Source organism: Acanthochromis polyacanthus, chromosome 19 (genome assembly GCF_021347895.1).
Source record: "Acanthochromis polyacanthus isolate Apoly-LR-REF ecotype Palm Island chromosome 19, KAUST_Apoly_ChrSc, whole genome shotgun sequence".
Classification (NCBI taxonomy): Eukaryota; Metazoa; Chordata; class Actinopteri; family Pomacentridae; genus Acanthochromis; species Acanthochromis polyacanthus.
In genome coordinates this window covers 12,108,166-12,163,531 of record NC_067131.1, presented here as the reverse complement: position 1 = coordinate 12,163,531, position 55,366 = coordinate 12,108,166, and the positions used below count along the sequence as shown (strand labels likewise).

Here is a 55,366-nt window from a genome sequence, read left to right as displayed (position 1 = left end):
AGCCTTAATCTTTGGTCTCTGCACTGCAGCTTTGTATGTGGAACATCCATGAGGGGTTAAATCCACTGTAACACGCTGTCAGCAAGACTTATATTCCTACAATATCTTGTCTGGATGAGATCTAGCTCAATTGCATTTGCACCTGACATTACACATCCACTGCATGTACACTGACACTGGATTGTTCGGGCCTCGAGAATGATTAATGATCTCGTCTTCTAATTTTTGTTCTGGTCGGACAAAAATTGAGTGTCATGCCACCAAAGATTATGTGAATTGCTTGCAGAGACTAATATGCGTCAGCGTGCACGCTCACAAACTGGTATTAGAGTGTCAGGAGTGAATCTTCAGAATTTATTAATTCAATTCTCCATCATGTAATAGATTATATTTTTCTGTCATGGAAACACTGAACTCAGTAAATAACTGATATTCAGATGATAAATGCACTCACAAATACAATTTCTTTCCTTGGTCTGTGAGGGAGTGTGCTTTGTGGTGTATTTTTTTGTAACCAAATTCATGTTTATTAATGCTGATGCAGTTTGACCTCCACCGTCCTGCCACTCACTCTGTTCCTCTCATCTTCACTTCTGCCTTCTTTCAGTAGCAGGTTAGCTGGGCAACACCAAGCCCACCTGTAAAACACAAACCCGTTTATATAAATAACATTTACTGACAGCTTTGGTCTGCTGGACTCGAAATTATTCCTAAATCCTAAGTGTTTCAACAGTGAATGTTAAATGCACTGAGTGACAGTGATGCCTCCTGACAGGTGGTGATATTCCTGCACTGAATACCTTGTCTGGGCTCATATTAGGGCACATCCAGTTGTACAGGTAGTAATGAACCACCCTGTCGCCGATGCTGAACTTGAGCTTCTCCAGGAAGCCCTCGTTATCCATCACATCGAGGGCACAGAAGATGTCAAAACCTTTCTATTAGTGAGAAAAAAAGAACAGATAAGAGACTAAATAAAGCCTGAGAAAAGGTTTAGGTCAACAATCCTGTTAAAGCTTTGCAGTCTGTTGATCATTTAGCTGGATAATGTATGTAGTATGAGGAAAAGTAATGCAGAATTAATGGCAGGTCATTCATCCAGGTGACGTTGTGTGAATATATATATAAGTTCAAGTGGATTAAATTACACACTAAGGCACGAAAGAAGTTAATTAGTAATATGCAATCTATTTGTAGCCTCTGTGAGACGGCATTGATCGTGCTCTTGTTCGAACACACTCACAGCTTTAGCCAGGACCAGGGCGTCCTCCATCAGGTCGGTCATCTCGGTGGCAGCAGAGGCGACGTAAAGGAGATGAGCTGCTCTGAGGCCGGAGTGAACCAGGTGATTCAGCGCTCTGGAGGAGACGCTATAGAAACTCACCACATCTGTCAGGGCACCGTCATCATCCTGTGTGGGAGGGGAGGAGGTAAATCAGTGTTTAGCAACTGCACCATACTATCAGTTTTTTTTTTTTTTAATTACAAAAGGATGAGAAGACACAGAAAAGTCCGACCTCCACCACGTAGGTGTCAACCACATTCTCCCTCGGCAGCAACCAATGCTCTACTTCCTGCAGAGACAGGAGGGGGCTGAGCTGAAACTTGCAGAGGTTTTTCTGGAGCAGTGACTGTATCCCTGGAGCATCTTCTTTTGTCATGGGGCGCAGACCTTGTACCTTTGTCACCTTAGAAAGGCAAAAATGAAGTAAGGCATAGGAGAGAGTGATATGAGGATGGACATTACACAAATTCAATTCAAAAATCAATACTGAACCGAGGCAGTAATCACTTTTTGCCTCTAGATGGCAGCGCGGACTAACCTCTGGTAGGCGGTTCAACTTGAGCGCTCTCTGCAGGGTCGTCTTCTGCCTCAGACCTGGGTAGTTGACCTCCATCAGCTTACGGGGATTCAGAGGGCGATGCCAGACTCTAAAACAATTAGATTGTTTGGCAGAGACACTGAAGGTAAACATTGTTTCATAGGGGAAATACCACAGACGTATAGTAACGGGTGCTTATTTGTAGACGCAAGAAACAGCATTTGGGTCAGTATATAATTGAGGGACTTCTTGTAACATAGTTGACAGGTATCATGGTTGACTTTTTTACTGTTTTCAGGCCTATAAATCAACATGGCCGCCTATAACTAAACACCACATGGCATTTTTAGAGAAAGATTCTTTAGAACATTACATATACAAGTGAGTAAAATTGAAATTGAAAGTTATTTATAAAGATATTGTAGTAAACCTGTTGACATGTGATGAATCCACCCTTGACTCACACATTATTTTGTATTAGATAACTCAAAAAGTCTTGGAGTCTTGTCAGTCTTTTCTTCAGGAGGAAATGACATCACATGGAGCAGGTCATGTGATCTGAAATTAACACACTTCCTTGAGAGGTGTTCTTGTAATGGGTAACTTAGTTGAAAGTGATTTCTCATACACAGATACAAGTAGCTTTGTTTGATATAAAATCTGATATATTGCCAAAAAAGAAATGCCTGTCATGATTATCTCAACTTAATAAAAAGAGCACAATCAAAACTATTTTTGAATGAGCTCATTTTATTATTGTTCAGCGCTAATTAGAAAGTGGTTGTTGTTAAATTCGGATGATTATTTAGTTGACATTTTAGTGATATCCAGTCATGTTTTTATTAATAAGTGATTGTTTCCATAATAAATAATCGTGGAATTTTTTGAAGACATGATCGTAATGAACATAAAAAACATTATTTTTTAAAATAATAAACGTATGCAAGATATATCCCATGGACTTCAAAAGTCCCTCAATTATACATTGACCTATATGTGTACTGAAAAACAAAGACTGCATATTTGTTTTTTTTTTCAGGGAGCAGAAACTTGTACTCACTTTTTATTGTACTAAAATTTACTGAAGTGGGTTTGCTTTGCCTTTAAATGTAATTTATCTGAACCATGTAAGGCAGCTGAAGTACCTGCAGGAGCTTATTGGTGTGGGCAGCACTGTGCCGGCCGTGTAGAGCGCCTGGTAGAGGCCCTGCTGGTTCACCCGTCTCGTGAGCTCTCGGATCAGAACTGGAGTCATCCGCTTCAAGCGTAGTTTCTTATGAACACATAAGAGTTTGACCTGCACCGCCCGCTTCTCCCTGCACATTTTTAAGCCTTAGCTTCAAGACATGCACTAGAAAATTACCACAGTTTTGTGTTCGGAATACTAACATTATTCGTCAGATTGCAGAAAACACATAAATTCGCTTTTAGTTGTAGAGCTACCCACGTCTCATAAATGCGAACATCTGCAGGAACGGCAGCAATGAAGCCGACTAACTTCTGATTGGTGTCCACTCTCACACCGCAGTGCCACTGGGCCAGCCAGTTTGGAGGCTGTAAAGCCCTGAAGAGAAAATGAATGAGACTGTCTTCAGTATAACAATACGAGTAGTTCAATAAACTCAGATTAATCACATTTCCACAAGAAGAATTGACACAACTACACTAAATTAACCTCAGGGCCAAAGCCTGTGGCGGTTCCTGGAAAGCAAATGTTGATTATTTCTTTCAAAGTAAAAAGTTTTGATGTAAGGGTCCCTGAAGGTGGCAGTAACACTTATAGAGATCACCGAGTATAAAGGCAGCAGTAATGAGATCAGAGTAGCTGGTTTGTTTCTGACATGATGTGTTGAGTCAGATCGGAAAGTCGAGTGGGGAAAATTACGCCGTTCTTTTAAGACAGACGCTTTAATTCAGTACAACGCAGAGACTAAAAAGCAATGCAGCGGGATTAAACTCAGCAGTTTCCAGCTGTGAATCTGTGAAACTCTGTGAACATTAACCCCGACTGAGCTGAAGAAAGTGAGTGCTTCCTCATTACATGAATGAAAAGTTTAAAAAAGCTATTAATACTGGAATTTTTGAAATCAGAACTGATTTAATACATGTGCTTGGGGCTTACCACTCCAGATACTCCAGAGAGAAGTCAAGTCTGATGGTGTTGTCATCGTCTTCAGTGTAGTTCTCATTTAGTAGACTGCAGAGTTCTTTTAGCTGAAATGATGGGAAAGCAGTAAATTTGATTAACGGGCTTCGAATAACACTAAGACACCAAGAAGGAGTTCCATGCTTCTATGTGTGAAGTGCTTTTTTTATACATATAGTACCACTGTACCTACCACTGGAGGGCTGCTCAGGTCCAGAGTATCCCAGGAGAAACCCTGAGGTAGAGAGTAGGGCTCCTCTCGGACACTAACTTCACCCTCAGCTATTGGGCCATGAGTTGTAATAGTGTCATCTGATCACATATACATAAGAAAGAAAAACTTAAGGTGCACAAAGCTTGACTCTGAATATTTTGATGATAGGGAGCAATGCATTTACTACTGAGCATTTCAGGGCTTTTTGCACAAAAGCAGAACTTAATGGTAAATGAACATTAAAAATCTAAACAACCGAGAATTTCAATCTAATTTTATAAACGCTGTGTAATTACGATGCAATGTTACTCAGATGTGATAAGTTGTGGAAATAAATATTTTTAATTGCAATGTTTTGAGGCTTAGGTCCCACATGGTTTGTATCCACACATACATTTGTTTGTTTGTTTTTTTTGCTGTAAAAAGTAGATATTTGATATGTGCACATAAAATGTTAGAAGAAGATGCTAGTTTCAAATATTGATAGATTTGTAGTGGTTTTTAGCTTTGATTATTTCTGCACATTTTGGTAAATTGTCAAATTCCCTTTCTGCAAGCAATGACTGACATTGATATCACTCTCGTATTTGTCCATTCAAGGTAAAACCAAAGTGTTTCAAAGTGTTTGTCCCACTATTCCGGGCCGGCCCTAGGACTTTGGTGGCCCTAAGCAAGATTTTTTTTTTGTGGCCCCAAAACATGCACAGGGCAACTACCAAATCACGTGCACAGCTTGTAATTGGGTTAAAACACACATGCACATGATTAACAGCAAATATTTATTTTTTTTAAAAATGTATCCTGGACAGGGACAAAATGCGAATCACACACTTATTGTGGTGTGGCCCCCTCTAGTGGATGTGGCGATAAACAACGGCATAGAGTGTTTATGCCAGCGGCCAGCCCTGCCACTATTACTCTCCAAAAGACGCAGAGTTATGTGACAATTGGCGTCTGTCTGTCTGTCTGTCTGTTTGCAACACCACTCAAAAACGGATTAACGGATTTGGCTGAAAATTTCAGGGAAGGTCAGAAATGAAACACAGACCAACTGATTCGATTTTTGGCAGTGATGCGGCTTATACTCTGGATCCACGGATTTTGAAAAGATTTCTGTATCCTTGATAGCGACACAGTGTCACTGTATCTATGACAACAAGTGACAGCTACGTCAGCTGCCTGCTAATGATCACATGATTCCGATCCTACTACAAATGGACCGCTACAGACTTATTGGGACTTATCTGTCGGAATTGATACAAGTAATGAGCGGCCTTGGTGGATTACACAGCTCTCTGAGTGATTTTCTAGGTTTTGCTAAGCTAAGCTAACAGGCTGCTGTCAGAAGTCTCACATTTAACGGACATACCTGAGGCTTCTCAAATAGTTCAAAATGTCAGTCTTTTGCTGTTATCATAAGTTAGAATCTGGTATGTATATTTGAGTATTTACAATATAGCAGGGAGATGAATTACTTCTTACCCAGTTTGGGGACAGGCTGTGTGTTCCAGAAGCGGTAGGTGTGCTTCTTGGCCTGCTGCAGGGTTTTAGGTGTAGTTGGGGCCAAGGAGAAGAGGTGAAGGGCTCTCTGGATTTCCTGCTGCTTCTTCTCTGGCAGAGTGTCCAGCTGGTGCAGGACAAGACAGGGAAAGGGCAGGTTACCGTGTTAATCCGCTGAAGTGAGAAGAAACTTAAGTCTGACTGTCACACAGCAGCATCAACCTGCCTGAGTGTAAACGCCTATACAGTGAAATGATAACCATATTATTTTGGAGGGCAAACATACCTGGTTTGAATGTAGCCAAACACATTAATACTGCATGTAAGCACTCAAAGACACAAACCAGTGCAAACGGGTCTCTGGGTCCCTCTGGTCTCCAGGCATCTTCCTTCTTTTGCTTCTTTTTGCTCTTTTTAAGGCTGCTGCTCTCACCATCTGTTGGCTTCTTATCACTTAAAAACATATTTATACACTGAAGTTCCTGTGTACTCATGTATCAATACTCTCAGTTCAGATATTCAGTCAATTTTACTGCAAACAGTGAGTACTGGTGTACTTTGCAAAGAATACTTACTTTGAATCAGTCATTGTAAATGTGTGACTCTGCGAGGTTGAGGGTGAACTGGGGGAGTTTTATGGCACATTTGCGGTTTTTCAGCTCTTATCTCGTCGAGCAGCGAGGGGAGGAGAGCGACCGCCTCAGCCACCCAACCCAACTCCCACCCAGCTGATAGATAACTGAGAACAATACCGACAATTAACTATAACTTCTCACGGTCTTCACGTCAGACAGCTGCTGAATGGAGCTTAAGGTTCACAGTGGCTTGATCCAGGTATCGAATTTAATTGGTTGAAGTTGCCTAATTGCAGAGTTCCCCAACAATCCTGCAACTAAAATCCTGCAGTTTTTCCAGAACTTTATGTCTCCTAAGGACTTGATGATTACTGTGCATGCTCAGTTTAATGTGAGTTAACATTGCCACAGTGATTTGACCAAGTAATGTTAGAGTAGTTGAGGATTTTTCTGCACAAAATACACAGTAACATTTAGATTTAGTTGTTAATTGTTGTTGATGTCTTGAAGAGATTTCAAGACTGCATTGTAAGCACCAGATAAGTGATGTCATAGGCCCTCTATTCTGTTTAAAGATGCTTCCTTTACCTCTCTGTCCAGAATGTAAGTATTGCTGGTCATATTGCTGTCCTAAGAAGAAAATCTTTCATCATTTATAAAAAGATAATATACATCAAGTTCTTTGAAATACCATATTTTGGATGTCTGACAATCTGCACACATATACTGTACACATGTAGGTATTTTCCCTGAAATGACCTCTCTTCACATTAGTAATTTAGCCAAACCAGCCTAAAAACACACAATTATTTCATGAAACTTAAGTTCATGCTAGAGTACCAACTTTGAATTTAACTGCATGCTAGGTACTTATCAAAATAAAAGATCGTTACCAAAATAAAAGCGGTAAGGAGTTGTTCAGTAGAACAAAACACAAATGCCAACCTTTGACCACTTTCTCAGATGCGTACACAAACTTTCATGAAAATCGATTTCCTCACTGGATATAAAGGCCAGAGATCAAGTCCAATAGTTAGTTGTTGACCCTGTGCCACTGTGCTCCAGGAAAGAAAGGAAAGAAGGAAAGTTATGTATTTTTATTCTTTGTCAGACTAGTGCAGTCTAACTGGTTTCAGGAGCATTTCAAATCGGGCGGCTGTGACTCAGGTGGTAGAGCGGGTTGTCCAATGATTGAAGGGTCGGCAGTTCAATTCCTGCTCCCGCTAGTCATGTGCTGTTGTGTCCTTGGGCAAGACACTTTACCCGCCTTGCCTCCAGTGCTGCTCTCACTCTGGTGTATGAATGTTGGTGGTGGTCAGAGGGGCCATAGGCACGGATTGGCATTTCTTCTGTCAGTCTGCCCCAGGGCAGCTGTGGCTACAAATGTAGCTTATCACCACCAGAGTGAGAATGTGTGAGTGAATGAATAATGGATCCATTGTGAAGTGCTTTGAGTGGCCAAAAAAGTGCTAATCCATTATTATTAAATCCCAGACTTGTGCTGTTTCATTCTCACATTTGACCCTCATTTTAATAAATCAATTTAAAAATATCAATTTAAAGAGATGCTTTTTTGTTCTTGTCGCAGTGTTGGAATCCGTCGGCAACTGCAGACCTTTCCCCTCACTATAATATTATTTATGAAGCTGTATTTTCATTTGTCTGCAAGTTTGGTGTTCGTCAGGCAGCTGATTATTGCACACAGTCCCAGTTACATTCAAACAAGTCATTTAGCTGGCCCAAACAGCGCAACAGTCCACACTTGCTTCCTGCTGATCATTCATGTAACTTTTATTACCACCATTTGTGACATCTCTTGCAATGTGTATGATGAATGTTGTCCTCTGTAAAACCCCGAGGGAGCTTTAGATCAGTCCCTGCAGAGTCGGCCGCTCACTGCTTCATCTGGTGAACATCCTCATGAGCGCTGAGCTCAGTCCATCTGCATTACCATTTTTCTGCTGTAAATGGTCCACTCTGCTTTGATCCAAGTGTTTTTTTTAACTAAAATATACATGTAAAATAGAGGCACCCTGCTGCTTTTATTTATTTAATTACTTTTTTTATTTTTATTTTTAAAAGTAGAGCCTGGAGCTATTTTTCTCCATGCATCATGCTTCTACTGTGTTATTATCAAGCCACTCAGAGTCAACTGCCGAGGATGCTCCTAACACCTGCCACCATTCAGGGTGAGTTAGCAGAGTTAGTGCAAAGTTCATAAACAGCTGGTGATTTGATAACAAAGAGGGAGGGTGCAGGAGAAGCCAGAGGAGCATGCCTCTGTTGAGTTTCAGCTGTTTCAACATAACACAACACTTTATGCCTACCAATTACTGGTGGCTGCTGCACTTTTCTTTCCATGCAGCGCCATGTTGGAGAGGAAGCGCAGGGTCTTGGTATGCAGACAGGATGACCTCAGCGGTGACACAGCTGCAAACCCTGGAGGCACAAGAACAAGACGAGATGAAATTTTCAGCCGAACGCCAGACAAAGCGTCTCTGGTGAGCTGATAAAGCCGCCAATACATTTCATATCTAAGTTCATCTCTATATCTCGCATTCAGTTTTGTTTTGTTTTGCTTTGTTCTACTTGTGTCCCATTTCTGTTTGAAAATCTGATCCATTTCCTCCAAAACTCATTAAAATATAACTCCATAACAGAGCAGTGGCCCTCTCAAGTAGTTACTAAAGGAGTCATGTGGAAAATAATTCAACTGTTCTGTCAACACGGGAGGTAAGTAAAGTGGAATGTTTTAATAATTTCAGGCGATCGGTGGTAATTAGTCATATTTCATGTCTATCTATGTCACAGAAACTAATTAGGACCTTCACAGCATCAACTTAGATATTGTGTATCGAACGCACTCAAAACTGTGCTCAACTAAACATGATGTCTGGAGAATTACAGTGCAGATTGAATTCTGGCATCACGCAAGAGAGCCAGTGTTTCAGGACAAGACACATCTGCATTTAAAGGATAATAAGGGCACTCCTTTTATGACTGTGACATCTATCATCCATATTTGGGCAGATGAGAAGACACGCAGTTTGAGAGAAAGCCATCTATGTGGGACATCCATCTCTAAACAGGGGATACCACTTATCAGGTACTTATAATGCAGTCTTGAGTAAACTGAAAGGGCAGTTTGACAGCCATTCACACCTTGATGCATCTAAAGGTCAATCATTATCCATTAGCCATGTGGTTTAAGAGTGAAAACATATATTTAGGAGTTCACAACAGTCACTCAGAACCGGAGAAGCCTCTTCTGTGAAATACCCTCAAGAACCCAAAAAACAGAAGTCGAGTTGTCTTCGATTTAGGATTACAGGCTGAAAACTAATTTAGAGGTGTCACTGTAGTTATTAATTAAACACCACAATACTGTAGATGTGATAAAAATATGAATGTACTTGGTGACTAGTTCCAGGTAGAATTTGGAGAGTTCATTTGCAAAAACAGATAACTCCGTTTTGATAAATTTTCAGAAAGCTTTTTTTATTTTTCACTTGAGATAATATCAAACTGAAGTTGAGTGGATTTGACTCAGTAGAAAAATACATGACAAAATGGAGAAAAAATAAATTTTTAGTGTTATTATTTATTTTCTCAAGTAAACAATAAAAAAAATGAGTTTTCTGAAAATGGAGTCACCTGTTTTTGCAAACATTAAATGGTCCTTTAAGGCTGCTTCACCAAGTAAAAACAATTCCACTGAGTTTAATTTAGGTCACAGAACAGGGAAAATGTTGCAGAGTCTCAAGGGCAATCAATTTTTGGCAGATGATCACATTCAGACTTCAAGTTTTCAGACATGAGAAGGAGACTGACAGGACAGGAGGAATTCTGTTTGTAGTACTCCAGCATATTTACACTTCTGATTTACGTCTGATCTATTTACTAAAGCACATATCTTAAAAAGGACAAATAAATATCTTAAACCCTCTAAAAATAAAACTCAGTGTCCTGTATGCAGATGTTCGCCTCTAGATGGCGTTAAAGCACCTACAACCTGGTATACAGCAATAAATAAACTGCAGTGTGTCAATTTGTTGCTCTCTGCTCAGGGAATGTGAGGATAACCAGGCAAAGGTATGTTTGCTGTGTGTGTGTGTGAGTGTGTGAGTGTGTAGGCATGTGGGTGTGTGCGCACTTGTATATGTGTGTGACATTGTTGGTGCCTGCAATACAAACACACACACATAGAGACACACACAGCCAGAACCATTACTAATCTGCAAATAGATCTGTATTGCTGTGATCTCTCTGCCGAACAAGATCTGCCTCGCTTTGTCTCGCTTTCTCTTCTTCTTCCCCGTCTCCCTCGTCTGTCTCAGTGTCTGTGACGCTGTTGTTTGCAAGACTGGATGAATGAGCAACAATCTCTTCATCTCTCTTTCTCTGCTGACTCTTGTCTTTCAGCCTCTCTGACTCACTGTCTTTCAGATTTCTTTTTCAGCTTGTTGTTCTGCCCTTGTCTCATTCTCTCTCTCTCACTTATGCATGTGTTTTTTTTTATTATTATTATTCGTTACTGTTGTCTCAGCTCAGTTCTTCTTGGCAGCAGTGACTGTCGAATAAGCCATCACGATCTCCACATATACAGCATGTGCTTCTTTTTTTAAAAGGAAGTGATGATGGCCTTAAAAGTCGGTTTATCTTGTTGCTTTCAGTATAAATAATCGCTCGACGGCATCAAGATTGCAAGAAGTGGTTGGTCTGCTTTTTTTTTTTAACAAGACAAAGATGCAGTCTTGTGACAAAATAAGTAATTTTTAAGATATTTAGACCAGCACACATTTGATCTTTTTGAATGCAGTCATATATTTGAACACCACAAGGAAAATAAGCTTTTTTCAGTCATTTTATCAACAAGAAAATCAATAGATGATCAGTAGTGGCCTCAGAAGTTAGTATTCCCCCCTTTATCATTGCATAATTGTTTGCTGAAATGTTTGACTGCTCATCCATGCAAAAATCCTTCAGCTGCAAGATGTTTGAGGCTTTTCTTGCATGTGTTGCCCATTAAAAAAACAACAACAAAAAAACAACTCTATTACATTTTAACTTGATCCAAAAATCTGGGATTAGAGTCCAACGTGAGTCAGCTCTTGGTCGTTTTCTTATGTACTTAGGATCATTATGCTGTTGAAAGGTCTCTTTCCAGTTCAAATTTCTAGAACAGATGGCCTCAAATGATCTTTTTTGATATCATGCATTGTTAAACTCATCTCAGTCCCTGACATGACAAAGCAACCTCAAACTATAATGCTTCCACCTCTGTGCTTTAAAGCTGGTATCAGGCTCTTCTCTGGAAAAGCTGCCTTTATTTGGAGCCACACGTCCGCTGTCATTGTGGCTGTCTGCCTTTGATTCATCTGTCCACAGCACGTTACTCCAAAATCCCTGCTATTTGCCCATATGCTTACTGGTAAATCGCTACAATGTTCTTTTTTGGACAGAAAAAAAAAAGGCTTTTTACAATACCTTGACACCAACAGTCGCGAGAGTTACCTACAGGTTCTGTGATTTGTCTTTTCTTTCTTTTGATTTTTTCCCCCCAAAATGGTAGTCTAGAAGATGTTCCTCACTATGAAATGATTGATTATGAATGATTTGCATCACTTTAAATCTTTTGCCAGACTCATTGGCATTTCTAGTCTTTTCTTTTTTCTGACCACCTTAGAACCTTTTAAATCTTGGCATAGCATCCCACATTTCATTAGCAAAAACAACACCCGACCCTGGATGTCCAAGGTGTTCTTACTTCAAAAAAAAAAAAAAACAACCTAAAATTACTACAAAATGTCAGTTTTATGTCTCATTTGGAGTGGCCTATACCACCTTTACCTGTAGGCACTGTTTCAAAAAGTGCTGAGTCATTTAAATATGTTCAAAAAGCCAACTACTACGTATACAGGAACTCTTTTCATGGTTGCACGTGACAGAACATATCGAAACATTAGTGTAAAGAAAAGCCAACAATCTGACTAATGATGTTAGCCTAGCCGCGCTAGACCCATGTTCTGAAGGCACAAGGGTCTAGGATCGCTCGACAGGGAGGGATGCAGGCTAAAAGGTTGTCTTTCAAATCACTCTGCAGCAATTGGGTAGGTATACAACCAATCAGCGCAATGAATAGGCTGACGGAGTTCCTAGAACACCGGCGGATTGTGGCTAAGTCCCATTAGCTTCCCAACCAGCGGAGCTAACTGGTATATTAAGGATTTGCCATATCCCGTCGCCGTAAGTCCAAATACGTCTTTCTTCTCAATGAAACACTTCAGTGCTGTCCTTTGTTTATCTTTCAAGTTGAATTTTAGCTTCAAATCTTTAAGGGCTGAGGCCAAAGCCGAGTCGAAAGATAACTGTTTATTGTGCGCCGGTTGTTTCTGTCAGAATCGTCGCGCCTCTGTCGTCACTTAGTTACGCCCGCCTTCTGACTCTACACTTCATGGTGATTCGTCCGGCCAGTTTTAGGAGAATCCAGCCTCGAGCCTTATGGAGGATAACTCGACCCACCCTGGCAGAGAATTAAATTCGTTGCCGTGGGTTGTCTAGCGCGGCGAGGCTATAATGATGTTAGCTGTTCAGCACAATGTGTACAGCAATATCTACCCAAGGTTTGCTAAGATTAGGGATTTTAAGTTAATGGTCACGCCTGATCAACAAAACTCCATTGCAATGAATGGCACAAATATATCCTTTATTACATGCCTTAAGCTAAACTTTCTGTCTATAAGAGTAAGAATGTGCGGTTTCTTCTTTTACAACTTTAGGAAAATATGATGTCAACTATATTTTCATTACATTTACCCAAAGTTCACGCTAAACTGTATCTTCAATGTTGTTTTTTTGATAGAATGAAGGACAAAAGTCATTATGTCAAAAAATAACCCGTCCTTCAGATACATAAATACAGTTTATTTCATTGTCATTGTGCTGCGCTTTGCTGCAAAGTGCTTGCAGTTTACAGTATGAAGCCTTTAATCAGAGCTTTAATCTTACTGTCACCTGGTTTAATTACTGTAATCATTAACTACCACTGGGAACACCAGAACCTGTTTATCAAATTCTACACAAAGTGCTTCTAATCATCCTCATTTTAAATTCATTCAGCTCTAAAGTGAAATATTGCACCGAAAAAAGAGTATAAAAATAACATTTTGCAACTGAATGAGATAAAATTGAAATGTCTCAGCTTGAAAGTGAGATAAAGGTGAAATATTGCCCCTAAAATTGAGCTAAAAATGAAATATTGAACCTGATAAATGCGATGCAAATGAAATATGGCATTTAAAAATGAAATTAAAATGAAATGTTGCACCTGAAAAATACAAGTGAAAAATTTCACCTTATTATTATATATAGGTGAAATATTGTAATTGGAATTTAAAAAAAAAAATGAAGTATTGTACCTAAACATGAAAGAAATACAAAATATTGCAATTGGAAAAGTAGATAAAAAATGAACCATTGCACCTAAAAATGAGAGAAAAATTAAGTATTACAACAGAACAAATGAGACGAAGTGATATATTTCACCTAAAAATTTGATAGAAATTAAAATTTGCACCTAATAATGAAATATTGCAATGGAAAAATTATAAAAAAGTGAAATATTGCACCTGAAAATTTAGATAACAGTGAAATATTGCAACTGAATGAGATAAAATTGAAATATTATGGCGAGAAAGTGAGATAAAGCCAAATATTGCACCTAAAAGTGAGATAACAATGAAATATTGCCCCTAAAATGAGATAAAAGTGAAATATTTTATCAGTAAAATGAGAATAAAAAGTGACAATTAGTCAATGTAAAATATTGCACCTAAAAATAAAATAGAAATGAAATATTGCAACTGTGTAATGAGCATAGACTGTATGGTAATGAGATTTGAAAACTGGATAAAAGTTAAATATTGCACCTTGAAATGAGATAAAAGTGAAATATTAACGTGAAAAGTAAGCATAAAAATTTGCACTATTTTAAGTATGTTAGGACAACTTGAGTAATTATTGACAGTTTTTGATCATTTTGAGAATACTTTTGAGACATTTTGGGCAAATATTGAATTATTTTACGCAAGTTTCAACGCAGTCTGAGCAGTTTTGAGTCTATTTGTACAAAATTTGGTTTGTTTCGGCCAAATTTTGAACCATTTTGTCAATGGTTTTGACAAACATCGGAATAATACTGAGTCATTTTGCACAATTTTTGAGTCATTCTGAAGAGTTTTAAGTCTATCTGGACACATTTTAAAATATTTTTTGTCTTTATGATTGGACATTAAATAATCTTTCATCAGATTTGTCAGCTAATCACAGACAAATCTCAGACTGTGATAATGAAAATAATAAAAAACAGATAAATAAAATAAAAACTTATTCCTGATAACAGGACGTGTGGCACAAGAAAACATTTCATAGAAACCGACATGTATTTTGTTGTTGTTTTTTTTTTCAATTTTTTATTTTGAGTTCATTTTTTGATTTTTTTCTCAATTTTAAAAAAAAATTGTTTTAATTTTTTTGAACTAAAAAAGCTCAAAGATTAAAAACACACTAAAAACACGTTAAAACACTAAAAGCACATTAACACACTAAAAACACGTTAAAACACTAAAAACACATTAAAACACTATAAACACTTTAAAACACACTAAAAACACGTTAACACACTAAAAACACGTTAAAACACTAAAAACACATTAACACACTAAAAACACGTTAAAACACTAAAAACACATTAAATCATTACAATCGCATTAAAACACTATAAACATATTAAAACACACTATAAACACATTAACACACTAAAAAAGCTCAAACAAATTTCTATGATTTTTTTTAACTTTTAAAGTTTTTTGTAAAAGTTTTTTCTAACTTTTAAACAGGACTTGTTTTCTCTCAGAGCTCATGTTGGCAATCTGAGCAGAAAAGTGACAAATGATTTTTGAATTTGCATGCTTTGGGTTTTACCTTTTTGCTGTTGATGTGAAGCTTATTTTTAATAATTATTGATGACTTATTGGTTTTGGTGATTCACACGTGCTGTGTCTGTTCATCTAACTAGTCTTTCATTTTTAAGGAAACACGTTTTCGACGCTTCTTTTTTTTCCCTTCAAACTGGTGATGGTCATTTCATTCAACATTTGAAGGGTCTTCTGAAGGCTCTTCCCATTGCTGAGAAGAACCTGGCGACTGCAGATTTCTTTTTTTGGATGAGCAATCGCATCCAGATGCATTCTGAAAATATCCACAACAATGTCATCAAAAGACAGATCTTCTGGTGTTATTGCTGCTTCTATCAGGTCGTCTGCTGAGCCAAACGCCGTGTGAAGATCTTTCACCATGGCTTTGGGTATTCTGTCTATCTTCATGATTCTTCTGTCGACGGGGATGTTGATGTCGTCTAGCAGCAGCTCCGACAGGCGCTTCATGACGGCCTGGAGGTCCAGTATGGATAACGTCTTTTTGCATTTGTTCAGGGATAAAGTGATCACCTTACAGAGCAGCACGCTGATGACAGGACAAAGATTTGACGTTTCAGCCTCAACCTCAGACTGAAGATCTGATGTTTCAGACTTAGGTTGAGGAGCAGTGATGAGGTCGGTCATTGGTTCTGACTCTTCATGCACTGGTATCAAACTGCAGAGAGACTCTGAGGGTCTCAGGGCTACAACTGGTGTACAAACAACAGCCTCATCATCCCTGCAGATGGATGCAGAACCTACAGCATCACTGGGACCTGGACCAGGACTCCATTGGGCTGCAGCAATCTGTGGTTCTTCAGGTGGCGTCGTGACTGTGATAGCCGCCTCCAGCTCTTCATGTTCTGTTTGTGCCTGCAACTGTTCTCCGATCAGGTTTGAGATTTTAACACACAGAGTTTCAGTGTGTTAAAATCTCTTCAGTTCAAGGTGTCGCAGAGATTATTGGCCTTTTCCTTTTCAGCCTTCAGAGTTTCAGTCGTGGTGTTCAAGCTGTCGACTAACTTCTGCAGGTCTGAATTCTGCTGCTGCAGCTCCTGTTGCGCCAGCAGGTCTGTGTTTTGCTGCTCGTCCAGATTCTCTATCTCCTTCTGGAGTTTTTTGCTTTCATTCTGGAAGTTTATCGTTGTGTTGCTCAGTTCTGCAGAGAGAGTTTCCGTCAGGCTCTTGAGTCTCAGGATTTCTTCCTCCTTGCCCTGGTTGAACTGTTCGTTCTTTAGTTTCTCTGTCTTCATCGCCGCCTCCAGCTCTTCACGTTCTCTCTGTGCCTGCAACTGTTCTCCGATCAGCTTCGAGATTTTAACACGCAGAGTTTCAGTCGCCATGTTCAAGGTGTCGCAGAGATTATTAACATTTTTCTTTTCAGCCTTCAGAGTTTCAGAACACTGCTGAGAAGAACTTGGCGACTCCAGACTTCAAATTGTCTGGTCGAGGGGTGATTTTTAAATTAATGTTCAAAGCCAACACCACAGCTTCATCAAAAGATGGATCTTGTACATTCATCGCTGCCTTCAGCAACTTTTCTGCAGAGCCAAACATTTTTTAAAGGCCCTTCAACATGGCCTTCGACATTTTGTCCATCTTCTGGGTTATTTGAGTTGTTTGTTTCGGTGACATGTGGATGTCATCCAGCAGGCCCAACAGGGGATGGCCTGGATGGTTTGGATGTCCTGTGTGGTGAACAACACCCTGGATTCATATATGGATTTTGATATCACCTTCATCAGCAGAGTACTGACGGCATCCATGTTTTGGTGGGAACTCTGGACATGAAAAAGTGTTGTTCCGACCTGAGGTTCAGCAGAAGCGATGAGTTCAGGAGCATCAACAAGTTCTGGAGCAGTGACCAGTTCAGTTGTTGGGTCCTCATAAGAGGATCTCTCATGGGGCTCAGACTCTTCATGGACTGACACCAAACTTTCGAGAGACTTTCGAGACTCCCAAGATCTGAACGCTACAACTGGCGTGGAGAATTTGTCAGTTGCACCCTCATCAGAACCCTCATCGTCCCTGCTGGTAGGTCAGGAAACTACATCAATATCAATGGGTGGCATCACCCACCCATTGATGTTGGGTGGTTCTCTTCCACTGGAGAACTCTTCCATGTTCTCCAGTGGAAGAGGATTCTGCGCTGGAGAACATTTGTGTCTGGCACAGGGACCTCCGGCTCCACGATGGTTTCTGCAGTTTCAGACGGTTCAGACTCTTCGTGGTCTGACACCAAACTACAGACAGACTCTGGGCATCTGTGGACCTCAGCCTGTATGGAAAACGTGGCTGCCGGAGACTCATGCAAATCCTTGCCATCACTGCAAATCGGTTCAGAAACTGCAGGAACCTCCGGCTCCACGATGACGTTCTCTTCTGCAGACGGGGTCACCATCTTTGTGATGAGGTCTTGGATGTCTGTCAGAGCCCCAGAAACCTCCTCGGTTTGAGCATACAGTGACTCCTCGCCACAGACCAGCAGCTTCTGCACAAACTGTCCCACTGCTTCCTCAATCACTGTGTACAGGACTTCATCTTCTAGCTGACACTTCCTGGTCTTCGAAAGGATGGAGTCTGACGGATTTCTTTTAAGCGGAACAAGGGAAAGCTGAGAAGTTGGAGTGCGAGTAATCATGAGGTGATTGTAAATTTTATCAGTAAGTTCCCTTGAAAACTTACTAATAAGTAAGTTGAGTTTTTCACTCAACCTGATATTTTCCAGAGTTTTATGTTTGCTCAGGTAATCTAACTGGTGAATAGCAGGAGCAGACAGAAGTAGAGTGAAATTCATTTTCATATCTCACATTTGGCAAAAATGCGTATGTTCTAAAATGCTGAACACACTTTTAAATAAATACATTAATACGTTTTTGTTATCAGTGCATGTGAATATGCTAAATTTAAAGTATTTAAGAGTAACTTTGCAAAAAGCAGACAAAAAGTGTTGAGCTGTTGGAGGAATGTTAAACATGTCCAGCTCCTTTATTTCCAGGCCTAGTCCTGAGTCAGTGAATTGATTTGTGCACTGCTTGCTTTTAGCAGCTGAACTGAAATTCTTCTCCAGGTCTGAAAGTGACTGGCAGAGCTGATATGAGGATTATAATGATGTGACAGCTAAGAATACATTTTTAAACAGTGAGTTTTAAATGTGTTTTCAAGTGAAACCTGCACTTGAAGTCACAACAAAGTGTATTTCTATCTACTGTACTGACTTCTGTATTTAGGGAAGTTTCTGCTTGTGTGCCTAAAGGAACAACAATGGCTTGTCTTAACACTGCTCTCATCTAACTGTCTTTTTCTGTTCTGCTTGACAAATTTGGACCTAGAAGAAGTAAACCACACATTCATTTACTGTACAAACACGGTGATGTACTGTGCTTTGATTTATTATGGCCTCTTTCTTGGCAATGATTTTTTTTATTTTCTCTCTTTTTTTTTGGGTAAAAGATGCACGCTAGTTGTTTTGCAGCTGTCAGGGAGGCAGAGCCAGAGGGTTTAAAGTGATGAGCCGCATAAGAGAGTATGAACACAAGGCTTTATACAACAAAGCTCAGAGTCAGCGCCGTGCAACATGGTGAGATGAATCACCTGATGCTGAAAGATTGCCCTGTCCCATCTACTAACTCCCTCTATTTAGACAGTCTTCATTAATGTTTCAAACTTAAGAAACAATGACATCCACCATTGCCACAGCTCCAAAAAGGTATGGATAACATCTTTAGTAAAATGCATGTCAGATGATATAATCTGGGGTTTGGTAATCACACAAAACATTGTTGAATACCGTGACAGGCTAATAATAATGAAACTACTGCTTTGAATTCGAGCCAAATACAGATATTTACATAATTCCGTAGAGGCTTAAAGCAGTACTTAAAGTGTAAAGCTTTAACAGTAACAAATACATGCCTAACCAAATCAGAACACAAATTTTTTTAGCAAACACCATGTCTTAACCTTAGAGTTGTATAGTTTTGCCTTTTGAGAATGGGATTTTTGTGTCAAATATGTGTTAAGTTACAGGGGTCAACAGCACAAAACATTTTTCTAAAAAAGCTTAAAAGTGTGAAATGCACTTGTTTTTTTAGAGGCTATTTTCTACTTGACCATCCTCGATGTATCTACAATTTGTATAGCATAAAAAAAATCAACATAGGTAAAGATATTTGGGAAATTTTAGCTTGATGTATGAAATACTTTGAGATCCTTTTTTTAATGCTGCCCATCGACTCAATTTACCCATAATCACAAATTATTTGATCTGCTTGACCAATGTTGCAGATTTTGAAACAATGAAATACTGAGAAATGACAGTAAAAAATTCTGACTCATATTGTTGTTCGAACATCCTCAAATTTAAAGGGGAAAAAAAGTGACTGAAATTGCAGCGAAGTGTAGAAATAATACAAAAAGCTCACCTGTTATACAATGTGAAATCTGTGACTCGTGTCATGACAACAGGTCAATAGAAAACAGAAAAATACACCACAAACCATAGGCATCTCACAGTTGACAACACGTTTTATGCTGTTGACCAGCATAGCTAGTGCACATATTTGCCTGAGACTACACTGCTATTTCACAATGTGAATAACATACAAACACTGCAGTGCTTTCCTTCTTTCCAAAGAGGACATTGTGCAGTAGAAAAGAAATCAAGTTAAAATCCCGGATGTTGGAGATGAATGGAATCCAACCTGCAACCAGACTGTGGGTTCTGGAGAGGCTGTGCTGCACAAACAAGCCTGAAGTCTGAATGTAAACCCACACATCTTTATAGGCAAATATCTACTGTATGTTTTTGTCTGTTACTGAGTTTCACGATGCCTGCCAACATTTTAAGAGATTGGCTCAGTGAAATTGCAGAAGAGCACACATCCAGACAGGTGAAGTGTGTCTGTTCCATTTTCTGTCTCATTCCCTTGCTGGTACAGATAAAACAAGAATCGTCCTCGATGCCCTTGAACAGGACACTGCATCCTTTTCATCACTTTTAGCCACGTTTAGCCATAATGGCAGCTGCTTTCCCAAAATGTGAGACGGCTGAAGGTGTGCAGACATGACAAGTTGCCAATAACTCTGCTGGCCAGCTTTAATATTGAAAGCGAGACCTCTTTCTACAGCAGTTTTCAGCCCAGAGCTCAGGATGAATGCTAATGTTGTCCGGTTGAGTCATCAAGGCCGAGAACATGGGCTAATAACATTAACAAACAAGGCTCTGTGATTGCATGAGTTAAGAAGGAGGATCCTCTAATCAGAACTAAATCAAGCTTCTGATTTTCTCAGTTGTTGGCAACATCATAGCATCCTGGACTGTGTGATGAAAAGATGTTGATTAGAATCCAAAAGCCAGGCCGGCACTAATTCCACTGATAGAGAAGAGACAGGTGCTGCCTTCTCCAATTTAACTGCAGAATTTTTGAAACTGGTGTTTGGTTGAACGGCTGAAGTTTTTAAATTTGAATGATTTGATCCTTGTTTCCTTTTTTTTGTCTTGAATGCAACATGTGAGACTCACAGTTTGAGCAAAACGATTCAATATTTACGCAATATATCTCAAAATTATTCTAAAATAATGTTAAAATGCCCATAATTAGTCAAAACCTGTCCAAATAGACTCAAATCTGGTCAGGATAATTCAGAACTTGAGCAAAATGATTCAATATTTGTCCAAAATGGCTTTTTTCAAACTATTCCAAAATTATTTTAAAATGTCTAATTGCTCAAAAACCTGCCCAAAGCAACAAAAATTGCCCTAATAGACCCAAATAGACTCAAAACTGTTCAGAAGGACTCAAAATTTGTCCAAAATTTCTCAAAGCTGTTGACCAAATAACAAAAAAAATCAAGATTTTCCCAAAAAAACAAAAAATGTGTCCAAATAGACTCAAAACTGTTCAGAATGTCTCAAAATATTGTGCAAAATGATTCAGTATTATGATTCAGTGATTCAGTATTGAATCACAGAATGATTCAGTATTATTCAGTATTATCATCAGTATGATGATGTGGTGTTAGATGATTATCATCATCTAACACACAGCTTTGTTGGATGATGTTTATCATCGTACAGTCTGAAAAATCGTATGAATTTTCATAATGAAGCCTTTGTCAAAAAAATTATATATCCTAAAATACTGATAACATAATTGTGTCAACCTAAAACATAGAGCCAGTTTTTTAGGTTAAAATTTTTAACCTAAAAATTAAAGATAATACCATTCTTACGTCTGTCTACTACAGCTACTACTAGTTAGCTTAGCTTAGCATAGCAGAGAGACATAAAAGTAGTATGAATTTTCTTATCTAACCCTTTGCCTAGAAAAAGTATATATCCTAAAATACTGATAAAATAAATTGTGTTAACCTAAAACACAAATCTAGCTTTATAGGCTAACACTTTTAGCCCAGGGTATACGATTAATATCATTGACTGTCTGCTACAGCTACTACTGGCTAGCTTAGCTTAGCATAGAGATATGAAAGTAGCATGAATTTTCTCATCTATCCTTTCACCTAAAAAGTATATTTCCTAAAATACTGATGGCATACACTACCAGTGAAAAATTTGGACACACCTTCTCACTTAATGTTTTTTTCTTTATTTTCATGACTATTAACATTGTAGATTCTCACTGGAGGCATCAGAACTATGAATGAACACATGTGGAATTATGTAGTAAACAAAAAAGTGTGAAATAAGTCAAAACATGTTTTACATTTTAGATTCTTCAAAATAGCCACCCTTTGCTTTGATTACCGCTTTGTACTCTCTTGGCATTCTCTGGATCAGTTTTAACCTGAAATGGTTTTCCAACAGTCTTGAAGGAGTTCCCAGACATGCTGAGCCCTTGTTGGCCCTTTTGCCTTCACTCTGCAGTCCATCTCATCCCAAACCCTCTAGATTGGGATTAATTCAGGGGACTGTGGAGGCCAAGTCATCTGACGCACCACTCCATCCCTCTCTTTCTTGGTCAAACAGCCCTTACACAGCCTGGAGATGTGTTTGGGGTTACTATCCTGTTGAAAAATCAATGATGGTCCGACTAAACGCAAACCGGATAGGATGGCATGCCGCTGCAGGATGCTGTGGTAGCCATGCTGGTTCAGTGTGCTTTAAATTTTGAATAAATCCTCAACAGTGAGAATCTACAGTGTAAATAGTCATGAAAATAAAGAAAAACCATTAAGTGAGAAGGTGCGTCCAAGCTTTTGACCGGTAGTGCATCCTTGATCAAGAATTATTCCCTTCACCTGTTCTTTAGTGTAAATGACTGAATTACTTTTTCATTACTGTGTGATGGATTTAATGGTAACAAACTCCATCTGACCTTTCTACTCTATTCTACATACAGCTTTCTTTCTTCATGAAATTTTCATTGTGGTTACACTTTGTCATCTGTTACTATGGGAACTAATCTACCAGCATGTATGTGCTTTGTCTATTCAAACTACTCTATAAACTTCCTTTCCTTCTCGATTACATTCTGAGCAGAAAACAAATCTTCTTTTGGACTTTGTCCACAGTGGTGTGTTAAATTCCAAAATTCATCCGTCATTTCTATTATTCTAGCAGCCAAACTAATTTTGTGCTTTAACTGAACCTCCATATGCTGGTTTGGACACCTGCCATAGTGGTGAAGTACACACAGCGTAACAACCTCAGTCACAATTTATTAGCATTTATTGGCTGTTGCTCATATTACTTTCCCCATGCTGATTGTACGTGATGCACTGAGATAGAATTGGAATGAATATGAAAAAAGACACTTCATACAACTTCACTATGCAAACTAAAATTTGCCAACAAGCTGCTGTCATTTCTTTTTCTGTTTTGTTCTATTTCTTATCTATCTTGTTTTTTCCTCCTTTTACCTGCATTTATTATCCTTTCTTCTTTGTGACAAGCCTGTTTATGAAAAGGACTTTATAAATACATTTGTCTGACACCAATATCTCCAGAATAATTTAGTAACCCATTTAAATCAGCTAGTGACCTAACTCTGAATGCTGCACCAGTTTTCGAGGAGGGCCAAAGCTGAACAGTTGGAGGAAAACAACTCTGACTCTGACAGCAGCTGTAGCTGCCTTAGGGTCAGACAGATAGCTGCTTTAGTTCAGGAAACAGTTTGACTCCATTTGGGACATTATTTCATCCCAATTTCATCACAAATCATCATGACAGAAGATGCAATGTTAAGACATACCTCTTATTCTCTATTATTTCCATGTTCTCTGCTTTGGTTTAAAATTCAGACCATCCTGCAGATCATCGCAATGAATCCCCTTCTTTCAAAGATTTACTGTAATCCTATCAATTTGTGTTTGGACAAAATCTGGTATTATACCAACTTTCAAATCCAATTTCAAAACTGAATATGATAATAACATAGTCATCAGGGTCAGAAGTGTGTTTCTTTTGACGACCTGGGGTTGATTTAGCTCAGATTTCTACGTTCTTTCATCTGAGTTTCACCAGAAATGACAGAAGGCAGAATAGACACATGAACTGGCTGAATAAAAGGACAAGTGATTAGAGGAGAGGAAGAGACAGGAGAGAATTTATAAAACAGGAGCCGTGCTATTGGGAGTGTCAGACTGTTAGTGACTCATCCTAGGAGCCTCCCAAATCACTTAGCTTGGAAAATGATAAGATAATTCATTTGTGTGTCATGCATGGACGAATTTGTGTACATACAGGTCTGTACACTGGATTTAACATGCTTTACTGTAAACAGAATAACTGTAAATTCATAAATTTAGCTTTTCAGGAAGAGAAAGAAATGTTTCAAGACAATAAATGTGTCATTAGTACTGTACTCGCTTTCTTTAGTCTACATTTTTCATTGCTGCCATGACCTGAAATGAACCCTGCTAGAGTACGTGTGTTTGCACATCCCAAAATACTTCTCCTTCAACGTGAAACTCTGAATTCTCCATGAAAGCACTCAGAAAACAGTTTTTATTGTTCACATGTGCATGAACACTTACTGTAATGGTGGGAAAACATTTGTCACTGAGAGTGAGCATGTGATCTTTGCACAGGTGTGTGTGTGTGCTTTCCTCTGTGTGTGCGTGCCATACAGATTAGCTTCTGATCCCTTCGCAAACCAGAAATCAATAGGTCTCAGTCTGTATTCAGACGGTTAGACAGACAGTTCTGCTTCAAAACATCCAAACATCACCTCTACTCCACATTCAGAGCACACAAATGTCTTTCTGACACCTGTGAAAGACAGAGAGAGAGGGGAAGAGATAGGCAAGGGAGAGCAAAAAAGGAAAAAAGAAACGTGAACGGGTCTATTTTTGACATTGCTAAAAGATGTGGCGCAACGTGGAGACAGACAGACAGGGAGTGATGGAGCAGGAGACAGCAGTTCTGTTTTCCTCATTGGATAATAGAAACAGAGAAAGATGGAAGGGGTAAAAAAAAAACTGAAAAAAAACACAGATGCCTAGAGTAGAGGAGTTTTTGACATCTATAAAGACACAGATTGCCCTTTCAAGCTGTAACCCCAGTTGACAGAGAGGGAGAGGAAGAGACAGAAGGGTCAGAGGAAAGACAACTGAGCCGTTTGCTGTGCTGCACAATTGAAACTCCAAGGGTATAATAAAATGTAGGCGGCATTTTCATGCAGATTTCCATCCATGCATACATTTGTTTCTGCTTATTTAGGTTTGGGACCTGGTGGCAGCAGGCCAAGCAGGATATTCCAGATGTCCTTCTCCCCAGCAACAGCTTTCAGATCAGTGAGATATGTTCTCCCTCCAGCAAATTCTGGGTTTACCTATCCCAGTTGGGCATGTTTAGAAAACCTCCAAAGGAGGAATCCTACTCAGATGCTCAATTCACCCCAATAGGCTGTTTTTGATACAAAGATTAAGTGATTCTACTTTGAGCTCCCTCCAGATGTCCAGCCTCCTCATCCCATCTCTAAGGCTGATTCCAGCCATCCTATGGAGGAAACCCAGTTTGGCTGCTTGTATTTACAATCTTATTCTTTTGGTCACTACCCAGAGTGCATGACGACAGGTGACGATTGGTGCAAGAACCGACTGAAAAAAAAATCAAGAGCTTTGCCTTCCAGCTCAGTTAATTTTTAGCCACAACAGTCCAATAAAACACTCACAGTATTGAAGATGCTGCCCATATCCGTCAGTCATCTCTCCTTAAATTTTCCTCTTAAGACAGCAACTCATCCCAAACCAGACGGAGCAGTCCATTTTTTCTGGCAGAGACCTTGGCCTCAGATTTGGAGTTGCTGACTTTCATCCCATTACTTCACCCTCTGACGCAAGCTGTGCCGATGCATGCTGAAAGTCACGGTCTGATGATGCCAACGGAACCATATCATCTGCAAAAAGGCAAAAACGAGGCACCCTCCTCAATGTGGCTGCACCTTGCAATCCTGTCCACGAACATCACAAACGGGATCGGAGACATGGGCAACCTTGGTTGAATCTTATGCGGACAGAAAACATTTTTGACTTCCTGCAGATAATAACTGCCATGTTGCATTGACGTGCCACAATAGTATTTCATGGTATGTTTTCAGTGATGGTTGTCTGTCTCTTTTTAACTATGAATACATATGAAACTACTAAGTGTGGATACACTTTGTGTAAATTGCAAGACACTGCAATGGCTTTGGTAGAAGATTGTGCACTCTAAGTGCCCCTTTAGTTACTATAAAAAGCAACAGTGCCACTAAAGGTGTATTTCACACTGTGATGTCTAAACTTTGCAAATATGTGGACGGGGATCTGTATGGATCATAGATCAACTGTGGTCCATTACACCACTTGTAGCTCCACTTTACAGCAAGTGTCTGGTGGAAAGCAACAATACTCTGCAGTCAGCTAGCAGTTCAGTTAACACTTCAAGATCAAGAGTGTATTAAAAGAGGTAAAAAACAGGTAAAAGTCACTAAAAATTCCACCGAGACTATTTAAATTGCAGGATAAGTTACTCATATTTTGCATTTTAAGTACATAACTGTACATCCCACAAGATACAATAGTATTCTTCATTTTCGATTTTTACATGATGGCAACAATATAGTTTGATTGCTCACTGCTATTTACCAAAAGCCAGAAAACTCTGCTTTCGTTGAGAGGAAAGTAGAGATATAAAGCAGTGGAAAACACCAATTAGCATGTTTGAATGTGATAAGAGGCCTCTCAATCATGCAAACATTCTTCTAAAACTTATCTTTGAGATGTAAATTCTCCTTAATGTAGCAATGGAACCACAATCCAGTTCCCTGTTAGACAACTAAACCATTTTTTTATTTCAGGGGTGGTCAACAAAAGATGCTCCTCTGTCTTATTAAATCAATATTGGTACAAGCATGTCAGTAATGTATCACCACACAATGTGTCACAGTACTGATTTAAGTACACACGTGGACAAAATTGTTGGTACCCCTCAGTTAAATGAAGCCGGGTTAAATCAGACACCAATACTTCAAATTAAATTTGTGGGGGTTCTTTGTTTCCCAATTTATTTTACATATAATACAAAGTACTCAATGAAAGGTGGTTCACAAAACCTGTGGCGCAATATTATAAGAACCAGTACCATAAACAGTACTACAACCATAAAAGAATAGAAGCCTACAAGAAACATACAGCTGTGGCACCTAGCGGATAAATAAAACACACAGTTACCACATTGCCCTGTATAAACTCCTGTGCTCAACACATGCTGCAGTAACAACAAGCAGTTAGAAATATCTCATTAACCGACACAAAAATACAATGCATATAACAATACAGTCAGATTTCATGGAACTAAGAACATAAAATGATACACTGGAAGTCTCCTACCTAGCACACGGATGATTAGCACCAGCGGCACACGTGCAGTGTTCTCATTCTCTAAGCATCTGTACTCCTAAGCACAGTAAACAGACATAAAGTGGATTTTCAATGCAAATAACAAACAATTTACCACTCTGTCACTGTATTTCACATTGCAGTCTTTCAAATCACGGTATTATTTACATTTTCTTACTCTCCCGATCCACGACTGTCTCTGTTACCACAACTTCCGGTATCATACACTTTGACCTCAGAACTACCGCCAGTAAAACAATCACAATACGCCCCCTGCTGTCCAAACCAAAAATCAGCAGAAGAGCCACAAACAGGGATTTCAGTGGGTTTCAGTTCATTTGAATGTCTCTGTTTATCACCTGGTTACATAAAGAAGGAAAAACCCACAATTCTCACTGAAATCACTTGAAACTCACAAAAGTAACAATAAATAAAAATTTATTGAAAATTAAATAATCAAAAACAGCCATTACTTTAACTGAGGGGTACCAACAATTTTGTCCACGTGTGTATATCAATAATTTATCAGCAGAGTATAAATGATGACTTGAGCGTGGCGCAGGCGGGAAGGTAGTAGTAGTAGTAGTAGTAGTAGTTTATTGGGTCAGCAAGGAAAAAAGTAAAGATTGTAACAATTGTGTACTTATGATAGCATCACCATCATCATCATCGTTGTACACATACACACGTGGACAAAATTGTTGGTACCCCTCAGTTAAAGAAGGAAAAACCCACAATTCTCACTGAAATCACTTGAAACTCACAAAAGTAACAATAAATAAAAATTTATTGAAAATTAAATAATCAAAATCAGCCATCACTTTTGAATTGTTGATTAACATAATTATTTTAAAAAACAAACTAATGAAATAGGGCTGGACAAAAATGATGGTACCCATAACTTAATATTTTGTTGCACAACCTTTTGAGGCAATCACTGCAATTAAACGATTTCTGTATTTGTCAATGAGCGTTCTGCAGCTGTCAACAGGTATTTTGGCCCACTCCTCATGAGCAAACAGCTCCAGTTGTCTCAGGTTTGATGGGTGTCTTCTCCAAATGGCATGTTTCAGCTCCTTCCACATATGTTCAATGGGATTCAGATCTGAGCTCATAGAAGGCCACTTTAGAATAGTCCAACGCTTTTCTCTCAGCCATTCTTGGGTGTTTTTGGCTGTGTGTTTTGGATCGTTGTCCTGTTGGAAGACCCATGACCTGCGACTGAGACCAAGCTTTCTGACACTAGGCAGCACATTTCTCTCCAGAATGCCTTGATAGTCTTCAGATTTCATCGTACCTTGCACATTTTCAAGACACCCTGTGCCAGATGCAGCAAAGCAGCCCCAAAACATTACTGAGCCTCCTCCATGTTTCACCGTAGGGACAGTGTTCTTTTCTTCGTATGCTTGGTTTTTGAGTCTATGAACATAGAGTTGATGTGCCTTACCAAAAAGCTCCAGTTTGGTCTCATCTGTCCAAAGGACATTCTCCCAGAAGCTTTGTGGCTTGTCAACATGCATTTTTGCAAATTCCAGTCTGGCTTTTTTATGAGTTTTTTTCAGCAGTGGTGTCCTCCTTGGTCGTCTCCCATGAAGTCCATTTTGGCTCAAACAACGACGAATGGTGCGATCTGACACTGATGTACCTTGGCCTTGGAGTTCACCTTTAATTTCTTTGGAGGTTGCTCTGGGCTCTTTGGATACAATTCGAACGATCCGTCTCTTCAATTTGTCATCAATTTTCCTCTTGCGGCCACGTCCAGGGAGGTTGGCTACTGTCCCGTGGGTCTTGAACTTCTGAATAATATGAGCCACTGTTGTCACAGGAACTTCAAGCTGTTTAGAGATGGTCTTATAGCCTTTACCTTTAAGATGTTTGTCTATCATTTTTTTTTCGGATGTCCTGGGACAATTCTCTCCTTCGCTTTCTGTTGTCCATGTTCATTGTGGTACACACCTTTTCACCAAACAGCAGGGTGACTACTTGTCTCCCTTTAAATAGGCAGACTGACTGATTATGAGTTTGGAAACACCTGTGATGTCAATTAAATGACACACCTGAGTTAATCATGTCACTCTGGTCAAATAGTTTTCAATCTTTTATAGAGGTACCATCATTTTTGTCCAGGCCTGTTTCATTAGTTTGTTTTTTTAAATAATTATGTTAATCAACAATTCAAAAGTAATGGCTGTTTTTGATTATTTAATTTTCAATAAATTTTTATTTATTGTTACTTTTGTGAGTTTCAAGTGATTTCAGTGAGAATTGTGGGTTTTTCCTTCTTTAACTGAGGGGTACCAACAATTTTGTCCACGTGTGTAAATTGTCGTTGTCAATAAGATCATTGTCATCATCGTCAACATCATCAACAAGATCAACATCAACATCATCATCCAGTGACCGAAGGGTTTAGGCTGAAGTCGAAACTTATTTTGCCTAACCTTTTTCAACCAAAACGAAAAGTTTCTACATTTCGTAGAAGAAAAAAGGAAAAAAAAAAACAACAACTAATATTCACAGTTATCATTAACAAGATAAGAGGAGTCCATACAAAATAATTTTAGTTACTTTTAGTTAATTGTTCCTGGGATTGATATTTTTCAAGAGTTAATCTTTTCAACTGCTTTTTGAGTGTTTTCAAAGTCTTGCATGTTTTTATTCCCTCATCAAGTTTATTCCACTTGGTAACTCCTAGTACTGAGATACATTTACGTTTTTTATTTGTTCTTACCCTATTTTGTTTTTTTTAAAATACAAGAACCCCTAAGATTATAACAGCTTTTTCTGTGTTCAAACATATTTTGAATACAATTAGGAAGATTATTATAATATGCTTTATACATGACAGCTAATGTATTGAGATCAATAATGTCATATATTTTTAATGTTTTTAGCGCAACAAAAATGGGATTGGATGGTGCATAAAAATCAGCATGACTAACAATTCTAACTGCCTTTTTTTGAAGTAAAAATATAGGGTCAATATTGACGCTATAATAATTTCCCCATATTTCCGCTCCATAACTAAAATATGGAAGGACAAGTGAATTGTATAATAACATAAGTAAGTTTTTATTTAATACAGATTTCATTTTTCCTATTACCCCAACATTTTTTGCTAATTTTGACTTCATAATATTTATATGCTGTTTCCAGCAGAGTTTTTCATCAATTGTAATTCCCAGAAAATTACTGGCTTGCACAAGCTCGATTGTTGATTCATTGATTTTTAGATTGATGTGGTTCTTTATTGTCTTATTTCCAAAAATAATGTATTTGGTTTTACTCAGATTCATGGACAACTTATTATTGTCAAAACATTCTTTAAGGAGTGTGAGCTCATGTTCCATTGTGGCCATGAGCCTGTGCAGGTCATTACCTGAGCAATAGAGACTAGTGTCATCAGCATACAATAAGCACTTAACATTATTTAATACATCAGGCACATCATTTATGTACATATTAAACAATTTGGGCCCCAATAAAGAACCTTGCGGAACTCCATGTGTCATAAGTTGTTTTATAGAGTTAACGTTGTTATAATGTACATATTGTTCTCTATTACTGAGATAACTATTCAACCATGTGGCAGCTGTGCCCCAATACCGTATCTTTGAAGCTTTTCCATGAGTAATACATGATCGATAGTGTCGAAAGCTTTACTTATATCAATAAAAACACCTACAGTGTATTCTTTGTTGTCAATTGTGGTTTCAATGTCTTCAACAAGAGCCATGACTGCCATTAGGGTTGACCTATTAGATCGAAATCCAAATTGATGATCACTGAGAAGACAGTATTTTTCAACAAATTTATCCATCCTATTAACAAATAATTTCTCGAGGATTTTAGAGAATTGGGACAATAGGGAAATAGGTCTGTAGTTTGTGAATGAGTGTTTATCGCCATTTTTATATGTAGGGATTACTTTAGCTATTTTCATTTTTTGTGGAAAAATACCAGTGAGAAAAGATTGATTACAAATATAGGTAAATGGTTTAACTACAAAATGAATTATATCTTTTATAAATGTCATATCTATACCACAGTAATCAGTTGATTTTTTATTCTTAAATTTATTTACAATACCTATTATTTCCAATTCATCCACATCTCTTAGAAAAAGAGAGTTTAAAGTCTGTTTTTTAGTATTTCTGGTTTCTACTTGTGCATTCTTAGACTGTTTGATTTTGTCCGCTAATGAGGGTCCTACATTTGCAAAAAAATCATTAAAACCATTAGCAATGTCTTTGGAGTCTGTTAGTTCATTATTATTATTAATAAAATAATAGGGAAATTCATTTCTTTTCTTACCATTTTTGATTATACTGTTTAATATTTTCCATGTTCCTTGGACATCATTTTGATGCTGCTCTAACAACTTATGATAATATGATTTCTTGTTGATTCTAATTATATTGATTAACTTATTTTTGTATGTTTTATACCTCTGTTCAGCAGCTTTAGTTCTGTGTTTTATGTATTGTCCATAGAGATAATTTTTTTTCTTACAAGCATTCGCTATGCCTCGTGTGATCCATGGCTTTTCTGATTCGACTTTATTTTTGACAATATGTTTTTTTAATGGACAGTGTTTATCATATAGGTTAATTAGAGTAGATAAAAAAACGTCATATGCTTGGTCAGGGTGAGGGGTAGCATAGACCTCCTCCCATGTTTGAGCATGTAGGTCTGCCTGAAGGGCAGCCATGGCTTCAGGTGTTCTATGTCTAAATAGATTTTGAGTTGCAGTTTCAGAGGGGCATCAATGTTAACGTGATTCTTTTTGTGGGAGGTGGGAAATTGTTCATGACAATCTGCACTTTCGAAAATGAGATATAATATGGATAAAGCTGACAGTTTGCCCTGCAGATGGTGCTAGAGGGGAGGTTGTTGGATGACTGAAACACAAAGGATGGATCCTCAGGGGAGCATGGATCCTTGTAATATCAGTTCATTTCATGTGTTTCGAGGTATACGACTACAGCTGTGAATTCCAGCTTAACATCATGCTAATGTAAAGTTTAGCAGGCGACCAAAGTCAATCAGATTCACCTTCACCTGGTATAAATAGGCAGTAAAATGAATGGGAAGTTGGTTCTTGTTTTACTACAGGTGTTCTCTCATGAACTGAAGTGCCTTCAAGTGGATATTATGACACAAGCTGAAAGTCACATTCTAATGACCCGGGTCGTTGGGGTTTGACCGCTGGTGCTATGAATTTTTAATGAAAATCAAGCAGTTTTTTTCCTTCTTTTTTTCCCCACACTGGACCAAAGGGAACTGATGAACTGCCAGGCCAACTAACTGGGCCAGTTGACAAAGCTGCCCCCCCTCCCCAATAACAAAAGGAAGAAAAACAGGCACAGTGTCATCGTCTGAAAATTTGTCTCTGGGCCAAAAAATTTGCAGTCACGCTCTCGCGAACATGAACCAACAGGGAATCTCGGGGAAAACGATATGAGATGGCATGCACCTACACTCGTGCACATGTCTGCACGCAAACAGGTAGTGGAGTGCCATTTGCACACACATACACAGGCTATACGCTACATGCAGGGATCTTGTATGCTGAGCCAGCGCTGGCACAGAGGGACTGGCAATGCTTGGTTGACTCGCTGGCAGAGACGGAGGGATTGGCATAAGGTGATTGAATGAATCCATTGGAGTAACAATGAGAATGTGATTTTCAGGCATTATTTTTTTTTGGGGGGGGAACGCACATAATACTGTGAACCTGGTTTAACTTTTTCAACTCCAGCTGAACTAAACTCCAACTTTCCTGCTGAGTAAAATGAGCAGAACAAACGAAGGACCACATTTTGTGAAGTACAAAATAGCGTATTTTACATTTCTGTCAGGCCGCCAGCGTTTTGTGAATTCATTACTTTTTGTGTGTTTCGAGATTGATGTGCTGCCTTCAAAACAATAATTGGGCTCCCTTCGTCTCCACAAATGCCCGAGACAATAACTAGTCAATCGATGCTTTGTCACCGTCGTGCTTTATTTTTAATATGCTGCACTATACAGTTAGAAATTCTCTTTTTTTTGATGCATCTGGAGATGTTAAAAGATTTGGTATTCATTTCAAACCTGTAAATTCATGTGATCACATCACTTCCTGCGTAATGGCCGATTAAAAACAAATGGACGCAATGGAAAAACAATAATAGGTTATTTTATCATTCAAAGAAATTTCATCTGTATTTGTTAAAGGTGAGAGCAGTCCTACTGGTTCAGCAGAGTAGAGTTTTACCAACATGGCTCAATTATTTAAAACTCCTGCGGCTCACTATGCCTGCAGAGCCATAAAATCCTTGTGTGGTTGATATACTTAAAGCAGAAATTTAAAAAAATCTATGTATATCACCTTGGAAATGTATAAAAATTAAGCAAATGTAATGTACCGTTTTCTGTATAGTTTATGGAATAAACTAAGAGTTGGTTTTGGTCTCTTCAAGGGAGTAGTAAATAATAAAATAAAGTAAAATAAGGCAAGAATCATGCAATAAGGGGAAAGTTCTCTGGTAAGATTTTGAAAGTGTACGGTACAGCTGGATTTGAATTGGTTTTATGGCTCCTTTGAGGGCATGGATATGGGACCTTGTGAAGTTTGAACTGAAGCAGTAACACAAAAACCGGAGCTTTAGAAGGTTTTGTGGCAACAGCACACATATTCTCCTGTGATAAAAGCTACCTCTTACCGAGAGGAGAGCGAGGATCCTTGAGTTGCTAGAAGATTTACTACTTCCCTGGCTGCCAGCTGATTTATTCAGCACAAACATTACGAGAAGGAAGGAGTACAACAGGATGAGACAGCATGCAATCGGGTAAGACACACACACACACACACACACACACACACACACACACACACACACACACGCTAACACACATGCTGGCACATGCAGAATAAGCAAAGTGTATGGACAGGCCAAGAAAACAGTACTGTGCTGGCACTACAAGTAAAATGTTTACAAAAAATATCTCAATGAGCAGATTTTTACCTCTGATTACCTTCAAAAAAGTGCAGTAGGCATAAAAAACCCCTCCAAATCTAATCACCCGATGCCTTTAAAATGCCACCAATCCTCCAAGGTACACTTGCACAGTTTTTCAAGGTACTTGGCAAATTTTTTCGAGCATCTTGGAGAACTCGCCACAGTTCTCCTGGAGATTTAGGCTGTCTCAGTGTCTGCCGTCTCTTCAAGTAATCCCAGACTGACTTAATGATGTTGAGATCAGGACTCTGTGGGGACTGCACCATCTGCTGCAGGACTCTGGGCTGTATGTTCGGGGTCACTGTCACTGCTGCAGAATGAATTTGGGGCCGATCAGACACCTTCCCTGATGGTATTGTGTGAGGACTACACACTGACACACACACACACACACACTGAGGGAAATGGTTGATTTGCCAGTGGCCGTGCAATCCAGCATCATGTCATCCAACTAGCGAGAAACTGGCCCAGGAACTGTCAACATGCACACACACATGGCCATGTTTTCGTCACCTCACAGGACCTTACGCTGACTTACATTCATTTCCTGGAGACTTGGCTGATCCAGACCTCAACTTTTAACTCAGTCTTCACCTTAAAATGTAATGATTTCTTGCTCAAAATTAAAGAATATCCTCCTAATGCGATTGTGTAAATAAATTTAGGTTACCGCAGCACGTGCAGCTAATTAATTCACAGTTGTGTTTGTGTGTGCGAGACTCACATGGGTGGCAAGAAAAACAGAGGGAGAAATGTGTTTACAGCATATGGATTTTTTTTCCTTCAGAGTATCTGCTCTTGAGACCACAGCAGAGGGATTTCAAACTGATTTTTTTCCCCCTTCAAATGTCGTATATCCTCCTTTCCATGAAATAGACCCACTATTGTGAATCCAGGTCACAGCGATGAACCCAAATTGACTCTGCCCATTGACTCCATAGCATTCATAAAGGGAGAGATGCAGACCAGGCAGAATCGTTACAGAAAGATTTTGAAGGCCTTAAGGTATGTTCATAGTGAAAATGAGATGAATTTTAGGAAAAGCACTTTTGCAGATGAAGTCACAGGGAAGATGTGAACAAGGCACAGGTTTTTGCTCCAGGCAGCGCAAACTGAGTCATGATGCATCTGTACAAGAAGACATTTCTAGAGGGAAATGCTTCTCCCTGCACTGCATGACTGTCGCACAACCACGCATTGAGATGATGTGTTCTGTTGCAGCCAGAACCCACTTATGTGCTGCACTGGATGCTTCAGTAAACATTGGCTGGAATGGCGTCATTTTGAGGAAGTTGCAGACTCACAGGGCATCTGCTTTGTGCCAGTACAGCAGAGTGGAGGCACCTTAAAGGATGTTAGGGGTGCATAAAGGTATAATCAGCCACACGGACAGAGAATCAACAGGTCAGAGAAACAGTCGATTCATTGTGGGCGAGTGAGCCTTCGGTCAGAGTTGTGCTTTTTCAAAAATAAAAGTGGCAAAAATCTTACAAAGCATCCAAGTATTAAACAACAATCCATCTACTAGAGAAAAAGCATTGCAGACATAATCTGCTATCGTGTCCGTGACCAGAGAGACGATGAGGATGATTCATCCTCAATTTTACCAAACAAAACAGCAAAGCAATGGCTGGTCCAAAGGGTCTTCAGTTATTCTCAACAAGCAGTTATGAGCGAGAGCAGACGGCAGGAAAAGACGGAAACCGTCATTTCAGCAAGTGACCCCAAACAGCATATAGTTACATTCAAGTATGAAAATCCTGCGGCATCCACGGTAATCATAACCCTTGTCCATGGGGCGTTGCTACTCAGATGACATTATGGCAGAGCGACACAGTCTGTATAGGGAGGAGGTTGTTGTGAGTTATTGGGACTATGAGACATCAGACTTTACCACTGTGGCGAGATGTTTTAACACTCTTTCGATCCAAAACACCTAATTTTTAGATATACATATTGAATATTTCCCCATGAGAAAGGATCTCACTTTTGCCATTCACGAATATTGGATTTCTCATTACTACAATTCAGTTGCAGATACCTGAAACTCAGCGGTGACCAGTATTAATTCTAGTTTCAGATATCTACAGTTCAATTCTGACTAGTCATAATTCTAGTTCAAGATAACTTTTACTCCCCACAACTCAAGATATCTCCTTTTTCCATTTTTGGACATCTTACATTAAATCTCAACTAGTCAGAATGATGTTGTGGATACACTGATCTGGAATTATGACTCGTCAAAATGTAGTTACAAATACCCTGAATTCGAATTTTGACTGTCGGTGAAATGACGTTGCAGATAATTGCAGTTTAGTCAGAAGCTACGCCAAGTTGAAGGCATCTTACTTTTCAGACATTCTACGGCACTGTAACAGTAACAGCATGTGATAAGCTGTTTCAATCCTAGTCAGAGCAGCCTTCTAGTTAATTTCGACTGCAAGTCTCAAATAAGGAAAGCTTGTGTTCTCCACAAACTGCTTGCTGAAAAGTTCTCCCTATTTCACAACATTTCCTAACGATCTTACACACCACAGCAACTTCCATTATTTTTGCCAACACTGTTTAAATGCTTTGTTGGACCAGCATCCATTGGGAAGCCTCGAATGAGCAGCGTCATGTACAACAATTCAGATTAGCCTCAAAGATGTTTGACGTATCTTCACCGATTATTATGACTAGAATCAACTCAGTGAGAGATATCTCTCACTAGCATTTTGTCTGGTCAGAATATAGTCGTAGATATCAGGAATAAAAACCCTCACTAGTCACAGTGTAAATACAACATGTCAAAATGTTGTCATATCTATAATGTTAATTCTGGATGGTCAAATTTTTCTATTAAGTGTTAAAATGGCTTGCTGTATAAGCCAAGAGATGGTTTTTGATTACTTGTGTAAAACCAACAATGTTGTTTTGTTAAACCATTCCCACAATCATTGCCAAACTACATGCTTGTTACGGGCACCACAGTGTCACTTGCATTGTGGTTGCATCATACCATCATTCCGTTTAAATCAATCAGTCGTTGTAGGCGGAGCTAAGCGAAGGATGTAGTTTTGGTGTTCGATCAAAATAGTGACGGGTGGAATTGTTGTGGGGAAACATTTGCATGCAAGGAGACGAGCACTGTTATGAAAGTGGATTATTTACTGAAAACTAGCAGGGCTGCATTACTGCATTCATAGTAAAGTGGGTTTTGAAAATGATAAAACGCAGATAGTGAAAGGAAAGGAGAAAATCGCCTGAAATTCAGATCAGTGGCGGGCTTGTACCTGCATCTTACATCTGCTGAGTCAAATATGGCCACTTTAACTGGCTGGCCACTTGAAGAATCCTGAACTGAAATCTGTGGGAGACTTCTACAACACCAAAAATGAACCAGAGAAAACCAGTTGTCTGCTTCAGCCGAACTGGTAAACACTAAGCCAGTTGTGTTGTTGCAACTGACACAAGTCGTGACACGAACCTGTATACATAGAAGTAAAAAAATAGAATAAAAACATGCTTTTTCAAATTTGTTTTAGGGAACGCTCACCAACCTTTTTAAGTGGTGATTATCAGATTTGACTGGTGGTGCACAACCATTGAAATGCCGTAATGGCTCTCTCTGCATTCATTTACCGTACATATGGAGCTGGTCTTGTTAGCCTGAAATAACTGCCGGGGATGTTACCAGGGCAGCTGGGGAGTTGAGAGACTTGGTTTTGAGGATGGTGTTTTAACTCATACCAACAGTTGTTGACGAACAAAAAGCCTTGTTAGACCAAGTTGTGATATTTCACTAAATCTTACATTAGCTGTGTTTGTGTCTGAACCTACCCAAAGCTTAGCCATAGCCATTTCCATCAGTGATTTGGGGCAGTTCTGGAAAGCACAGAGGAATTAATGTCATCCTGTTGCTCGTAGCATCGGATCACAAAATGTTTTGTATTGCTTTAAAGGTCAGACAGTAGAGAAGGATTTTAAATTGAGGGCAAAGCAGGCTCAACACTCAGTTCTTTAGCTTAGCTCCACTGTGCGAGAACTCTTTTCCTCTGACCTTAGTATTGTATTGATGGCCTTAACATCAGTACACACACATCTGCACAATCGACGTCTCTCTGGCACAGTACAGGTCATATCAGGAAAACTGAGAATCTAAAAGAACACGGCGGTCAAAAAAGTGTGATGAAAATTCACTTGCATTCAGGCTGAACATTTCAGACAACTATGACGTCCAGCGTGCTCGAAATGGTAGCGCTCAGTAAAAGCCAGGTGAGTCTCTTCGTAAATTTTACATCAGCTTGTGTGAAGCGAGGTGGAGATGATAGCGGCGAGGGAATGAGGAAGAAGAAGAGGATGTTTGGCTCTGACAGAGTGATGTCGGCCTTTGATGATGGATTGAGTTTACGCTGAAACATCCTCGGCGGAGTCCGTTTGATTTACAAGGAGGAGAATGGGTGATGATGGTGTGGTGAGGTGACTCAGGGACTTTCAACAGATGGCCGAATGTAATGAGCAGGGCAACATTTGTGAAACTGGCAAAGGACAAGTTTTACAATTGAATAGTTGTTGGACATGATTGGTTTTTCCCACCACGGGGTAAAATAGGTTTGGTGAGCTGTGAAACGCGTGCACTGCTGTGAGGGAACTATCTGCAGACTGTGTGAATCACTTTTCCCCAAACTTTCAGTCATGAATTCTGCGTGTTACACCCTCACTACGTGGTTGTTGATGCAGGAAAGGAGGTCAGGGATGGCTCATTTTTTCTCTCTCCTCTACTAATTGACTGTCTATCCTCTCCTCTCTGTCCTCTTTCTCTTGACATTTCACTCCCAGAGCACTTACTCACAAACACATGCAGAAAAGCAAATTATTTGTACAACTGATTTACACTTTATATCCACCTGATTCCCTCTGAGGTGACTAAAGGGGAACTAGGAACTAATTTATGCCAAATCTTGCTGGCAGAGGATGCTGAACCTGTCACTTCTGCACCACCTGTGCTCCCGAGTCATTTTGCATTGATCTGGCATGTTTTGAAATCCAGCCAGACACTTCAGTGGCAAGAAAGCTAGTTTCTAGATAATGCTGGCTCCATTGGCAGCATGTCTCAGATTTACATGTAGTCTGACGTTAATGTTACCGATGGAACATTTAGCGAAATGTCAAGAAAAATGTCTCAAGAAATTAAAACTGAGCTGCTCAGGAAAAGTCAGGACTGGCTGCAAAACACGCTGGGAGATTTGGATTCAAGAGGACTGAAGAAAACAAGCCTCGAAACTAAACGATGAAGGAACACGGCTTGATTAATTGAGGAAAATCAATTTCTAATACTCCAAAAATTGTTTCTTGGTCTGACTCATCTATTTTGCAACAAATTGAACAAGACATTGGTGTAGTCAGTTAATAGGAGTAATTGTCATTTGAAAAAAATGTAACAGACAAAAATATTGGAAACGATTAAGCAGAAAGAAAATCAGTGGGAAACAATTCTGATACGACGTTAATTAGTCATTTTTTTTAAAAAAAGTCGAAGTCAAACAAATATCCTCAAAGTTAAAGAAAACTGTGGTGTGATCTCTCTGCACGTTATAAAAGATAGATCCATTGATTAATGCCTCAAATAACACCCGTCAAAGAATAATTCACATAATATTGTTGGCTCATGTGACCACAAAATAAAACATTTGTGTTTGGTTCTTGTTTATCACATGATGGTGAGCCTGTGTTTCTGAGCTGTCAGCAGACAAGAAGAATACAAGAAGTTAGTGAAGTAAATTAAGGTTTAACTCCGGGTTACGCTGCTGATTCTTACTGGAGCAGGTTATGTACGAGATTAGAGATCAGCACATAGTATACAAGCATCACCTACTGACCAATCAGTTCTCTTGGAAAATGGCATAAAAGACAGACATATGATGTTTGTCGAGCTTCAAGTAATTTCAAAGTCATTTCATTGTTCTGTATGGTTTTCCATGGAGATATAATCCTAAATATAGAACCTCATTAAAAACCTAAAGCCTTACAAGCCAGTTGTTTGTCCTATGAGATGACCAGTCTGCCTACTTACTAATTTGAATTATAGTCTTATATTTGTTCTTAAAGAGTCATCATCCTACACACTTTACCAAGAAAAAAAGATTTAGATGACTTGATCATCTGCTGCATTAAAGGAGCTACAGCTGTATTTTTCTTCACACATTCTCCTTATGCATGATGATAATATACTAGGATAAGAAACCTACATCAGTGCAACCTACACACAATTTTAGGCAAATTGTAGCCAGTGCTACTCATGGGACAGTTATACTGATAAGCCTGTTAACTTATACTTTCACACTGCCGATTTTTTTATTTTATTTTTAATTTTTTTTGCAAGCTTACCTTCCTGTTTTGGCTGCTTTAACAATGTTGTTTTAAGCTGTATTGTATCAAATAACTCCCCATATTGGTTTAGGATTACATTTTTTTGTAGGAACCTGTCTCTACACATGCACAGGTTTGCAAATTTTAATCACGTGCCAGCACTGCTTCTTTCATTAAAACACACAATTCAGAAAGTCTGGGCTGACTTACCAAGCTGACAACCAGCTGTTGGCTGATGTCATCGTCCAGGAGCCAATCACAGGCCGGCAGCTGATCCACCCATCACCTCTTCATATCTACACAAGCTAATTAGCATACAGATGCACAGATACACACGTGGCGCACGTCCATAACACCAAGAAAGTACGACTGCACTTAAAACACTCAGCACAATAGCCTGGAGAGAAAGAAAACAACAGTTTAGTCGCTTCTTTCGAAAGTTTTTCCAAAGGTTTCTGCGCTGTTTCCCCAGTTAGTCAGTAAGATGACAGGCGGCTAATTGTCGCTCAGAAACAACTTGTTACCATCGGCTGCGCTGCTGCTAACTACACAGCTCACAAAATGGAAACTTTACACCACATGTGTCCCGGGATTTAATACCTCCATGACCGCAAACTCATCTGTCTGGACATTATAGTTGAGGACGTTAAAGGTAAGCAATTTAAGCGTGTTTATGTGCCATATTTTCGATATAAACCTGTGCATAATTAAGTATGGAGTATATTCAGGATGCACCGTAGATCTAAGAGTGTAGCTTCTCCTGTCAGGTATGTAATTTGGCTGCCATGCAAAGCTGTTCCACCGTTGTTTGAGGTTTGCTGATTGTGTTTTTTTCATTGTTATTATTACATTTGCAGCTGCCTGGACTTCTCATGTATGTGTCTGTGTGTATTTGTTGATTGATTTTGCTGCATCTGCCAGCTGTGTGTGTGACTGTGTTTTAGGCAGGTAGTGTTTTTGCGCCTTAAACCTGAAATTGTATTTGTCAGTTTATTAAATTTACAATTTAGTGCATAAACTCTCATACAATGTTAGCGAAAGTATTAGTATTTATTTTTTTTAAAGAAATTAAACAGATTTCAAAGTAAATATGAGTAAAATCAGGTAGCAATATATTGTTTAAGCCAATATATTTAGAGGCAATACATTTAAAATGGGCTATGACTTGTTGCTGGAGCACTAAATGTAAAAAAAAAAAAGCATTTTCGTTGGGTCATGGTAAAGACACCCCAAAGATGACTCTTACCTCACTAGTCATTTTGATTAATGTAAACTTGGTGCTTGTGCATAACTTTTCTTTTGTTGTCGCTCTTAGTTTACCTGTGCCATAAATGTTCGAAAAAACAAAGAAGTTATTTTAGATAGTTTTTTTTAACGAATCAGTGACGTCATCTTCTCAGTGCTGTTCATTTCAGAGCCTCGGGCCCCTGAAACCGACAGCAGACCTCTGCTGACACATGTCAAAGTGTGTGACTGTGCATATGATACCGAAAGTTCATGAAGAGCATTACAAGGAATCCGTAAAATCTTAAGTTTGTCCTAAAACATACCGGAAGCCAGTGCCAAGAGGACAAAATGGACGTAATGTGATTGCGTCTCTTGGTTCTTGTTAAAACCCTGGCAGCTGTGCAGTCTGGAGTCGATCAATAGATTATGAAGGTTACAATGTTGGGCTTTAGTTGAGACTGTTTAGTTGTTAAGCTGAAAGGTTATTTTGGAAGTTTGTAGTACTGTCGAAATGTATTCCATAATAAATAACTGTTTTTTATTCTACTGCCATTGATTTTTCTCTTGGCTCACGTACAGTAGTGCTGCTGTCCGGCTGTGCTACTGTTCTAAAAACCGCTTACTGCAGGATGAGGCCACTAATTTGAATAGTGTCATAAATCTGACAAGATAATGTACTGGAGATTTATATCCTAAATTTATGAAGACTGAACTGCTCCTGGAATTATTCACCATTATTTGTCTGCAGTAGATAAAGTTAAGTAAATGCCAACTCTTATATTTTTAAGTGCAAGAATAGAGTGGTGGCTCGGCCATTTTCCCAAATATAAAAATCTGACATCGGTCAGAGATGCTTGATCGGTCGAGGTATGTAAGCCATCAGTCATTTTTTAATGCTGATGAACAGGTAGCGGGCACTTTTTAGAGCATCCAGCCAAAAGTGAATGGAGCAGAAAGAGCACAGAGTTTTTTAAAAAATGTAGCTGGTGGTGCTGGTTACTGCTGTGTGTGGGTGCCATCACGTTTCAAAATAGTGGAGACAGGATTGGAGAGGGGGGGAGAAACCTCCATTAGGAGAATTTCAAAAGCTGCAGCAGAAGATCCCTGCTGAGGTGGCGTTACTAATAAATCTATTCCGGACTTGCATTGCACGTATCACGTCCCATGCCTTTTCCAACACCACGGACATCAAGTGTGATTCACAGCCAGAATTATTCATGCTTTCTCTTAAGCCTCAGAAAAGAGAATGTAGCGTTATTGGAACACACAAAACCCTCTCTGGGGAAATTAGGGTGCTCATTGCCATGTTGGAGTTCAGTGACACCCTGAACTCAGCCAGCAGGGAACAGAGGAGAATACCATTGTGTAGCAGTCAGCAGAGGAAAATCCAAAATTAAATACTTAATTCAGAAAGGACTTTGGCATGTAGAAACTAAGAGGATCTCATATTTAAGCCAGAAAACCATTGCAAAGGCAGTGCGGCTTTATCTTAAAATGGATCAGATTTACACCTTGATCCGTGCCCCGCTACACATTTCCACCATATCATTACTAATCTCTCTGAAATCCTAGAGCTCACACTTATTTATTTTCATCTTTAGGTAATGATAACACTGCAGGACACCCTGCTGCTATACCAAATCTGGTCAGAAGGTTATGAGGTCAGGCTCAATCTCTGGTGGTACAAAAATAATCGAAGTATACATTCAGGTTCTTTTAGACATTACAGGCTTCTTCTTGCAATATGATTTACATAAATGTATACAGATTGAATGCAAAAACAGTATAACAAATAGAAAAATGTTCCTTCAACTCACTGCAGAAACAAAGTGAAGACACTTTGATATATTTCATTTTAGCTCTTTTTCTTCACTGCCTCATTTTTTCCCTGAAGATCAATAAAGTTCATCTTATCTTATCAGCGTGGTTTAGGGATGTTTAAGGGGAACAAAAGAAAATGAATGAAAAATGAGATGGAACTACAGAGGCAGAACAAAATTTCACCAGTTCGGGCGTGGAAGAAAAAGCGCACAAACACATGCACACACTCTCTGAAATGGCAGCTGTGAGAATGGTTTATTGATTCGTGATCATGCCAGCAGTGGCATTTCAATCCTTTTTAACCAACAGAGGAAATTCCACCAAGCCATTTATTAAAAATGACACGACTATTGCTGGGTGTAAGTGTGTAGGCATGCAGGTGCTCGGCTGCTGCCTCATGAAAGTGTGTGCAAACTTCTGGAGTTTGTGCGTGACCGTAGATGTCTGTTTTTGTGTGTAGAAGTTGCATGCAGGTGAAAATATGACGACGGCGTACGAGCGCGCCCGCCACCCATCCTGCAGGGAGTTTCAGTGAAGGTTCAGACAAGCGTACTACAATCAGCACGAGTAACGGAGTGAACAGGAGGGAGAAGAGCAATCTCAATGGAGACAGATGGAGAGGGAAAAGAAAGGAAGAGAATAGAGTTAAAGAAGAAGAAAAGAAATTGAGAGAGTTGGGGGGGGAAAAAAATCTGTCAAGCGAGAGAAGCAGAGGGAGAGTCAGCAGCAGGCATGAAACGAGGTGTACTACAGAACAGAGAGCTGAGACATAATACATGCAAGGAGACTCTGGTTCTAAATATTCTCTTTGTGTTTAATTGTTAGCCCAATTCTTTCATTCTTTATTTTTAAAGATTTATTTTCAGTTGCATTTTCTTTGATTATCTGATGCTTGGGGAGCAACAAATTAGCTGCCAACAAATGTAATTGTCAATTAGTTGCTGACCTCAGTGTGTGTTTTTCACCTTCACTCTAAATACTCTGACGTGAAGACTGACTGACTGCTGAGTAGAATGAAGTGAGCCAATGCGATTTTATAAAACCATGAACCACCTTCTCACGTTGTCAAAAATGCATGATTTTTAATTGTAGTTTTCTGAACAATTTAGTGTTATTTACAGATTCTCTGTTTTGGTAAATTACAGATAACTTGTAAAATCACAGGACAAAAATAACCATTTGCACATTAACAGCAAAACAGCAGGCCAAAACTGTATGTACATCAAAATTATATATTTTTTTAGTATTCTTTTTACTTTTTAATGTACACATTTTCCCTGTTACAAATAACACCCAGTATAGTCACAGAAATAAAGGCAAAACAGCATTTGACTGTAAAATTGCACTGTAAAAATATTAAAATTTGACATATCTGTAAAATCTTCCATTTATATAATTTTAGAGACACACACATTAACAATTTCACAGGTTCTAGAAATATTTTTTTTAAGTAGCCTTGAGCCAAATTTAAAAGCTGCCAGCTAAATAAGAGCTATTGGGTAATTTGACAATTGATAATCCAGGTAGTCAAATAATATCAAAATAGCATACTGCACTGCAGCTGTATAGTGAATTATAATCTTCGTTTTGGAGTGTTTAAGTGTGGTATTGTAAAAAAAAATTTTTTCTTTCACTTGACTGTATCCAATCTAATGTTGCCATGCCTACAGCGCAAATTTGAAAAAGTCCTGCTTTCCACTGGTACGCAGAACAGAGTCATTGTTCATTTTATGAGTAACACATACATTTTAGCTACTATGACAAGTAAAAACGGCCCATGTCTGCCTGATAATTATCCTGATAAATGTAAGGGATCATGACTGAGCAGTGGCTCCAACAATTTCCAGTTTTTATCCTGCAAAGGGTGTCATAGTGGAAAACGAACGGTGTTGTATCTGAGAAGCTTCACAGTGTCCTGACAACAGTCATCCGAGTCAATCAAAATGAATGACGAAAGGTCTTTTCTGATCTGACACCCCTGTCAGCGGAATGAAATTATTTGTCATGCCAGATTCTTTTTCGTTCACTTGACGAGTTGGACAACTTCCTTGCCGTTACCCAATAGAAGCTGGGAGCAGTTTTGCACATGTCTGTAAGCACGGCTAAGTGAAAAGAATGATGCTTTTTTTTATTATGAAGTGAGCGTCTAAAACGTGACTGTTTCTGTTGCTTCAGGACTTTCACTGAAAGAAGTGGGAACAAAATGTTCTGTGCCGAGTGGTGCTCAGTGGTGGCAATGCCAACCAGTTCCTGTGCTGGTTCACTTTATATATATATATATATATATATATATATATATATATATGTATGTATATAAAGCTATTATATACATACTAAATGAAAAAAAATATTACTGGTGAACAGTAAAGTTGTCACATTTACAATCACCTTTTGTATGTTGTAGTTACAATGATCATCTCACAATACAAAAATATTCTATAGTCTGACCTTGACTTCCCATTTGTATTAATACAAAGACTTTGTCATTGTAATTTGTCATTTTAAGTAAAAAATTGTGAAGGAGGTACAGCGAGTGACATAAGATGGGTGATAATCCTCCTGTTTTTATGTGAAATTTTCTGATTTGTGACTTTCTTTGACGCTTCTGCTAAGCTGAAGAGATGAAAAACTAATCACAGATGAAATCAATACATAAAACAAACCTAAATGCCATATTTCCATAATGTTTCTGACATAGTTTCGTTGTTTAGAGGTTGACCGGTGCTCTTTTAATTACATAATCTTGTAGTACTGCCTTTGTCTGCACTGATTTAATGGGACCCTACTACAAAATTAGCACCGCCAGCTGTTTGTCTTGACCAGCCAATTCATGATATTTGCATAACAGAAGTGGATGGATCTGATTTAACATTTCCTTTTGCTTGTTTCTCTATATTTGCGACAAATTGGGACCGAAACCTTGCTATAGAAAGAGAAGGAAAAAGAGCAGGATGACAGGAAGGCCGCAGGACTTCACAACAATAAGAGAAGAAAGAAAGACAATTTCAAAAGGCTGGGAAGAATAACGGTTTCTGTGTCGCCTTCAAATGCATTTTATACAATATAATTGCATGACGAGAACCAAAAGTAGTCTCCACTGAATTTCTGATGTCACCGTCCTTTTACATTCTGGAGCCGTGAGAGGACATCTAAGAAAAGCCCTGATTCATGGTATGTTGCAACAGGCAAAATATCTGAGTAATAGAGAAAAAAATTGAACTTCTTACTGAAATACATAGAAACCTGGACATGGTTGGAGGGTAAGAAAAGCACAGACAGAGGGAGAAAAAGGGAATGCTGTCAGAGGAGTGGAGACCAACTAATTTTAAGTTTCTGTACATAATAAATGGATATTAGCAGGCTTGTTCAGTCAAGTCTTATTGGTGTAATTGTAGCTTAGTTGACGCCATGAATAAAGTAACAACTAGTTTAAGCAGTCTTTTAAACTTTTGGTTTGGCCTTTTCATGTGAAAGATAAAAAGAAAACACCCCAAACCCGTGGGTGCTGCTTAACAAGGTTTATGGATCGAGTCAAACCAGGTGACTTCAAAGCAACACTCACACCTTTGTGGTCAATTTAAAGGGTGTGTGTCTTCTCTTTGTAGTATTTAATTATAAAAAACACTTGTTGACAATTTATGTTTGTCGCTTCTCCTTCCTCGTCTTTCAGTAACTCTTCCTCTCTCCTCCTTCGCTGTTTTTACTGACATAAATCATTGCTGACAGTCAATAAGCCCCTTGTCTAAAAGTTTTAAGCGGCCACCAAAAGGTCAGAATGTCTGAAATACCTTAGAGAGATGCATAAGAGCCCAGATACAGACTATCTGCTGTCTAAGCAGCCAGGCCAATGACAGTGATCCAGCACTCCACGGACTGCGGCTGGGTCTTTGCCTTCAAGATACAGAATGTATCTGGATCAAACGCTCAGACGATAAATGACAGAGTCAGAAATGTCTTCAGTCCAATAAATCACATTGCTGAGACACAAAATGTATGAAAATTAAACTTTAATTAAATCTAGGGCACCACAGATATCATGAGGATTCAGCCTCAGGGTGTCATGAAAGGCTCTTTAAAAATTTCATCGCAATCCATCCTACATTTACAGAGGCATTTCACCAAAAAACTAAAATGTCAACCTAATGAAGTCCCAGCAGATAAAGTCAGGGGATCACAAAAAGTCAGTAGGCTTCTTCCTCTGAGGACCACGAATGCAGCATGTTGGGGTTGCAACAGTATGAGACAATCAAGAGCAGTCAGTAACAGTCTCAAAACAGTAGTGAAGTGGAATTTTGCAGTGGAATATGAAGGAAAGACGAGAACAAAAACCTCAAATTTGTATTTAAGTAAGGTAGTTGAGTAAATGTACTGAACTCTTTACTCTTGCATGGTGAATCAACTACCAAATGAAAAATAACGGGAAGCTTTAAAAAATCCTGTCCTATATGCTACTGTCTGTAACTTTAAGTCACACAGATGATTATGTCAACCCCCCTGAGCTTGAAAAGTTTGTGTGTGTGTGTGTGTTTCTCTATGGGGTCAGATCGAGGTCAGTGTGTGTGTTTGTAAATCGGAGGTAACCAAACGGGTAGACGACACAGATGGAAGCAGGGATGTGGAAAATGATTTTGATGGTGCATTTTATGGACCACGTATAAACATTTGCATGTTTTCTTTTGGGATTAAAGTGAGAAATGGGATACATACCTTCATGTGCATGTAGGGATAGTGTCCTGCAAGATAGACAAACATGCTTGATGTGATTCCTTCTATTACAGCCATTTTGTGTCCACATATTTTACAAACTGGATATCTGTCCTCAGGGACAACCCCTGGTTCGTTTTTGGGCAATCCAAAGTAATCCCACGCTGCTGATTTTTAATTTCCTTTCCTGCTGGGAATGAAGATTGGCGATATCAGCTTCGCTTCTCTCCGGCATTTTTCTTTGCTGCATGTGTCAGAAGTTGTGGAGTCTGACAGGCAACTGAGTTGGAAAGGAGATGCACATGCAGGTGAGATTCTCTGCCCTGCTGCATTTTTTTTTAAAATCCAGTATCGGAGATAAGCAAATGTAGACAACAAGATAACTGTCAGATTTCATACCATGGAACCCAGTCTATCACTGCAACACTACAGTCTATCTGTAATTGAGATGGATCAGATTAGACCAAAGTGGTGCATTGACCAAGATTGCCATCCATAGTCACCACTAATAACAAACTTTATCTGATTGTCTTTGATGTTGGTGAAGTGACCAGATGCTTAGATTGTGTTTTTGTTGTTGTTTCTTTGCAATGCAGAGTTTTAGTTTGGTGTCTGGAGGGCTTTGACACTCTGTGTGCAGACGGCGCGTTCGCGTTTTCAGTCTGTTTTGTTTCTCATCACCTGTGACAGCCGATTTCCTCCCTGCTTGTTATGAATTCATTTCCTCCATAGGTGCAGAACAACAAACACTTTCCGTGCCGATTACCTCAGAAAGATTCACTATTAATACACTGAATTGAATTGCTAGCCCAACAACATTAAGGCTACAAATACAACTTTCAAGTCCTCCATTGAAAAACTATTTCTGAACACCTAATTGTCTTGGTCCACATTGTATGACAGCCTCGGCTTTTATCCAGGCCAATACGATACCTTTCTCTTCAGAGTGGTAGCGAATTCTTAACACAGTTTTTCTCTTCATTTGACTGCTGAAGTGCTATTCTTAAGTTCTATAATAGCTGTGAAAACCCTGAAAGTGTTACACAATTCTACTGAGTCTTAGATGAATTTGTGAGCAATTTCCTTAGACAAAATTGAGACAGACTGAATTGTTTCATATGCTCTTATTTCACAAATTAAGACTTCATTTGGACCACAGGTCAAACAGATTGTGTATTTGTGTGCAGGAAAACATATTGCACGTGTGCAATTTAGAGTTTTAAGACAGATGGTGAAGTGGAAAAAATCTATAAACTCATCTTCTTTTGACTTCAAGGGAAACAGGTTTCATATGTTCTGTTTTGATTTTGTTGCTTCTAGACAAATGCTCGTCCACGAGAACGCGCTCTCACAGTAGAGTTGTCCGTCTGTTTATCCTCTGCTCAGTCTGTCTGCCTCTAAAACTCAAAGTTAACCTTGTCTGAACCACAAGCAGTTTCAAGGCACTTTTTGCGTCTGACACGTTTTCAGTCACTGTGGGCTCATTTTTCACTGCAAAGTGAAGTCCTAGACCTCTATGGAAAGGTAACAGCCATGGCTAGAAGCAGAGAGAACTGAAACATGTCTCCATCCATCCATTCGCTATACACCGCTTTATCTTCACTAGGGTCTCGGGGGGTGCTGGAGTCTATCCCAGCTGACTCAGGCGAAGGCAGGGGACACCCTGGACAGGTCACCAGTCTGTCGCAGGGCTACATATACAGACAAACAATCACTCTCACATTCACACCTACGGGCAATTTAGAGTAACCAATTAACCTCAGCATATTTTTGGACTGTGGGAGGAAGCCGGAGAAAACCCACACATGCACAGGGAGAACATGTAAACTCCATGCAGAAAGATCCCAGGCCCACCCCGGGATTTGAACCGGGGATCTTCTTGCTGCAAGGCGAAAGTGCTAACCACTACTGCACTGTGCAGCCCTGAAACATGTCTTCAGTGCAGAATATCAAAGCTATTTATCTATAAATCATAAAAAAAAATAAACGAAAGTGAAATTTCTTTATTTTTACAAAAAACACCTACAGATATTTTAGTTCTTATATTTGTAATTTATTTCCATATTTGTCTTCTAACTACTCTGTTTAAACACAGCCTGCTGTTCAGACCAAAAGTCAATGAATTTTGTCACATCACTGTTCATTGCTGCTGTCAGTAGTGGTCTCTTGATTGTGCCATGTTTCTGGTTACTGTTAATGGTTACCCACCAGTAAGTTTTAGGATTCAAAGGGTTTGACTGAGCCAAGTTATAATGTCCGGCTCTTCTGAAGGGTCACTTAATATTGTTGCACGCAAGAGTTTTTATTTATATTATTTTGGTTGTTTTGCACTTTTAGATGTTTTAATTATTGTCAGGGAACTGATCTGTTAAACACATTTAATAGGTAAATTTGTAATTGTGTAAATGTTCATTCCATGCAGGGGTGATTTTTATGGAGGTATTTCAGGTGCAAAATGTTTGAGCACCTGTAACATCGAATTTGTAGTTGTGTACATTGAATTTGTATGTGTACATTGAATTTGTATGTGTATCAGCAAATCTGATTTCCCACACTCTGAGTTGTGTACTTGTAAAATAATTTTTTGTATGTGTCGATTTTTTTTCTTCCCACAAATACAACACAAAAATACACTTTCACAAATCGTAATTACAGGTGCACAAATCACATTTACAGGTGCACAAATCATATTTACAGGTGTACAAATCCTTCTCTACAAGTCACATATTTCAACACTGACACGCTCACATTTTGCACCTATTGTTGCAGCACACTAAGTGCAAAACATACTTGTGCACCTGTATTGTACAAAGTGAAGTTGAGGTGAGAATTTGAATATGTGCAAATCTGAATGTGAACTTGTGCAATAAGTATGTGAAATAATTTACCACCAAAATACACAAATTGCTACTTACAACCACTCGAATCCTCCCCACGAGTCACACGTTCTCTGTTTTCTACAGGTGCAAATCCAAAATCTACAGGTGCAAATCCGAAATGTACAGGTGCAAATCCGAAATGTACAGGTGCAAATCCGAAATCTACAGGTGCAAATCAGAACTCGTACTTCCGGTCCCGCTGAGATATTTGGTGCAAAACTACAAAACGATCCGATCTGTGTATAAATTCTATGCTCTGAGATTGACAGACTTATCGGCCAGTCAGGGAGACGCTTTGCCCGCCCAGCCAATCAGAGGTTTTTATTCCGTCTGAGGTCGCTTTACCGACTTCCGGGTGTGGAATTTCACGATGGAGAGAGTGTAGGCCAGGGGTCGGCAAGTAGATGTGGCTTCGGGCCAAAATGTTTGTAAACAATCGAACAGCGGGCCAACCTGCGGGCGGGTGCGCTCCGATTCCGCGAGCGGCGGAGCTTCTACAGCTGATCGCCGCTGCTTGGGACACACGTCTCTGATCACAGATGTATTGAAAATGACTCCCGAGACACACACGTTTTGCACACACTGTTGCTCAGTGAAATCTGGCTGGTACAACCGTGTCCGACCAGTAGTGCAAACGCGGAAATGCCCGGCAGCAGCCGACAACACGAGTTTCGTGTTGCGGTGACGGACCGGCTTGGCTCCGTGCCAAATCAAATTTTCAAAATCATCTGGCGGGCCAGATATTATTCCTGAAGGGCCAGTTTTGGCCCGCAGGTCGCCAGTCGCCAACCACTGGTATAGGCTTTGATTTCAATATACTAAGAGGAATGGATAAGTTATTTGAGTCATTGGGAAATGCGCATTATAGAGATTAGAGCAGACCAGCCGTCCAAAACAAGAACTCCCTACACTCTCTCCATCGTGAAATTCCACACCCGGAAGTCGGTAAAGCGACCTCAGACGGAATAAAAACCTCTGATTGGCTGGGCGGGCAAAGCGTCTCCCTGACTGGCCGATAAGTCTGTCAATCTCAGAGCATAGAATTTATACACAGATCGGATCGTTTTGTAGTTTTGCACCAAATATCTCAGCGGGACCGGAAGTACGATTTCTGATTTGCACCTGTACATTTCGGATTTGCACCTGTACATTTCGGATTTGCACCTGTAGATTTTGGATTTGCACCTGTAGAAAACAGAGAACGTGTGACTCGTGGGGAGGATTCGAGTGGTTGTAAGTAGCAATTTGTGTATTTTGGTGGTAAATTATTTCACATACTTATTGCACAAGTTCACATTCAGATTTGCACATATTCAAATTCTCACCTCAACTTCACTTTGTACAATACAGGTGCACAAGTATGTTTTGCACTTAGTGTGCTGCAACAATAGGTGCAAAATGTGAGCGTGTCAGTGTTGAAATATGTGACTTGTAGAGAAGGATTTGTACACCTGTAAATATGATTTGTGCACCTGTAAATGTGATTTGTGCACCTGTAATTACGATTTGTGAAAGTGTATTTTTGTGTTGTATTTGTGGGAAGAAAAAAAATCGACACATACAAAAAATTATTTTACAAGTACACAACTCATAGAGTGTGGGAAATCAGATTTGCTGATACACAAACAAATTCAATGTACACATACAAATTCAATGTACACAACTACAAATTCGATGTTACAGGTGCTCAAACATTTTGCACCTGAAATACCTCCATAGATTTTGATGTTAGATTCATAATTTAGCAATTTATACCATATGGCGATTTGATGTAAACATCACAGCCTTGTCACTAGGTGGTGCTACTGAGCAATTAAGGGAGAAGAAGAAGAAAAGCTTTCCTACCTGAATATTGTTTAGCATGGCCGTTAGAAAAAGTGTGCTGTAAACCAACGCATACTGCTGTCTGTTGTAGTTGTGAAGGATAGAAGTAACAACATTTTAAGTTGTCTAAAATGTCCTGGTGTCCACAAGTCCCTTCTGACTGCAACATGTGATAGTGACTAATTGCTTCTTATAGTCAAGTGGTGACAGAAAAAGAAAAGAATGTCCTAGCATAGTTTGTGAACAACAAAGATTACATAGTGGAACGATTATGTCATTGTAAAAAATGTGCGTGTGTAGTACTGTATAATCTATACTGTGTAGTAATGTATATAATGAGTCAGTGCCTCTGAATGAATGTAATGATTCAAACCTAAAACGACATATTCTGTGACACAGATGGATAAATGTTGATGTTGACAAGAATACAAATTTAGAGATGCGGATAGGTACTTAATGCTTCTTTCTGCCCTTGTTTTTCGATACATGTATGGAAAGTAAAAGCAGATAAGAGCAGTAAATGCTTTATTATTAGTTTACCCTTGAGAGCAGAATAGAGCCACTTAAGGTGAGAAACTGTGAATGCAGTCAAGGGTTCTAGTAGTGGGTAAACTGCCTGAATAACTCTAAATACAAAAGCAGATAATAACCTGTACCTTCCTGGAAAATTAAATTCCATAATCTATAATGATCTAAATAGGTGTGCCTATTATGATGGATAAACCAATTTATAAGATTCGCAATTATAAACCCGTCCTGCTGCAAGGAGAATCACACTGTGTCAGTTTGGGCTATTCATCAAATTAGCAAAATGAGTCTCACTAACTTGAAGTTACAATAACTGACTTTTGTGACTCCTGGGGCGAAACGGAAACATTCTGAAAGCACAACACTATCGAGTTGATATGATGAGCTTGGTAGCAATGAGTTGCCTATTTACACATTCGGCTGACGTCGAGCGTCATTAGCATTCATTTGGAATTATGTTTTCGTATGCACATCCAGTATTCACACTCTTTTACCTCTGTTTCTGGTCTCCACAAACCCCTGAGGGAAATATGTTTGCTGCTAAACAAAAACTCCTGTTTAGCATTTTGTGTCCTGTTTGATGCCAAGCACGTTCCACAGTAGCTATTTCAGTGAAAACAGCTGCCTGACACCGTTATAGCAAAAGAACACCGTACAGTTGTGGTCACTATGTAACCGAAAAGGTGAAAGATACTATAAAGTCCTGTAAAAGTGCTGGGAAGGACCTGTATAACATCAGTGCAACTCCTACTAAGGTGCTCTCCAATAAGGCACTATGTTATCCCAGAAACAGTGTGATCCTACACAAAATGTTTTGAGTTTTGGAATTTGCCAGAGTGATAGTGTAGAGTGTAAAGCCCTATTTGACACATACTGTAGATCAAATTCACCTGCAGTGCCTCTTCCTTGCCCAACCACAGGGCATTAGGGGTAAATTTGATCTATAATATGTATCAAATGAAAGATCTTGAGGAAATCTGTTTATCAGTGCCTCAAGCACCTCATCATTTGTGTGTTTATGTGACAGCATCATCATCACACATATTTACAGCTGTTTAGGTCCAATTTTTTGCTTTGCCTCTCTTATATGGTTCTCATTCTTCTGGCTCCCAGCCCTCGAAGCACTCTGAGTCAAACTACCAGCGGTAAATAAAGGTGATGATGATAAATGATGTACAGTTACTGAGGGAATATTTTTTTATTTAGCCTTTCTAGAAAAGCAGCATCAGTGTAAGAGCTGGCTGTCAACTTCAGAGAGACCACATCTTTGGGGCGATGCCATGTTTTCATCAGGGAACTGACAAGCGTGCACACACACGTACAAATTCACATTCAGTGTATCTTAAGCATGCTCTTTTTCGATCTCTATTTCCTTCTTTTTAACTTGCTCCTTCTACCACCATCCACACATGCACACAAGACACACACAGTTGCCTCACATATTTGTATGTGATGAATTTTTACATATGGCATCTGGACTCAGGCGTTCCTGTTTGAATACTTAGCAGGCTGGCCTCATTGCAGAAGGTACACTGAGACGGAAAAATGTCCAACTGGATAGAAAAACAGATTTTTTTTTTGTTCAAAAAACCTGTGAATTATGCGATGAACCCAGATCCAGTGGTTTTATGATTGTTGTTGTATTAGCAAACTCTGCTCACTGGGACACAGACAGAAAATTTCAGATCATAATACGAAGCATTAATGTTACAGTTTAAATTAGTATTCCATTTTATTATTTAAATTATGTCCTCTTATTTTAGGTCATTTTTTTTGCTGTCATGGTAACTCATCTCCAATATTCACATATGCTCTAATAGAATAAAATTAGATTTTAAGTACTTTACTGTTGTACCTGAGTCTCATAAATATGTCCTTTTTTTTTAACATTTTGTCAGTGTATTTCAAGTTTTACAAACTGTTCTCCCTAACACAATGGATAATTATAACATTT

General features: G+C 39.1%; 1 protein-coding gene across 3 annotated transcripts; it reads right to left on the bottom strand.

Annotated features, from left to right (window-relative positions):
• Positions 1 to 340: 340 nt before the first annotated feature.
• LOC110965006 (glycylpeptide N-tetradecanoyltransferase 1-like) lies at positions 341 to 27,459 on the bottom strand. 3 transcript variants are annotated; one of them, XM_051939878.1, is made up of 14 exons: positions 27,069 to 27,459; positions 25,370 to 25,594; positions 6,259 to 8,697; positions 6,028 to 6,136; positions 5,666 to 5,810; positions 4,163 to 4,281; positions 3,946 to 4,037; positions 3,271 to 3,387; positions 2,969 to 3,139; positions 1,824 to 1,932; positions 1,518 to 1,688; positions 1,244 to 1,411; positions 801 to 938; positions 341 to 638 (listed from the first exon to the last, which is right to left on the bottom strand). In XM_051939878.1, exons 3-14 carry the CDS (start codon positions 6,270 to 6,272, stop codon positions 615 to 617), a joined length of 1,377 nt encoding a protein of 458 aa, XP_051795838.1. In that variant the 5' UTR covers positions 6,273 to 8,697; positions 25,370 to 25,594; positions 27,069 to 27,459; the 3' UTR covers positions 341 to 614. The 3 variants fall into 3 exon arrangements, with proteins under 3 accessions (XP_051795838.1, XP_051795836.1, XP_051795835.1); XM_051939876.1 differs by having other exon boundaries at positions 6,028 to 8,697; positions 27,069 to 27,135; positions 27,246 to 27,459; XM_051939875.1 differs by having other exon boundaries at positions 6,028 to 8,697.
• Positions 27,460 to 55,366: the final 27,907 nt, after the last annotated feature.

Excerpts from the sequence above, each read along its gene's own strand:
- LOC110965006 (XM_051939875.1), bottom strand. The coding sequence starts at position 6,177 with ATGAGTACACAGGAACTTCAGTGTATAAATATGTTTTTAAGTGATAAG. Across the intron at positions 3,388-3,945 it reads TCTCTGGAGTATCTGGAGTG|GGCTTTACAGCCTCCAAACT; the intron begins GTAAGCCCCAAG and ends TTTTCTCTTCAG. Across the intron at positions 939-1,243 it reads CCCTGGTCCTGGCTAAAGCT|AAAGGTTTTGACATCTTCTG; the intron begins GTGAGTGTGTTC and ends TCTCACTAATAG.